This window comes from Pinus tabuliformis, chromosome 7 (genome assembly GCF_031772625.1).
Source record: "Pinus tabuliformis cultivar Carrire ecotype Pingquan chromosome 7, CPIR1, whole genome shotgun sequence".
NCBI lineage: Eukaryota > Viridiplantae > Streptophyta > Pinopsida > Pinales > Pinaceae > Pinus > Pinus tabuliformis.
Window position 1 is genome coordinate 1,676,209,743 of NC_142293.1, and position 72,089 is coordinate 1,676,281,831.

General features: G+C 38.4%; 1 protein-coding gene across 4 annotated transcripts; it reads right to left on the minus strand.

Moving 5' to 3' along the window:
• Positions 1–22,735: 22,735 nt before the first annotated feature.
• Positions 22,736–54,089, minus strand: PNT1 (mannosyltransferase family protein). Of its 4 annotated transcripts, none has more exons than XM_089460265.1 (5): positions 53,822–54,089; positions 53,582–53,691; positions 24,072–24,200; positions 23,389–23,945; positions 22,736–23,152 (listed from the first exon to the last, which is right to left on the minus strand). In XM_089460265.1, exons 1-5 carry the CDS (start codon positions 53,902–53,904, stop codon positions 22,835–22,837), a joined length of 1,197 nt encoding a protein of 398 aa, XP_089316391.1. In that variant the 5' UTR covers positions 53,905–54,089; the 3' UTR covers positions 22,736–22,834. The 4 variants fall into 4 exon arrangements, with proteins under 4 accessions (XP_089316391.1, XP_089316390.1, XP_089316389.1 ...); XM_089460264.1 differs by having other exon boundaries at positions 24,072–24,254; XM_089460263.1 differs by having other exon boundaries at positions 53,582–54,089.
• Between the last annotated feature and the right edge of the window lie 18,000 nt (positions 54,090–72,089).

Consider the following 72,089-nt stretch of genomic DNA (forward strand, 5'->3'; position numbering starts at 1 on the left):
AAAAATGACTCCTATCAACATGACATAATTTCACATATGACAATAATGAGCATCTCGCCAACATGGCATCAAAGGGATCTCAATTCAGGCATACATGGCTACAACATGAGTATCCTGTCAACATGACGACAAAGGGATCTCAATAACAACATGAAAAGAAGTACATCTCACATCAAGAACAAAACAAGATCCCACATCAAACATCAAACAGGGATCCTTACAACACAATTCATCTCAAGCAAAGAGATAAAGAAGTACATGATCACACTGCATATACCTCACATCAAGGAGTTCTCTGAAGATGAGAATGATAAACTGCTGGATCTCGCTGCACCATCAATCTCGTGGCGTCGAATCTCATGGAAATGACAGCTCGCATGTTGAATGCTGACACCTGCACTCCACTTTGAAAAGTGGCCGAAAAACAGAATGATCAAATGGGAAATATGATTGCACCATCAGATTTGTGGCATTGAATAGTGTAAATCGATTGTCAAATTTCTGAATTTTGAGAATAAGAAAATCTGGGGCTACAAGAATCTTTTAGATTCCCCCTAGATTCCTCAAATATTCCCTCCTTCGGGTCATCTGAAGATCTGCTACTCATATCAAAATTATGTCTGCATCATCAGGTTCGTGTCGCTGAGAAGTGTAGGATCGACAAAAAAGTTTGTCCAATTTGGACACTGGCAAAATTTCTCCCTCCTGAAAATTTGGCTCAATTAATGAACGCCTGCTCTTTTTCAGGATCATGGTTCCACCAGCAAAAATTAATTAAAAAATAGTCTTGATTTTCGTGCCACATTCTGTCTCCTGGAACTGCGTCATGGTTCCGTTCTTCGTTCCACACCTCGTTCTCAAATCCGCCTCCCCTGTGCAAATGAATTAAGGGTTTATGTATTAAATCTGGCCGGAGCTATCAAAGTTGAGCCACGTGGTCCAACGGTGGCGGAGGCATTTAGGAGGGCGGAGGTTGCGGTTTCAAAACCCCACCCCTCCAAAATAGTGTGATAACGTTTGGCACATTTTACAACAGTTACATTTTTTTTTGGAAAGGCGCGTTAAGTTTGGAGCACGGTTTGGTAATGGTGGCATGCGGTGTTGGTGGGGCGCATTAAATCACGAAGTGTTGGTACATGGGGCCACCTAGTGGGGCCGTCCCACGTGGGCCGGGTGGGTTCAATCCCCGCCAACTCCTTATGTTTAATGTGATACATAATCGTTGGGGTGTGGGTTGGGTCCACTGGAGGTGGCCCGCCCACCTCGTTCCATTTTTTGATGTTGGTTAATGTAATATGGTGGTTGGTTGGGGGGGTCGACAGGGGTCATGGCCCGCCAGCTATTTTTTTAATAGCATTTTTTTTTTAATATATAATGGTCGTTGGGGGATGGCAGGGTTGGTGGCCCGCCACCCCATAATTTATTTATTTATCTTTTTTTTTTTTAATAATGGATTTTCTTGATTTTGTCTAATATAGGGGATATTAGACAAATTAACGATCCAACAAATTCGCCCGCTTTCAGGAGCTAGGTTTCATGCCCCGAGGTCGGTTAAATTGTAGGATACTTAAACCTGGGCCACAACGCAATTTTGACCAAAACTTTGACTAACTCGTTCTCCATCATACGAGCTTGGATTTGAGTGTCATTCACATCGTTGGAATCAGGGTGACGAGCACTTCAATCTAGTACTAGTTTGGGAGCAATTTGACCACTTTGATTTTTGACCCCTTCTGAGTCCTCTTGGACTTCTGCCTGTGTCTGGAGCCACCTGGATATTTGGAGGTAAGGAATGTTCCATACCTGAAGAAAAATCTAATTTCAATAGGGCAGTTAGGTGGTGAATGATGTATAACTACATTCACAGACAAAACCTGGAAGGTCACTAAAGGAGCCCTGGTAATATCAAAAGGACAAACGGTTGGTACGTTGTATTTATGCAATGGTATTCCTAATTATGTTAATGCTTTAACCTCCACAGGAGCAGATAGGACATTGTGGCACCATAGAATCGGGCACATGAGTGAGAAGGGGATGCATATTCTTCATTCAAGAAATCTGTTACCAGGTTTGAAGCATGTTGATTTGAATTTCTGCAAAAAGTGTGTTTATGAAATCAAAAGAGAGCCATATTTATTAGAGTTGGGAAGGAAAATAAGAGTGAAAAATTAGAGCTTGTGCACACAAATGTATGGGGACCTTCTCAGGTATCATCTCTCGGTGGCTCTCATTATTATGTTACTTTTATTGATGATGCAACTAGGAAAACCTAGATTTATAGAATTCAGAATAAATCTGATGCATTTGATACTTTCAAGAAATGGAAAGCTTTGGTTGAGCATGAGACATGAAAGAATTTGAAGTGTCTTAGATCAGAAAATGGAGGTGAATACTACAACACAGAGTTTGATAACTACTAAAGAATACAATTCCAGGAACACCACAGGAAATGGTGTGTTAGAAAGGATGAACAGGAAAGTCATGGAGCATGCAAGGTGCATGAGATTGCATGCATGATTGTCCTTACAATTTTGGGCAAATGTTGTATATATTGTTTTTTATCTAATAAACAAAGGGCCTTCAAGTTCATTAGATAGTGGTATTCCAGAGGAGGCATGGACAAGAAAAAAGATAAAATATTTATTTTTAAAGACTTTCGGTTACAAAGCCTTTGTCCACATCAATAAAGAAATTAGAACAAAGATTGAGGAAAAATCAAAGAAATGTACCTTTATTGGATATGGTGTTAAGGATTTTGGTTATCGCTTCAATGAAAATTCCTTGTATCAGGATCAGATGCAGGGAAAGAAACAAGAGAAGGAAAACAAAGAATACACAGGGCTTGATGAGATCACAGAAAAAGTGAAGGAGCCTGAAAATCATAATGGTTAGTAGCCACAACAACAACAACAAGCACCTCAAACACCTGAAAGTGGTGTTAGAAGATCTTCCAGGATAAGTATACCCCAATGAACGATATTCTCCTTCATTATATTATGCATTTTTTACTGATTCTAGTGAATCAAAAATATATGAAGAAGAAATGCAAGTAGAAACAAGGAAGAATTGAGAGAAATCCATGTAAAAAGAGATGGAATCCTTGACGCATAACCAGACTTGATACTTAGTCAAGTTGCCTGCAGGTAAAACAACATTGCACAATAAATGGGTTTACAGGTTGAAGGAAGAATATGGAGGTAAACTGAGGTATAAGGCTAGACTTGTGGTGAAGGGGTTTGCACAAAATATAGTTATAGACTTTAATGAAATTTTTTCCCTTGTTGTTAAAATGACTTCAATCAGAAATATTTTAAATCTAGTGGCAACATAAGGTTTGTATCTTGAGAAGTGAGATGTAAAGACAACCTTTCTCCATGAGGATTTAGAGGAAGAAATATATATGCAGCAGCCACAAGGGTATGAGGTCAAAGGGAAGGAAAAATTAGTGTGTAATTGAAGAAGATCTTGTATGGCTAAAAACGGGCTCCAAGGCAGTGGTATATAAAATTTGACAGGTTTATGTCTGAACAAGGTTATACTAGATTTCACTCTGACCATTATGTTTATCTTAAAAATCAAAACAATGGCAAGTGTATTATATTGTTATTGTATGTAGATGACATGCTTGTTGCAGGGTCTAAAATCCAGGAAATAAATGTGCTCAAAGGAAAATTGGAAAATTCATTTGAAATGAAGGATTTGGGTGTTGCCAAACAAATCCTTTGTATGAGAATAACTAGAGACAAGAAAAATCGCAAATTAACATTGTCAAAGAGTGAGTACATAGAAAAGGTGTTGGAAATATTTTTGTAGAATGAAAAACAAGTTAGTGCACCTTTGGCTAGCCATTTCAAAATAAGTAAGGAGATGTGTCCCAAGACTAAGGAAGAGATGGATTATATGTGTAAATTTCCATATGCATCAGCAGTTGAAAGCTTAATGTATGCAATGGTCTACACAAGGCGTGATATTGCACATGCAGTGGGAGTTGTAAGCAAGTATATGAAAAATCTGAGAAAAGAGCATTGGATGGATTTGAAGTGGATTCTCAGGTATTTGATATGTACCACAAATCAAGAATTATGCTTTGGTGGTTCAAACATTGTTATACAAGGATATGTTGATGTAGATATGGCAGGTGATAGAGATAACAGGAGGAGCACCACAGGATATGTGTTTACTGTAGGTGGAACAACTATCAGTTGGGTCTCAAAATTGCAAAACATCATTTCACTTTTAACAACGGAAGAAAAATATGTTGTTGCTACAGAGGCTAGTAAAAAAATGATTTGGTTACAAAGGTTTATGGATGAATTGGGAAAGAAGCAGGAGATGGGTAGGTTATATAGTGGCAAGCGCCATTCATCTTGCAAAGAACTCAACATTTCATTCCAAGGCTAAACATATACAACTCAAGTACCATTTTATACGGTCAGTGTTAGAAGATGGATAGTTGAAGTTGGAAAAGATACACACTAGCTAGAATCCTGCAGATATGTTATCAAAATTTGTAATCAGGGAGAAACTAAGATTCTTCTAAGTTTCAATTAGTCTTCAAGTATTATGATGAAGATGAGAAACAACCAAGTCCAAAGTGGAATCATTGTCCAGAAAGTGAAGTAATGGTGGATTTGTTATAATCAGTCTCCAAGTGGGATATTGTTGGGTGTGGAGCATGATTATCTTCCTAATTCAAAGGTCTTGTTTTCTGTCGGGTGTATACCACAAGAAGACTATACACCCATCCACACGAGGGGGAGGGACTTGTCCCCCTCGGGGGGGTACGAAAGGGACTACCCCCCCCCCCCCCCCGGCTGGGGGGTCCTGGGGCTAGAGGTCCCCCAGCGGGGGTTCAATGGAAACACCCCCAGAGCTAAAAATAGAGAAAATTTGCCTTGTAAAATATTGTAATTTCGTAGTCAAAATGGGTCGTTCATTAGGAGGATGATTTGATGGTCAAAGTTATGTTAATTTAGGGTTTTTTTCCCTTGAAGGCAACCCTCGATTTATATGAGGGAATTGTATTGTGGTTGTGTTTTATTATTCTGAGCAAGAAAGAGAGAGGAGACTATGTTAGAGCGAAGAGGAAATTACGGTGGATCTATGGTAGGTCTTATCTCTTCATTTTACTAGATAATATAAAAGGAAGGATTGTTTGTTTCTCCGTGGACGTAGCCCAAATTAGGTGAACCACATATATCTGTGTCTCTCTTATTTTATGTGTTTCTGTGTTTTATTTCCATAATATTTTATGTGTTCCATTGCTCTATGATTTGATTTTCTAACAACATCATACTACTACATGGTGTCGTCTGAATGGTGCTATGTATCACATGGATTTGTTCTCCTTGGCCATCCAAAAATTCCAAAATTGCTTGCCATGTGTCACTTGCATAAGATGAAACATCATCATCCATGCCCAATCAACACCACCTCACTGGACATGTCCTTATGCCATGTCATCAAACTGTATGAAGAGGAAAGTTGAGTTTGGGTGTTATTCCTGTGTTGCCTTTTAAATGAACCCTTTAGACCTAAATTCCCAATTGAAACTGGAAATTTTCCATCATACGAAACTGTATTCATGAGTTTGGGTTTGGGACCCTTAGAAACCTATACCCCCAAACAACTTGAATTCAAGACTCTTCAACACCTACACCCACGAACAACTCCACTTCGGGACTCTTCCACACCTACACCCTTGAACCACTCAATTGGCTTGAGCAATTGGATGACCCCGAACTAGTGCAGAGTTCGACACTTTCTACCACACACTCCTTATTTCCTTCTCAAGTTATCCATGCCTTTGAACTTCTTCAACCAAGGTCGACCACTTGAATTCAACCTACAATATCTCTTCAAACTTGGGATATTTTCTTGGTGTGATATATCGTTCGAAAGGTCTTCCAATGAGTTATCCATCTAAGCATTATATGAGAGCATTTGACTTGATCTTCTGCCCATAAACTATCCGTAACAACCAAGTTTCTAAACCATGCAACCACCAATCATAATCATATCGGTTTTAAGGAATATTCTTCAATTAATCTATTACTACGATGGTTCTTTACTAATGACCTAAATAACTAGCTTGATGTTACCCTTGACATTAATGACTGCACAACATTAATATTCAAGGCCAATCATAGGTGTCAATCAATGACAACACTATGTCCAACACCTTAGATGAGACATGCACTTAGATATGATACATTATACTTTCGATCACATGGTGTTATGGTCTCTTGGTTTCAATGATCCATTTTAATTGCTATGCTATGGTTTCATGCATGGTTTCTTCCTAGGCATGGTGTTATAGATTTTTTTCTAGTCATGAATGTGGTAAACATTTGGTTTGATCTAATAACACTTCTTAACATGAACAATTTTATTATTTAGTTTTTTTGTACTATGAGGGACATAATGTTCCTTTAAATGAATGTTTATGTCTCTTGGCAAAAGTTCTGATACTAGAGATTTGGTTAATATATCATGTTTAATATGCCTAATCTACATAACACCACACATATTCCCATTCACTTCCATTCCATTCATAAAAGCTTATCCTAACTCACGCTTGACTTGTCATATGTAATTTAGCAAATTCCAATACAAATAATTAATACCCATGTGTAAGAGACTTCAAAGTCAAAAGAACAAAAGTGTTGGAGGTAGTTACAACCACAAAAAACATAAAAGCCAAAAAAATAGTAATTCCAGAGCTATGTCACTTCACTAAAGGGCCCTTATCATGATTCCTCTATTCAATAATGCATATCTAAAGAAAAGACTAAGAAATCAAAGAAAGAGAGGAATTACAAAGAAAAATAAAAATGGGCAGTAAAATAAAGTGCTAAGCCTAACACACCCTCATGAAGGTCGTCATGGATTAATGAAGATTCCTAGCTCTTAAAAACAAGTTGAAAATGATAAAAGACCCTCACATTATCATACATGATTATAAGGGTAACTACAAAAGGTTCCCATATCCCCTTCTGCACATTATCAAGCATATTACCCACTTTTAATTAGTGATCTAGGAGAAACCTATTTGTCTCAGGACTTGTCACATGTAATAAGGGTTACTAGTTGACATCCCATTGTTAAACTTAGTAAAATTATAAAATTAATCTAATATTATGATGATGCTAGAAGATATCACTTTTTATGCATTACTTAATGACTTGTATAATGGGACTTGACTCACCACAATGAGTGGGCGCCATGCATCAATATCTATGTACATGCATCGAGGGTGGCATCTATGCCTTGGGATCCATGCACTATGCCTCAATATTTGTGTATTTTCTTTTGGATTTGTGGCATTGCATTAGGATAGGTGTACCAACACGCGCACACACACACACACATTAGTATCTATGACATTATATTGGTATCCATGTATCTATGTTGGGATATATGTGCATTCATTGGGATACATATCACTGCATTTGGATCCATGAAAATGCAATGGACATTGTGATAGGGGCTCCACATAATCATGCCACTTAGATCACCTCTTGAGGGCGCACTTGTCTTCTTAGAGAAATATTTTACACGAGTGGAATAATTGAGCATTGTTTTACCCTTTGTCCATATGTGTGAGGTATTTATCATGGTTGGAGTCGTTTATGATGTTGTTACACTTATTTGGACCATTTCTTTAGGTTGTTGAGGTGGTTAGGGCACATATTTTGAGAATGGCTTGTTGGAAATACTGAGAGGGGGGGTGAATCGATATTTCTTAGCAATTAATACTTTATTAATATTTTTTCAGATCTTTAGTTAATATTAAACGATATTATTATTATTCAATATCAGATATCAGAATCAGTAAACAACACCATACAACAATGCACAAGATAGAGGCAGTAGATACATATATTTTTAGGTGGAAAACCCCCTCTAGGTAAAAAACCATTGAATTCTTATTATTAATTTTCTTCTTCTCTTTAAAATAAATAATTACATCAATTTTTCAGCTCCAAATGAAGGAGGCACCAACGCCCTGGTTTACAGGAACCAACCTAAAGGACACACCAACTCCTTGGTTTACAGGCACCAACTTGAAGGACGCTCCAACACCCTATGATTTATCAACACCCACTGAAGGATGCTTCATTGCCCCGTTGCGGGCTCTAACCTGCCCTAGCACCACCCTACCACCCTTAAATTTTCTAAGGCGCCAACCTAAAGGTGACTCCAATCACCTGCCTTGCACCACCCGACCACCCTTAAGAGTCTACGGACCATGTTTCACATTTTTTAGATTAGATCCCCTTGTGCTCTGAAACAATATAAGAAATGTGTATAGAAGATAACACTGCTCTGCTCAATATGAATATATTGTCAAGTCCCAACAACCCCAATACACAACACTACTCTAACTAATCACTGCATAAATTTGTTCAAACTGGCCACTGCATATCATTGCTCAAACTGATCACTAACCACTACACATAACTGCTCAAATTGATCACTACATATCACTGCTCAAACATGTCACTGCACATAACTGTTCAAACTAATCACTACAAATCACTGCTCAAACATGCCACTGCACATCATTGCAGACAACTACACATCATAGTATATCACTGCTCAAACATGCCACAACACATCACTTATGGCAATTGCACATCACTGTATATCACTACTCAAACTGATCAGGACATACATTGTCACTGCACTACACTGCTTACGTCAAATGTATAAGTGTTCAAGAGCTCATAAAGCAATCTACCAAATTCCTTAACCAAATTGCCTCTACAAATTTATATTGACGACACAATCCAGATGCCTCGGGTCATCCCTATGACCTACTTCCATTGCTCTCAAACACTGCCCGAGCAGGGCTATCATTATATGTATAATCATTGTTGTTGGTGGTCACAAATCATACACTGTTGTCCATGTCTCATGTTAATAGGTTGTACAACAAGGTTATTATCATTGTCAATATTCATGTCAATGCGTGTTAAGTCTATGGGCCAAATCACTAAAAATGTCAAGTCTCTATCTTAAGTCACTGTTAACTCTAATTGTTGAGTCAATTATTGTCATAACTCTTAATACATCACTGTGAATTTCATTTTGCCAACAAGTCTCAACTCCATTCTCTAAATATTAAGAGGCTGCTATTATATTATTGTCACATCACATGTGACTAACACCATGAGGGATATAGTCACATCACGTTTTAAGTTTGTATGGAAACATTGTATCTCAAGTTACTGTTAGTTTACTACCTTACTCAACTATCACATTAAGTCAAGTTAGGGCATCATATTACAAATGGTTATGTCAAGTCATGTCACCATTTTTCTATTACATTAGGACAATCACAATGATGTTGTGATTTTCAAGGAAGAATGTCATATAACAAAGGATCATATCACGAGTATTGTTATCAAAAGTTGTTACCATCATATATTAACATTGTATCATAGTCTCTATATCAGGTGTTAGGTCAATGTCAAGTATAACTATATATTAATTCACTATACATAAGGATTGTTGTCACAAATCACAATGATTCTATGCAAATGTATATAAACTCAATTAAACAACAAGGTCATTGCACAGCCCTAGAATCACAATTCGAATGACTATCTTGGCTTCGCTTCCCTAGTCATAGTAGGTCGAGGGTATTGAGGTTGATCTCAAGCCTAAATTTGCTATCCTATAAGAGAGTTTGAGGTCTTGTAACTAATTTCAAAAACCAGAGAAAAATCTCACCTTAACTAGCTATCATAGAGCTACAAAAATAAACAAGTACTAGCTAAGAAGGCCCACAAAATTCCAAGTTATATGCAAAACCCTTCTATTCTTACCTCAAGAGGCCAAAGCCTGAAATATGGTTACTACCCTAGACAAAATTTCGAGCTACAGGAGAGTTGTTCCACAAAGGGTCGAAATCTACCAAGTATCCAAATGATATATACATAGATCAAGATGACTTCGTTGTCCCTCAAAAATGGAGCCCACTCTTGGTTTTTCATTTGCAAAATATTCTGCCAAAGTGAATCCCAACAAAACCTAAGAGAATAGGTTCCAAGCTCTAACTAAACTTTTGATTCAGATTAAGAGAGGTCGAATAGGGCTCCTTGACAAGAGAAAGATATTGTCCAAAAATGCGTCCCAAAAAAAAAACATATCAAAAAAATTGACATCAATGAATGGTGTTTTAGTCAATATCAAACCCAATCAAACTCCAGGGGGTGACATCAATGACAACACCATCCAACATGACTAACTTTATGGCCAACTATATTTTGACAATGTGCCTAGAATTTTGCCATATCTATGTTATCAAATGAAGAATGGTTGTGGGATTTAAAAAATGTGGACATGAAAAAAAAATGGCATAGTTATGGTGTTTTCAAGTTTCTTGAAAAAATTATCACCACATTTTGAATACACAACCTCCCACTTCTTGATTCCACACATGTATGATGTAGGTGGTTAAAGCACTTTTGGGAGGGCACACTTACTTTTGTACCATATACACTTGCTTGAGGTGGTTCTAACCATGGTTTTGGGGATAACACACATTTTTTAGTAGTATTGAATAACCCACATATCTTATTCTATTTCTCTCTAAGTTTGTTGGAGAGTTTCTATTTTGGGCTAGGAGGTTCTAGATTTATGATATTTTATTCATGACATTATTGAGGTTTTCTCCTATATAAGAGACCTTTGACTCATTTGCATCTTTGTTGGAGAATAACTAGAAAAAAAAATGTATTTCCTTCTATATGTAAATATTTTATATTCTTAAGTGTTTTTTCAAGGGAATAGTGGAAGATATCTTGTTTCTTGCAAGTATGCTAGAGGAAGGATGATCCGGATCTTCGGAGGAGGCCCCAAGGTCTAAAAAATTGAAATGGATATTGGTGGCGGGGGGAGGCCCCCAAGATATGAAAATTTGAAATGCCGGGAGAAAAATGGAAAAGACCCAGTAAACAAAACCACAAAAAACCTTTTTTATTAAAACAGAGAATAATTGTAAAAGCTTCATTGTGGTGGACAATGAGTCCTTTTACAAAATGTGACTTGTTACTTATATTTTTTTTTGTCACAATATCACAGGTAAATTCCATGGGTGGGTAAATATCATGGGTGAATGAATACCATGGGTAAATTCCATGAGTGGATAAATACCATGGGAGGATGAATACCAAGGGTAGATGCCACTTACAATACCATGGGAAAATATTATGGGTAAATGAATACCATGGGTGGATACCTCTTACAATTTCATGGGTAAATTTCATGGGTGGATAAATACCATGGTTGGATGAATACCATGGGTGGATGTCATTTTCCATTCAAACCATTCCTCTCTCCTTAATAAGCAATGGTCCCCATTGCGTGAATTTCCCTCCTGAGAAGCTTTTTTTGAATATGAAGAGCCACTGAAGAGAAGGATTTTGTGTGGTTAACCCATAACCATGACAAATGAAGATCCGATGATAGAGATACCCTGTAATGCTTGTGACCAACTGTGATACTAGCAATGTGCATCCTAGCAAATGGACTTCGATGAAGTGTGGGTTTGTGAATGACCCATAACCATGACAAATGAAGATCCAGTGATAAAGATACCTTGTAATGCTTGTGACCAACTGTGATACTAGCAGTGTGCATCCTAGCAAATGGACTTCGATGAAGTGTGGGTTTGTGGATGAACCATAACCATGAAAAACGAAGATACAAGGATAGAGATACCATGTAATTCTTGTGACCAACTGTGATACTAACAGTGTGTGGTCGAGCAAATGGACTTCGATGACAAAGATTTTGTGCGATTGACCCATACCCATGATGTTGATTGTTAATGAAGTAGAAGGTGCCTACATAGCCTGGTGTGGGAGGGAACGTCTCCAATGAACCCAAGCCAGACGCTGCTATGTTGAAACTAATGAATGTGAAGCAGGTTCTTACTAAAGCGAGGTGGGAGGGCACATCTCCAAAGGGAACCCACTCTGAATGTTACTTTAGATTTAAAATGGGCATAACTCGGTTAATATAAATCAAAATATTTATTATAAAAAAAAATAGGAAATAGAATGACCATTCTGCATCTTCCCATGTGATTGAAATCCATACCTGGAAACTCTGGAAACTCAGATTCGTGCTGCAATTGTCTCGTCGTCACAAAAGTTCTGAAAAAAATAGTTGATTTTAAATCAGTGATATCTCCCTCATCCAAACTCTGATTCAGCTGATTTTTTTTTAATTTAGGTATCTTTTCGCAAGGAATCCAAATCTGAAATTTTGTTTTGTAAATTTTGCACCAAAAGTTTTAGATCTGATCTACAAACTCCACACCAAAAAATAATCCTGTAAAAAAAAAACAAACAAAACAAAACAAAAAAAAAATATTTCCGTTGTGAAGGTCGTAGCACGTGCATGAAGTTTGTTGAAGATTGCTGCAAAACTTTGAAACTAAAATATGCGTCAAACCCTCATTCCCATGGAAACATAACATGAATCTGATACAACTGATCTGGATCTTGGGAGGAGGCCCCCAAGATCTAAAAAATTGAAATGGATCTTGGGGGGGGAAGGCCCCTAAGATCTGAAAATTTGAAAGACCAGGAGAAAAATGGAGAACACCCAGTAAACAAAACCACAAATTTTTTTATTTTTTTTATGAAAACAAAGAATAATTGTAAAAGCTTCATTGTGGTGGACAATCTGTCATCTTACAAAATGTGACTTGTTACTTATAGTTTTTTTTTTGTCACAATATCACAGGTAAATTCCATGGGTGGGTAAATACCATGGGTGAATGAATACTGTGGGTAAATTCCATGAGTGGATAAATACCATGAGAAGATGAATACCAAGGGTCGATGCCACTTAGAATACCATGGGAAAATACTATGGGTAAATGAATACCATGGGTGGATGCCACTTACAATATCATGGGTAAATTCCATGGGTGGATGAATACCATGGGTGGATGCCACTTACAATACCATTGGTAATTCCATGGGTGAACGAATACTATGGGTGGACGAATACCATGGGTGGATGCCATTTTCCATTCGGATCAAAGGATCTATTACAAGGTCATAAAGGGACACCAAGCCACATTGAGAAGGAAACTAAGGTATTGTTCTACTTATCTTATTGATTGTGATGATTTTTACTTATATTTATTACATTGAGTATGGACATCCTAGGGTTCTACCCTATTGCATTAGGTTACGTTTAAAGTTCACCTTGTAATACTTAGGTTGCAATTTCATTGGACCAACCTCCCCAATCATACTTGAGTATTTCAAGTGTCTTATTTGATGTTCATAGGAAAACCCTTGGATGGTGCATGTGGTTACAACACATAATATACAAGAACAACACTCAAGTTAGATGAAGGGTTCCCCATAGCCCAAGCGGGTTAGGCATTGGTCTTTTCCCTTGCATTTTTCAACCACAATGTTAAAATTTTCCATTTTAATTTTTATTTGTCTTTCAATCTAGTTTATGTCTAGAACTAGATTGCTTCCTCAAGTCTCATGAGCTTAATGTTTAAATCTATTTAAATTTGAAATTTCACTTTCTAATCATTTTAATTTCACACTTAATCACATAAATATTTTTCTTATCTTTGGGTCTAAGTTGATGGATCTAGTGAAAACAGTACTAGTAGATTAAACATTGCTCTAAAAAGGAAAATCAATTTCATGCTTTTAGATATACTTTTGATTTACCAAGTGTTGGAATTACCATCAATTTCTAATGATATTAAATCTAGAACACTTATCATTGTTACAATAATTCAAACTAAATACATCAAGAGTAGATCTATCAATTCTGTTACATTTTTCATTTGATGAATATCACATGCCAAATATCGTTTTCATAATACTACTTGTTATTTGAACATGTTAAATAAACCCTCTCATTTCAGGGACTTAATTATATGTGGTTGTATTGTTGATGTTCTCGTAATGTTTTGAAGTTTTCTTGCAAACTCTTTCTCACTAACATATGATGGTTATCTTTGATTTGGTACAATTCAAGAATATGGTGGAAATAAATAACATTTTTTGTAATTGAACTTCTATTTCTTACTTCACATATCACTTAGCCTAATTAAATATTGTAAGATTTCTAAACTTACAATATGAAATAGTACCACATACAAAACACTCATTGATATCAACATTTTATGCTAGTTCACAACATGTTATAAGTGAAATTTGAGAATTTGGTATGTATATTCACGGATGACTTTACATTTATCAATTTACTTTGTGGTTGAAATTTCCATTGACATCATTGGTGTTTAAATAAATTATGCAATTATTTTTGAGGTATACTTCTAATAATTGACACATGAGTGTTAATTGTACAAACACGAAGTGATTTAGCTAGCATCAATTCACATCAAAATCATTATAATTTCCTTGATCCATTCTAGCACTCTTTACACAAGTTTGTGGTTTTCTCTTAATCTATATTTCACTTAAATTAAGAGACGTGTAACATAGATGATTGATCATACAAAATTTTGCATGTTTTATGGCATTCTCTAACCTAACCTATTTTTTATTGTTTGGTTATTCACATTGACAAATCAATCTAAACTAATTAACCTCCCACATCTACATGATTCAACTAGACTTTGGGGATAGTCCTCTAGACTAGGATCCCCTTACTATGAAGTGTAGGGAAAAGCCACCAAGGAGATAGATGGTGGCTTGCCTATTAGTTTACATGAGGCTTTCTAGTTGTGGTTAGGACCTTCCCATCTAGAAGAGAGCTTGAGAGGTAACATGTAATAGCATGATATTCACCATTAAATACTATTTAATCATGAAATTAATAGCCACATGATTATTGGCATTGTGTGCTCCGCTCAAACATGTGGAGGTTCACCACATAGCATTGCTTCAATTTCTAAATAGTTGGTGTCTTATGTTAGGTGTTTGTTTTCACATTCTTTTGTTCACTAGAGTCGTTGTTTGTAACTAACAACTCAATTTTCCTCTCCTTAGTCATCGACATAGTGTCTCATATTGCTATTGAACCTATGTAGAGAATCAAAGGATTGTCCTCAACCGTTAATGTGTGAGTGTTAGGTGCAACCCAAATAGATTTCCCTTGAGTCTAATAATGTGGTCATTATCACCTCAACAACCCCAAGAAAAGGCATTACCATTTCACTTTTTTGTTGTTGTTTTGGCGTTGAGTTATCCTTGCACCATAAACCAAGCTACTCCTCCAAACCTATGCACTTGACTGCTTACCCACAACCATGTGTTGATATGATTAAATAATTACTTTGATATAGTACACATGATTACTTCATAAATAGTGTAAGGAAGATATCAAATGTGAAAAGCGTGTGGGCACAATGAAACATCAAAAAAGTTGGTTGTTTATGTATTTATTTCTATAAATTAAAGATGTAGAGCATAACCATAAATGGTTCTCTAATTTTTGGAACAAGCATATGTATAGATATATATTTCACTAGTAGTGTGAATAAGGAGTTGAATGTGCACCCATAAAAGGGTCATGGAATGCATGTTTTGGCACATCCAAATGAAACATAAAGTGCACTGTGAATTTGGTATTGCACCTAGATAGTGGACGAAAGCATTGAGCCCAAATCTAAATAGGGTTACATATTCAAACATGATCATGATCAAAATTTAATTCATAGAGGATCTTTGTTGATGAAACAGAGAGGCCATAGGCCTACTATTTACAGATCATATTTGTTGCTTTCTAATGGTTATCATGGGGTGGATGCTATACTAGGAAACAAGACCAATAGCAAGGGAAGTATCAAAATGAATATGAGTCAAATAGAAAATGATTCCACACAGGTTGGTTTACAATATTTCATGTGAAACACTCCAAGAAGGTCACATGCATACTTAGAGTGGGAAAGGGAAATTTATTCCTTAGTTTGAAAAACTTGTAAGCCAATAAAATAATGCAAATTTTCAAAGTTTGTCATTGCAAATGTCTTCTTACCATTGGATTTCACATGGGTGAGAAGTTTGGGATCACTACTAGTGAGTATAAGGTCATCAACATAAAACACAAGTACTATGAGATGGTTACTCATTTTCGTGGTATAGACATTGTAGTCATAATGACTTCTAGAAAAGTGGGTGTTAAAAGGAAATGCATCCATTTCAGCATACCAATCTTGCCTAAGGCCATAAATAGATTTTTTAAGGGAGAAAAAATATTGGATTCATTCTAAATATAGCTAGGAGGCAGTTTTGTGTAAATTTCTTCTTGCGAATCCCCATGTAAGAAGTTGGATTTAACATCCATTTGATGGGCCTCCCAATTATATGAAGTTGCAAGAGCTAGAACAATGGAGATGGAATTCAATTAAGTTGTAGGGAGAAAGGTTTCAATGTAATCAGTTCCTTCTAGTTGAGAAAATCATTTGGAAACTAAGCCTCCCTTATGTTTTCCCGCATTTCCATCCAATGCATACTTACTTCTGCACACCCATTTGCATCTAACAAAAATTCTTCCATTCAAAAGAGGTACAAGATACTATTTTTGTTCACCATTAAGGTATAATATTTTTCATTCATTACTACATCTCAATCTAAATTGCCAAAAGTTTCGACAATTGTCTATGGATCAAAACTCTTCAAAACTGGAATCAAAATAAAGGAGGCTCATTGGAACTATGAAAGTGTGCAACACTGATCTAAAGGATCGCCAATAAAATCATCAATTGTTTCTCATGTTGCATGGATCCATCTAGGAAGCTTTTGTGCCAGTGCAAGTTCTGTTCAATGGACTCAATTGGAGGAGGGAGAGGAAGCACAGGTGGGTTTTTATCCTCACTATCATTATCTAAAGAAGAAAAAACCAAAAGAGGGGTAATAGAAAAAAAATTGTGAAGTGAAGATGGCAACTTCACCAAAAACGACTCATAGGTTGCAAATGGCACAAATGTCGAATTAGACATGCAAGCTTAAATACCTTCATAAATCTTGACATCTCTCTTAATAAGAATTTATGTTGAATGACACTGAAGAAGTCTATAACCTTTTACATCCTTGAGCATCCAACAAAAATGCACTATTCACTCTTAACTATTCTTCTCTTTTCTCATTAGGAATGTGAGCCCATGCTTCACTACAAAACATGTGAAAATGGCTTACCTCTAGTTTAATGTTACTCCATGCTTCTCCCAATGTTATAATTTTTAAAGCCTTTGTTGGAGTGAAATTAACTATGTACATTGCAATAAATCATTGGAAATTGACATTATTGTCAATCCATGTGCTGAATTAATTGATGTTATTTAATGTAACAAAGAGGGTAGTTTATATTCCCAAGATAACTTCATAAAGTCCCTTACTTTGTAGTAAAACCTCCATATGATATTTTCATTAGGAGTAGTTAGAACTTGTAATTAAAATCACTTGGGCTACCCATATTATGATATGCATGTAAGATGGCTTCAAAATTAAAAACTAATTGTTCATATGAAAAGAACTTAAAAAAATTAATTGTTCAAAAAGTTAAAGGAAATTGAAGAAATGAATAAAAAGTAACCAAGGTGCCACATGGCAAGGGGAGGTTGGCCTACATGGTGAAGCATGCACGATGAGGTTGTCGAGTTTCCAAGAATTTAGAACAAATAAAAACTCCCTCTTTGTCTAATTTTGTATTATATGTGTCTACTGTTGTTACTTGTTTTCTCTTCTGATATGGATAGTAGCTTTTTTGTTTTGGGCCATAACCACATGCCCTGTAGATGTCTGAGTAATCCAATTGGCAAACTCTGCCCCTGCGTGGGTTTTACAGAGATGTTTAGGGACTTTTTGTTGGTGGTTGCACTGGTTAAAACTGGATACATTACCAGGTGTAATTGGTTTTTGGACTATGTCACAGCTGCCCATGGAGCCACAAATGGACATGGGCAGCAAGAAATCTCGAATGTAAAGTTTCAGCTGTAAATATTAATACAAAAGTAGGTAGTGTTGCTTAGAAAAAAAAAAAATTGTATTATAAGCTTTTACAATTCAATTACTTTTGTAATAATGTAAGTGCCCACTTTTATCAAATATGTGAGCATCGTTTTTATAATAAAATCAATGTATAATTTGAGTAGCATGCATTTTTACAAAAAAAATAACTTACAAAAGAAAGGTTTTTTGAGACCTCTATTTCCTTAGAATAACTTTCAACTAAGTGAACTATTAGTAAAGATATCAAAAGTTACAAATAAGAAACTATTTTTTTTTAAACCATTGGTTTTGCTTGAATTTAAAAAATTAATAATAAAAGTTTATTTTAAAAGAAACCCCATTGTACCAAAAAAAAAAAAAAATTAAAAATATATTCAAAATTTATATGTTCAAGATTAGGTCTTTGTTAACTTCTCTGGAAAATGTAACTTTCCCCTTGTTTTCTAATTTGTCGAGATTGCACAAAGCATTAAGCAAAGAACATACTTAGGTCAAAAGGCTTCCCTATTTGTTCTTGACTTGTTGAGATGGTATAAGGCACAAACCAACGAGCATACACAAGTTGGAAAGAGAGAAAATCAAAATCTAAACAAAAATACTAGACTGATATCTTAAAATGTGAAAGAGATTAAAATTAAAAAAATTCAAATGTCGCTATATACCTTTAGATTTAATATATATATATATATATATATCATATCTTGGGCAATATAAACATTTTTTACTAAAATGAAAATGGTTTCCAATTGGAAATGATGATCCAGATGTACTAGAATAGTTCACTTGGCCTAGAAGTGCACAAAGATAGAAGAATCTGAAATCTCTTTGTTGTATGCAACAACATAGGTTTCAAGATCTTAATCAACAAAGGTAGTAGATTTTCATAGGAGCTCTAATAACATGTTTGGTAAACAAATTATGTCCACACAAGTCAAACACCTTCAAGCACCCTCAATAAATGACCCTCCATGCTCTTTAAATAAAGATCATGGACCAATCGAGTGTTAAACCATAGATCAAGTGTCACTTGTATTGAAAAGAAGGTGAAACATCAAATCAATATGTGTATAACATAATCATACACATCAAATTGATAATTATAAAAACACTAATGAAATACACTTTACCTAAAGGAACATTTATATCAAGTTGAACTTAAGCAACCCCTGAGTGTCTAAATATTCTAACACAACTTTCATAGATCACCTTTCCCTTGATACTACTAAAAACATCTATCTAATCCCATTTTAGAAAGCTCTCAAAATTTTCTTCAATTCAAACATGTTGTGCAACAATCTAACTATATATCTTAAAAGAATGTCATTAGGGCCTACATTTATGTTTTCCATCTCTACGATGTATATAATTTAGCTTTGCATAATTCACAACATCATGTACATACTCCAAAAAATATCACAAAATAATGTATTTCATATGTGACCAAAACTCTAATACCAAGTTAGAAATGGAATCAAATCATTAAAATATGTGGCAAGCATACTAAATCCAAACACTAATTATCATCACATAGAAACATAATGTAATACACAATAATTGTCTGAGACAATAAATACCCTTAATATAATATCATAAATGACATGGTATTCTTTATAAATAGATGTTAGAGATACTTCTGTCCTTTGGAGAATGTAACTAGATTCTATCTTCACAATTATCTTTGTACTTATGACAATGTATATTTTTGAAAAAAAAAAAAAATGAATTATTATTTTAAGCATGGGTTTCAAGCTCAAATTGATTTGTCTTCTAGGTCAAGCATGTTCCTCATGCTTCTAGGGCTTATCAAGTTAAGAAAGCCTTTGTCATATGTATAAGAACCATTTGGGCAATTTGTAACAAGAAAGAAAATTATTTTTGAGCCTAGAAAGTCAAATTGACCTCCAAGACCAAGTCGGCCCTACTAGTGAAAAGTCGACCTAGAAGAGGTTTATTCGACTTCTTGAGAAAGGTATATAAAGGGACGAACTTTGACTCATTTGGATATACTTCAAGTTCATTCAAAACAAGAAGGAAGCAAGAAGAGCGAAGGAGAAGAAGACAAGAGAAAGTCAAGGGAGAGAAGGAAAATCTATCTTTTATTCTTGGTTTCTCTCACACGTGCGAGATCAAGGGTTTTGAGTGGCTACAGCACGCTGAAAATTATAGGTCCAAACTACAGGTTTGAAATAAAGTGTTGAAACTCTGATTTGACCATAAATTTTGAAGTTTGACTTCCATTGACCTTATTGGCTAGAGCTTATTTGAGGAAGGATTTCTTGGAGTGTTGACTTTGGTCTTTGGGTCTTGGATTTCTCATTTGATCTAATTCTATAAGAAGAGAAGAGATTCTTTTTGGGTTTTCCCCTTTGGAGGGGTTTTGCCTTGGCTTGGAACCTATATTTTATGTCCATTGTCTTTTATGATCTTCATGGTTTATGATCTTGATAATAGTTTGATGAAAAGAATCTAACAAAGAGTAAAAGAAGATAACATAAGTTCACGAGCTTTTATCAAGGATAAGGAAAATTGTTTATATTGTTGCCCTACTTGATTCTCCAACACTATCAACCCTAACTCAATGTGTGTTACATGTAAGGGGTACCCAATCACATCAATGTGGTCCACATGGGACCATTAAGGGTATATAATACATGACATAAAAAGGTCATTAGGGCCATGGGTTAAGCTTAACCAACATATCTTCAAAATGGATAAACTTCACAAAACAACATAAGTTTAACAAGAAGGAGATTGTACAACAAAAGAGTATAAACAACATGGTGGAATAGGTAAGCAGCAATGTGCAAAGCTCAAGATCATGGAAGAAAAATGGGTTCAATATTCTTATAAGAGAAAACCCAAAGCTTCATTTACCAACAACTAAACACATCACAAAACTCCCTAGCACCCATCAAAGAAATAGGGGTAAAGTGTATGTAAGCATACAATAAACTAAATGAATCAAATGCTAATTTAAATCCAAGTTTTAATGCCTCTCAAATTACTTCAATTGTTGTTTCCTTCCTTCAGCCTAGTTTTTGAATCCTTCCTTTAACATATGTTTTTAGCATTATCTATATAGAATATTCTTTGAACAATGACTAGTGTTGCAAATATCTTCGATTTTTCATATTTTGTTGTGATCTTTTAGGTCAAAGTTTAAGTTGGGTCAACATTTATTGACACTGCCAACAAGTTTCATTCTAGGCCCTCTAGGATATACTCAAAACAATATTTGCAACATTGGTAATAGCATGTCAATTGGGCGTAGCTTGAGGGACTAAGAGAAAAGTTGCTATCCTCGGCCACTCGAGTTCAAATCCCATTTTGTGACATTCCAGCTACCTATGTAAGCAAACTATTTATTTTTTACCTAGCCTTGAGCCATAAAAAATCCAATTACCCTAGGTACCGTCCTCAGAATAATGGGAAGTACCCAACAAGTTTCCACTAAAAATGGATTACACAAAACAAGAACGAAAAACTAACAAAAACATGCCCATCAATATAACTAACTTGTTAGTGTTATAAGTCATTGAGGCAAAAAATGCTTCTTCCTCTCATGTATGGGGGCTTTGAAGCCCCAAGGGTTAGCTCAAGTGGTTTAGGGCCAGACGTGAAGTTCTTTGATATTGTTGCTCGTTGTTGTTAATCACAAGTTCAACTCTCTTTGATTCCCTTGGTGAGAGGCCTCGCAATCAAAGCCGACGGTTACTCAGTTTACCATCCATGAAATGTGGGAAAGTACTCGGGGGTTTCCCATGCTTTCATTCCAAGTTAAAAAAATAAATAAATAAATAAATATGGAGGCTTTGCACATAAAAATATCTTGAAAATAAACATTGCTAGATGATTAAAACTGAAATATAGAAAAAGGTGACTGTAGGGCTATCATCATCCATCAAAAATTGAATGCATTGCATAAAACATTCTTGAATATAGCTGATGGGTTATCTATCAGTTTTAAGTAAATAACCCATCAAAACCTAACGGTATGGATCTCTTTTTTCAAATAATTAAATTCATCATTGTTTTTACCCAACATTAACATTTTAAAGAAAAAGCATGCACAATTTAAAAACAAAACAAACAGAAAATTCTTATCATGAAAAATTAGTGATTTTAATTGACTTCTAGGAATGAGATTAGCTGGGAATTAAAAACCAATTGCATATTTTTCCTTTTATCAGGAATTAACAAGATTCTGAGTCATATTATCAATTAATTTCATGCAACATACACAATAATTTCTTTCTTGCCATCTATAAAATTATAGCTGTTCCACCTGATTGACAATTTATGGAAATTGTGGACTTCTTCATTGGGATTTCTGTTGCTTGTGTTTGTTCTATAAAGTCAGATGTAACACATGAGAAGATATACTGCTGCTTAGATATCTATTATGAGATTCTAATAGCACGCACTAGTAACTCACAGTCTAGCTGTTAGGTTAGAGGAAGCCCAGGTCTTTGTAATTGTGTTAATATAAGTCCACACAAGCGAGGTGTTTCAAATAACATTGCATTCTCTCAACCGGTAAATCATAAACTATGTTAATAAGGAAATGTTTCTTTACATGTATTAAACCTCTGTTATTTTTAAGTTCATTCTACTGTAATCTAGTTGTTTTCTTGCTCTGCAATTTAACAAGACAACAAATCTTAGAGAACCATTGTATTGGAAAAGCCATGCTGCATACTTTTGTGGTCCGTGTCCTGCAAAGGACACTAGACTGATAGCAAATTGACAAAGGATGACATAATGGACAAGGAAACAATACTCTGGATTACAGAAGCAAACATAACACACAACCTTCAATTGCATTTTGATTATTTCTGGACTAAATTGGCCAGTTGTCTCTCTCAGTCACACTTGTTTCCATATCCATCAGCAGTAATTGCTGCTTTCTGTTGAAAAAGAGGACAAAACTTATGATTCACCAAGATCATTATTAGGACGTATGTGTTTGCTACCAAAAAGATGATGCTTGCCAACCACAGTTGTACAAAAACATTTATGCCTTTAAACTCCAGCAAATAAGCCCAACTCAACCAGTGAATCTGAGCAGCAACCCATACTCCAATACATAACAAGCCCTTCCATTGCAAGTGGAGCTTTGTCCAAGGCAAAATGAGCGGCAAAAGACAAAAAAACCAAACAAAGTACTGTGCTGTGATAACCTGACAAAAAAATCAGTTTGTGAGAACAATTAAATTAAAAGAGAATGAAAAACCAGAAGTAAGAAGAAACATTTAAAGAGCTGCATAACAGTGACTAGTGATTGTATTCACCAGATGTTGGTTTGATTTTGAATATTTTAAACAAACATTCCAGGCAACATAAACAAAACATGGCAATAATAAACTACAGATTCAAATAACATGTACAAGAGGTGATAAGAAGATGGACCACATGCCTTGTTGAAAGCAACGAATGCAACTGTCTGTGCAAAAAGACAGAGTGGAAGATCTTTGGCAAAGAAAAGAACGAGCACCAGCTGCACCGTGAACTGTGGCAAAAATGCCATAAGCCTTTCCACTATGGTGAACTCATGCTCATGATGAAGATAAATGTGATAGAAATAGATGGAGAAATTGTGCCTTGGATCAGTACGTGTGAGGTGGTAGAGCAGAGCTTCATTCAAGAATTTTTCTCCGTATAAATAATAGAAAATACCAGTCAAGAAAAAGAACACCCCTCCAGATAACATTCCAAATAGTATTCTATGTTTGTTCAAGAGTGCCTTTAACACGAGCCCTAAGTTTACCCTAAATATGGATTTGATACATGAGAATATTGATTCAGAATCTGATAACCTTGGTTGTTTAGTGTTCCAATTACTGAGATGAAGGCTCTGACTTGAGGTAAAATATTTTTCATCAAGAATAATGAGAATAGGGAGAACATATATTATAGGGTAGATTCTGAAATGGACAACTAGTCCATACCATATTGCTGCCTCCACAATATGACCTGCAACCAGACAACAACCAAGATGAAAATAAGTTTCTGCATCTTTGCTCATCCACTAAACTCTGAGACATTGATACTTGCTGAGTCAGATGTGCTCAAGGAAACAAAATGAGACAATGAAGTTACCTCTCATTAGACATATCAGAATCCACAAAATCATGGCACACACAAGAGGTTCACAATTTCCCCTGGTAGCAATAGTGAATGTGAATGGATTGAAAAGCCATACTGCCACACAAAATGTACACTGTTTCCCTGGCAAACCACGTAGCCTGAGGATATAGTATATGAGATGACCCACAAGCAAATCTGCATAAAGCCTTCTCAGAATGCAATAGAGAATAGATAACTTTAAAACCAAATACCTGTTATCCTAACAGTGCGAGACAAAAGATGATCCACATTATAAATTTATTTGCTAGAAGTAAGCCACCAATTTTTATTTTTTTTAAACGTCTTGTAAATCACCATGTTCTCCTAAAAAGCAATGGAAGATGGACTTACTGAGACTGAATTCAATTTTGTGCATATGTTTTGTAATAACTGCCAAAGCTTGCAAGGGAAATCACGAATGGGTTTCATATTCTGTATGTAGTTCATTGAACATTCTCAGAGATGACAAGCAATGACAGGACTGCATATGAGATTTTGACCCAATAAAAATTTAAGTTGCACGAAATTTGGTAATGGGTAAGGGTTTTGGCCACTGGAACACCATGGAAACATGACCCCCACAAATGGGTACATCAAGGAAAATACAGTATATAAAAAATACAAAATATATAAAATAAAGAGAGAGAGCGAGAGAGATTTTAATGTAAAACATTATCTTGCAAGAAAATAAGAACCATATATGTAAATGACACTTTAAAAGGAAACACATAGGTGATCGTTGATTACATTATGCAAAATCCAAAAGTTCATGTTGAAAAATCCAAAAATGCACGCCTGGAACAGTGAATAAACACATCGAAATGCACTCATACAGGCCAAAACATGACCGAAATGCCTTTCCATATGGCAGTACAGCCTGAAAACGTTCTGAACATGTATGGTATGTATTTCACACGCATACTCACGTTTGTGTACAATGTTGGGCCTCGTACAAAGGGGGGTCAAGTTGTGATGTTTCTGCAAGGCTACAACTTAGAAATCCATCTATTTATTTATAATGGACCACCATAACACATGATATGCTTACATAATATGCACCCATATTTTTCTAACTTCATTTTACTAAGACAGAAACATGTATATTCTTGCTAGAATGAAATGCACGTTGCAGAAGAAAATTATGTAATTATACATGCCATCAAAGTTACACAAACCATGGGTACAACCAGAATCGGTAAAGGAATCTGGTGTGGTTGCAGTGCTCGTCCTGAAAGTAGGAGTCAGGGAATTGGAATCGTAACCCTAATTGTTTTTATAACTATATTTAAAATTTTAATTCATATTGAAAAACAAGAAATGAAATCCCAAATGACAAATATGAATTAGATTTAAAGTATATCAACTAGTCAATACTAAACACTGTACTTCTAACATCATGAGTCAGGTTTCCAACTCATGAATCACAACATCACAGATCCATACTTGTAATTTTCTGAATTGAAATCAATCTTAAATTTTTAGATTTCCTACGAAAATTTATGAATTGAGACAATAAAACATTGAAATAATAAATCAAATTTCAAATTTTCAATTCATGAAATTTATACTTTTTAGATAGATTGAGATAAGTCAACCAAGGCCCATATATTAATATAAAATATAAACTCAAACCTTGTAAATTCATGATATTTTAATACGGAAAACATAAAGACTAATCCAATAGATGGTCATCGCCCTCCACATCCTCCAGTGGAACAAAAACTAATTCCCTAGACTGGTGATATGAAGTAGCATGGGCAGAGAATGCAATACAAGCACCATTCTTCCCACCAACAATAGACATAGAAGACAATGCCATAATTGAGCCAAACCTAAGCATGGATGCCTCATCTAAATGCCCAGCACAAAAAGGATCTGTAGAAGAACTCACTGAAAGAGAAGTTAGCCATCAAGCTATCAGGGGCATCCAAGTCTGCATCTTCAGGATTCACATCCCATAGTTCAAAGTAACCTCACTATAATTCGGCTTCAATCAAGAAATAAGGCAAAGATTTTAGTGAATGTACACAACATCTTTTGCCTTTGGTGATTGAAATCTGTCTCTCTTAACCAAATGGACGAAACCATAAGCATTTCAATTTCTCTATGCTGCCAAAGAGTTGCAAACCTGTGAAAGAACCGTAGATGCAAGTGTTTGTAACTTTGGACTTTGGGCAAGAGGCTTGATAGTTCCCCTATCAGCTAGTGCATTTACATTTCCATATGCGCCACTTCTTGCGAATTGATTCTTTAGCTCTGAGAGCTGCATCGAATCAAAGCAAATCTTTGAAATTGTTGATCTAAAACCATTGCCCACCTCACGATTTTTGTTTGGGGCCCTCCGCTTATACCCAAACTTAGCCAAGTATGCCTCATTATATTACTTAGGATTTAAAGCAGAGGCTAAAGCATGCAAAGGGGTATTATATTTGTTCCATCTACTAATGATTTTGTCCCTTATCGTGCCATAAAAAAGAAAGTCTTGCACTTCAAGAAGTAGCTAAATTCTTTCCCTGATAATTGTCATCCAACCTAGGCAGACATCGGAATGACAAAGTTGTAGCAAATCAACTAGTGGCTCCATTATGGAAACAAAAAGCTCAACTTAAACCCACCAAGCCTCATCAAGAATGGTAACTCTAACACAAATTGCATTTTCAGTGTTGCTTTTTTTCTATGTTTGCCACCATGGAGGACAAAGCTTCCCTAATGTCTATTAACCACTTGATCATTAATATAATCTAATGCAAATCTAGTTTCTCCAACCTTTAGAAGTTGGAGTCTGGCAAATTCCTTATACAAAAAGCTTGTGCATGCCGGTGATGAGTGATAAAAATCTGAACTTCTCTTGCTTCTTCACATAGTTTTTCATCCATTCAACTTCTACAACAATGGATTTAAAAGCAAGATTTAAACCACACACCACACAGGGCATCCAAAAAATATGGTCATAATGTACCTCAATAGTCAACCCAGCTGCTTTGCATGAACATGCATCATTTGTGACACCCTGCACAATATCTCAAGGGCCCACGATCTCAATTGCTTCTGCAATTTTTTTAAGCAATCCATTCAGCATTCTTCTCCTCCCTGAAGCACCTATTGCCCTCAAGAAGTATGACTTGAAGGAGACATTACAAAAATGTTTACCAATGGCCCATTGGCCATATCAGTCCAACCATCAAAGAAAAACAAACCAGTTCCAACACTTTCTCCACAATCAATCTTTCCTTCTGTAGAAGAGTAGTGCAAATGTTAAATGATAGGCTAATAAGGTTAGTGCAAGAAGTGAGAACATTCAGAGAAGATGGCAATTCACTAAGAAGAGTACAAGATTCCAATACCAACAAGGACTTTGTTAACATTTTAATTTTGATTTTTTACTAGTGAAGCAAAGGGCTCAAAGGCAACTCCGTTTATTACACACATACATTATTACCGTGGCTTGGGAGGTCCACACCAGCAGCTTAGAAATTTTCAATCATCACACCAAAGACAAGATGTAGAAATCCCGTTTTCAAAAATAGCTATAGAATGTGCAGGATAACACAGAAGCAAGGATGTGTTAATCCCTCTCACAATTCAATCTATGACAAGAACCCAATCTCATAGCAGAGAAAGAGATATTGATTCTTGTAAATTCAGCCTTAAACTGTGATTTGCTGCAACTTCTGATAAGTGCACTTCACATAATGGCTATCATCCAAGAAGAATGCATAGAAGAATGCTTGAGATCTTGGGTACACAAGAAAGAATTGAAACTTGAAAGAATACAAGTCCCTGACATGTACAATTATCTGGGGGATCTGATTAGCAAGAAACTCACAACTGTTTGAGGAAAAATACATCCCTTCATTTCAATGTTTCTCCTAGTTCAGATAAGATCTATATCTTCAAAGTCAAAGATGGCAGTGAAGCAAAAGAGGGCCAGCTAAAGTCAGGAACTAGCTATTGCTAAAACTCAAGCTTGGGGTATTTTTTGATGGGGCCAGACAGGCTTCACTAGAATCTAGTAATGTAGGGGGCATATTGCATCTTTCAGAATCTCATGAAGCGAGAACTAAGGCAAGATGAGGAGCAGCGACAAACAACTATGCTTAAGCAATGGCTCTAATATTGCTTTTAAAATGTGCGAAGGACAAAAATATTGGTCAGATTCAGATGTATGGAGATTCCAGCTTGATTATAAACTGGATGAAAGGGTCAACCCAGCTTAACAATATTACTACAAGGCCTACTGGCTCCTGATAATCAATTAAAAGAAGTGGCAAACACATTTGAGTCCATCTCTTTTAGTCATCCCTTCAGAGGGTTGAATGCAGAAGCCGATGCTCTTTCGAAAGATGCACCACAGGTAGTAGAAGGTATTGTGATCATAGATGAAGAAAGGGATGATATAGCTGCCATCTCTACAGACGGTCTCTAGATTGCAATATATTCCTTTAGGACTATAAGTTTTGTGGACACTTCTTACATGATAATGTGTTTCAATCAGTGTTGAGAACATTGCAAAAAAAGTCGTGATGTCACGATTTCTTACCCCAGCCATAAAAATTGTGGGTAAAAATAGCCGATTTTCTGCCTGCCAAAAAAATCATGATTTTATCATAAAAATCGCAATAAAATTGCACAACTACTGAAAAAAATCATCAGGCTGTGGATAGGAGTGCTTTAATTTGATTTTTTTAACCTTTTTTCTATTGAAAATAGCAACAAGAAATGCTATAAATAGCATTTCAGGTACTAGTGTTGGATATAGCAACAAGGAATGATAAAATAGAAATGCTAAAAATAGCATTGCTATAAATAGCATTTCGAGATACATTACAATTTTAGTTGGTCCCTGAACTAAAATTGAGAATTAAAATTCGAATTTGATCTTAGCAACTGTTTGAAAAATAATTAATTAATTCATCTTGAGTTAATTAGTTGGAGAAAATCAAACATGAAGTCTATGTGAAGACATGCAACAGTTTTCCCTTTGATTGAGGAAGTTATCCCTTAATTAAGAAGATCAGGATGAGTTGTACTTTGAGTTGTAATTAATTAGCTCAATTAACTGAGTTAAGTCCAGTTAGATTAGTTCCAACAGTTTGTGGAACTGATTGTGAGTTCAATTAGTTAATGCATGCATGCATGTAACTAGTGTTCTCCAGGTAACTGAATATTCTCTCATAAATAGCCAATGCATGTCAGTTCAGTCAGAGACCCACTTGAGATCAGAGGAAGGGACAGTGTACTATCAGTTGGAGGAATTTTCCTATATAGGAAACTCATCCATGCAAAAGGAATTAACTCCTTTAGAATTGCGCAATTATTTCGGAGGTCAGAGTTGTGTGTGAGGTGTGAATCACACAGGTGGCAGTTGGAGGGCCTAGGAGAAACTGCGCAAAGAACTAGGAGGCTTGGAGGTCTGAAGGAAGGCATATGTTGTGTCTATTCTATCTATGAGCAGCATTGAGGGATTGTACTGAGAGCTGGATAGCTTGTGAGCTAAAGCTTTGTGTAATCCGGAGATATTTCCACTTGTATGTAATACAGATAGCGGGGTTTTTAGCTGTGGCTTTCCCGAGAGTATTCTTCTATGTTCATGTGTGATTGATTTCTCATTCTCTGTTATATGTGTTCTATTTGATCTGGCTCAAAATCGATTAAACTTCCGCACGTTTGTTTGTAAAAGTAGATCAAGTATTTTGCTTTAGTATATTGCATTATCAAGTGATCTACAGTGGGAATTTCTACATTTTCCCTCATTTTGCAAACAAGAAAAAGGGTTTGGAGCGCAGAGGAGGAGACAGGTTTGTTTGAGCCAAGAAGGAGGAGGGCACCCTTTTCCTTTTGCCATCACTGTGTTTTTTTGCAATGGGAATTGATTTCCCTCAACTCTGGATGCATTTGCAGGTATGGGCATCAATTTCCACCATTTATTTTTTCAAATTTTTCATAGGGTTTCCCTTACAGATTAGTTTTCCTTCATCTTGCTAGAGATGATAAGATAATTTCACTAAAATCCAAAAAATGACCACAAAAGTAGGTCAATGGGACCAAAGCATACATATATATGTTGGAAAATGTAACTAGGTTCGGTCTTCATTAAATGTCTTCGAGTCATCTTGTGATGTACTTGTCAAAAGAATAAAGAAAAGAATTATTATTATTATTATTGTGACTTATTAAAGCATGGATTTCAAGCTTGGGTCACCATGTTTTAAGTCAAAGTCCCTATTGAGGACTTCTAGGTTCTATTCTAAGTCAATAGAGTCACTGTACTTTTAAAGAGACCCTTCTTGGGCTTTTGAATCATGTAAAAAGGTTAAGTATTGAGTCAAATATGAATTATGTTGTCTCCACACCAAGTCAGCCTTAAGATGATCAAGTTGGCCTCAAGAAGGCTATTCGACCTCACCAAAGGACTATAAATAGAGCAATTCGAATTCCATTTGAAACACACTCTCTCACAAGCAAGTTCGATATCTCTTGAAGCTGGAAGAAGTGTGAAGTAGAAGAAGGAGAAGGAAGTGTGAGTTTGGTCTAAGAGAATGAAAAAGGGAAAATTGAACCTTTGGTGCAACTATCTCTCTCTCTCATACCCTAGTTTGGAAGATCGAAGTTCTCTTGTTGATGTCGTAGCCGGTTTCCGTGTGATGCTGCTGTCAATATAGGTCGAAGTCGCTATTGTTTGGTGTTGCTGCCTCAAGAAGTTGTATTGGGCCAAGATCGAAGTTTTAAAGAGAAGATCAAAGTATTCCAGTGAAGATCAAAGTCTCCAAGGCAAGAAAGAAGTTTTTGGGTCGAAGAAAGTGTTGACATTGCTGCTGCTGCCAGGTCAAGTAGAATCATCTGCAAGAAAGAAGGAAGGTTGACTTGGTGTGGAGGAAAGTTTGTGTCAAAGTCAAAAGTCTTGGAACATCTCCGGAAAACTATTGAAGGAAGAATTACTAACTAGGTTTTCCCCTAGAGAGGGGTTTTTCCCTGGTTGTGAGCCTACATCTGGTGTCCATTGTTTTATGTGCTACTGCTTTGGTAATATCTTGATGACTAATAGAAAGAAGAAAATAAAGAAACCTAATAAGAAGTCAAGAACACCACAAGTAATTATCAAGTATAAGAAAATCTTTCTGCCTTTCTGTTTTTCTAACACTATACAATGTGGGAGTGCAAATGCCACTCCTAGAAAATTTTAAATCTAATACAAAAAATATATGCAAAAATGAAGTAATGAAAAAATACAAACAATAAGACATCCTCATGAGCATGAACATGTATAAAACCGTATCAATGGCTCGGTGAAGAGCCCATGGAGAGTGAGTTGAACATGAGGTCCATGATGTCAAGAATGCCCCAGTCTGGTAACCGACAATGAGGAGGGTGACTGAGGTGTTGATCATTGTTCGAATCCTCTGGAGCTATCTGAGAATCGGGATACACAATCCTAGGGGAAAGGAAAGAGTGAGGGATACTCCTAACATCCGAGACCATAAGAAAAAAGTTCTAGAAAAGTCTTGGCTGCTCCTTTGCAGCTAGGAAGGAATCTAGAGAGAGTGTATTTTGTTTTCCATATCAAGGCAAATAGGATAAAAGGCAAACCACCAAATCAAGTAGAGGAGACAAGAGTACAAACCTAGCCTACTCTTTCCACCGAATCCCCCCACCAATCCATGCCCAAAAGCGTCCATAATAAGTAAACAAAATTACTCAACTACACCAATGAAAAGCCATACCTTCGGGGTCGAGAGGCCCACATACGATCATAACAGATGGGCGAGGGACCACATGGCTGGCTCAAGTGGTGGAGATAGTGGCACATCAAGTTATCTGGGAGGAGCAAGGGGCTACTGGTTGTCGACTCAAGACCATCTAGGAGAAATTTTTTCTCCTATGGATACTACCCACAGGTGGTGGGTAACATCTAGCTCCAATTGGGACATGATCTCTCAAAGGAGTGCACGAACATACTCGAACAGGGAGGTCATGAGAACACCAACAATCTCTTGGGACCACAGACCTATCACCTACACATATCACAAACCAAGCACACAGGGCAGCATGTTTCTATGGCGTCTTATGATCGCCCATGCTTATATTTAAGCCATAAAAATCAACAAGAAATAAGCATTTAATCTAAATGCAATTTAACCTAAATGCATTTATTCTAGCATGATAATATCACACGATGATAATAGCGATGCAAAAATCAATATGCAATGCTTCCAAGTTCCTACCCTACCATGTGTGTTACATTATGCAAATGTTAAGTGTAATCATATAGCCAATGTAACCAGCATATCATTAAATCAATATGAAAACATTTTCTTTTATGAACCATCATGAGGCAAGGGACCCAAATATTACTTTTCTCATTGCAAGATTTGCTTGATGAATGGTAAGGGTGGGGGGCGGGAACATTTGAGGACCATGCATCAAGGGTTATGGATGAGGAGGGAAGATAAGAATTCAACTCATGTAACCTTTCTTGCAACAAGCATATGGAGAACTCAAGAACCAAGCTCATAAATTTTCGATGAATAGCAAGCTCGGGCATATCCTCCTCATGGCATGAAGAGATAGAAGGCTCATACACATCCACAATCACATCATCTTGATTATCGAGGAAGGAACAAGGTGGACTACAATCATCATATCTTGGGAAGAACCACAACCCCCTTTCAGGGCATTGGGAAGGCTCCTCAATTTCATGGCTCCCAAGAGATTCATCAAGAGGGGAATCAAACTCCTCATGATCATTGGGTCGAGGGTCATCATCTTGAAACATATAAAATAGGCCTCTCCAATGATCCATTTATTGCCATGCAAATTTTTATAAGATTTTATATTTGGAGTCGCCAAGGTGAACTTGAAATGCCTTGAGAGATGCTTGCTTCACCCTACAAGCATTAACTTTGAAGTTCAATGAAGAACTAGGGCTTTGTTCTTCTAATGGAGTCGCCAAAAGGATATATCAATAATGTCGTATAGGAACAAAACACACGTCTCATGTCCCCGACAACGGCGCCAAAATGTTACCGCTCAAACTACCAGGGGTCCTAGGAGGTGATCCTAGAGAGCAACTACTCAGTCAAGTGGCAACAATGGAGTAATAGCAAACTGTCACCTCAGTTATAGCTCCTTGCTCTTTACGGACTTTCACCGATGGGAGGAAACCCAGTATAAGAGGAATCACAAGGATGAATATGTCAATGAATGGGTGGAGAGTGATCCCTAAAACCTATTCACAAGAGAGACTCAATTAAGTGGCTTACTTGCTTAAGAAGCAAGGTGATGGGCTCTCTAGGAAGGGTTAAGAGGATGCTTAAGCCTAGGTTTGAGGAATGTCCCTTGACAAGAAGCTTCCTTGACCTAAGAATCCTTGTGGAGAAATGGTTTCTATGCAATCCATGTGGAATTTGAGTTATAAAGTTGTGAGACCACAAATGTTAAAATTGGCAACTAGGGCCAAACTCCATGAGGATCACCTTATTCATGGCTGATAATATTTTATCTAGATTCCTCTCGTCGAGAGGTGTAGGATTGATCTAAAGATCATCCGATTCCGATAAGTATTTATGGAGATATGAATTTATTTTGATTATGGACAAATTGTCAAAGTCGGCCAGCAACTTATGTAGGCTCAGAAGCCCAATAGACACATCTATTCATCATCAACGTTTGCATATAAATACAAGATGTCTCCTCCTCATTTGGACACACACTTCTCATCCATCTCTCTCTCTCTTCTGCGCAGAAAAGAGTCTCTCTCTCTCTCCTGCGCAGATAGGTCTCTCTCTCACACGTGGGAAGGAAGGACGCAGTTTTCTAAGGGTTTACAAACTGCAGATTGGAACTTTGACCAGCATTCTCTCTCTCTTGACTGCGCAGTAGGTGAAGCTGACTCTCCTTGGAAATCCGCAATTTTTGGCACAGGAATCGAGGTGATCTGACCTCTGGTTTGGAAGATATTGACTGCCCTAGTTTAGGGCTGATGTCGATGATGCTGATGCCACTGATGCTGATGTCGATGATGCTGATGCCACTGATGTTGATGCCGCTGATCTAGGGTTTGTTGCTGCTGATATAAATCAGACTTTTGTACTATTTCTCTCTGCTGAATTATTGAAGATAAAAGAAGATTTGATCAAAGGGTTTCCCCATATTGGGGTTTGTCCCTGGCTAGCCGCCACATCTTATGTCTCTTGTCTTGGCTTGTTTTCTATTGATCGTTTAATGTTCTATCTGCACTTTACTTACGTACATGTGATTGCTAATCTGTGGATAATAATAAGAAAGATAAGTAAATTGCTCTAAGCATAGAACATACCTAATCTTAACATGGAATCGGAGCTGAGGTGAAGACAAAGCCCAAGCAAGAGCAAGAGAAATCACCGAAGAGAAGGTTGGCAAGGCTATCTAAAAAGAACTATAGGGTCCTCAACACTCTTCCCCGCCGAAGACAAGCTCCGTGAGAAGTCTGATTATCACGAATAGAAGATGTCTCTCGATCTGACTTTAGAAGATCAGGAAGTGTTGGACCATGTGAGAGGCAATATTGTTGAGCCTCCATCAAATGCATCCGCTGCTGCCAGAAACAAACGAAAATCCGAAGAAGTCAAAGCAAAGAAGATCATCCAGGACTCTATCGACAAGCGCTTGGTGGCCTATGTTTCTGAGTTGAACACCTCCAAGGAAATCTACAATAGACTGGTTAGTTTATTTAAAGTTAATGATGCAAATCAAGTTCTGTTTCTTAGAAATACGCTGAAGGAAATTAAGAAGGGCAAAGATGAAAATATGCAAGCATATTTCTTAATCACCGAGATCAAGAACGATCTCCTATCTATTGGGGAAGTAATTCCTGACAGGGAAATGGCACTCACAACTCTTGGGGGACTACCATCTAAATGGTATATATTCAAGACTACTCTTCTCAACAATAATGTAATTCCTGGATTTGAGGAATTAATGGCAAGATGCATTCAAGAAGAAGCAAGGATGGAAGAACAGGAAATGCCCACACTTAAAGGTCATCCCGCTGCCTTTTCTTCTCATGCTAAAAGTAGAAACAATTCCGAGGCTAAATCCAAGGAAAGGCTGGAATATGAAATATCCTGTGAAAGGTGTAGGCAATGTCTCTCTTAAATTAAAGGTAATACAATCCACCTACAAGAGTATTATATGTACCTGATCTCAAAAAGAACCCGGTGTCCATTTCGGCAATAGAAAACAAAGGCTATAAGGTGGTTTTCAGCGATGGCAAGGTACGTGTATGGAAAAACAATATTAAAGATGCCTTCACTCTTGGGTTTCGAGTTGATTCATTATATCAGGTCGAAGGAAGTCCGCTAGGTGTCATGTCTTGTGACACATCTCTTCAGTCCGAACTATGGCATCGGAGGTTTGCTCACCTTCATTATAAAGCTCTACCTGATGTAAGAAAAATGGTGACCGGGATGCCCGAGTTCAGATTAGAGCAAGAAGGTGTATGTCCCGGATGTGCTGAAGGAAAGCTAAAAAGGGGACCATTCCCCTCAAGCCAAAGCAAGACCTCCGATATATTGCAGTTAGTTCACTCAAACATATCTGGTATGATGCCTGTGAACTCCTTGGGAGGATATTCATAGTACCTCACTTTTTCAGATGATTATTCTCGCAAGACTTGGATATATTTCTTGAAAAAGAAGGATGAAGTGTTCTCCTAGTTCGACACTTCAAAGCCTTGATCGAGAATCAAACCGAAAAGAAGAACAAGATCTTAAGGACTGATAATGGCACTGAATATGAATCTAATGAGTTTCATGACTTTTGTAAAGAGGTTGGCATTAAGAGGGAGACTACTACATCATACACTCCTGAACAGAATGGTGTGGCAGAAAGGAAGAACCGTACGATTGTGGAAGTTGTCCGTGCTATGCTTCATGATCAAAGACTTTTGAAGTTTCTATGGGCCGAAGCTGCAAACACCGCCATATATGTACAAAACCGATGCCCCCATCAAGTATTGGGTTCCAAAACTCCTGAAGAAATGTTCACCGGTAAGAAACCTGATGTATCTCATTTTAGAATTTTGGAAGCCCTGTATATTTTCATGTGCCGAAAGAGAAAAGGAATAAATTGGGTGCATCTAGAAAGAAATGAATCTTCGTGGGCTATAGTGAAAATACTAAGGGCTATAGAATCTATGTAGTTGGTCGAAGGGAAGTCGTGATTAGTCATGATGTTACCTTTGACGAAGATATGGCTCTCGGCAAGGTGAACAATCTTCCTACTGTAACGAGCTCTCAAGAATTTGACACCAGGGAACTGAAAGAAAAAGATGATGAAACAATGCTCGATGTAGTAGAACCCATGGATCCTATTGATCCTCCTCCACCTGAGCCCTCCTCTTCTAGGAAGAGGCCTTCGTGGCTTAGCAGGACACTTGATGATGTTGAAGGACACACTACACCCCGAGGAACCTTCCGTGAAACGATCAAAGAAGAGGTCTACATGGAGCAACCCGAAGGATTTGAGATTTATGATTGAAAATCTCATGTGTGCAGGTTGAAGAAGGCCCTCTATGGGCTAAAGCAAGCACCCTGAGCATGGTATGAGAGGATTGATAGCTACTTGATAAAGCTGGGATTCACTAGGAGTGAAGTCGATCCCAACCTTTACTTTAAGGTTGAAGATGACAAACCTCTCATACTGGTGTTGTATGTTGACGACCTCTTTCTAACAGGTGCAGACCCTCTCATTCACAAATGTAAGAGGGAGTTGGCTTCTGAATTTGAAATGAAGAACCTAGGACTGATGCACTATTTCCTAGGACTTGAAGTTTGGCAGAAGCCAGGGGAAATTTTCCTATCTCAAGGAAAATATGTGGTGAAGATATTGGAAAGATTCGGTATGGTGGACTGCAAGCCCGTAACTACCCCAATGGAGCTTGACTTCAAAAAGTTAAGTGGTAGTGCTGCTGGACCTGTTTTATGAAATGCCACCGAGTATCGTCAACTCGTCGGAGCATTAATGTTCTTAGTGAACTCTCGTCCAGATATATGCTTTGCAGTCAACACGTTGAGTCAACATATGGTTGAACCTCACCACATACATTGGATTGGTGCCAAGAATCTGTTGAGATATCTTCGTGGCACAATTACTTATGGGTTAAGATACACTGCTGGAGATGTGAGACTACTTGGATATACTGATGTTGATTGGGCAGGCAGTGTGGTGGACCGTAAGAGCACTTCCGGGTGTTGTTTCTCCTTGGGATCTGCTTCGATATCCTGGATGAGCAGGACGCAGAAGTCGGTGGCTTTGAGCACCGCCAAGGCAGAGTATATTGCTGCTAGCATAGCCTCCTGTGAGGCAGTCTGGTTGCAAAAGCTCTTTAGCGAGCTATTTGGATTTACATTGGATACCACCGTGATTCTATGTGACAACCAGAGCGAGATCTGTTTATCAGAAAATCCCATATTTCATGATCGCTCCAAGCATATCGATATCAGGTACCACTATATTCGAGATATGGTGCAGCGAGGAGCAATAAGGCTCCAACATATCGGTACAGATGAACAGGTCGCCGACATTCTGACAAAGCCCCTAGGAAAGGTCAAATTCCTGACTTTCCGAGAACGACTTGGTGTCGTTCAGAGACCCTCTGATGAGGGTCAAGTATGATGTACTGAGCTCTGGGAGCTCCAGGGGGCGCGAGGTACTTCTTGGAGCGACATATGACCACAGGGTGACTCATCATCCCCTGTTGGTGCACTTTGTACAGGATAAAAGGTTCAACCTTCCCCTGTGACACCTCGTGGCGACTATGCAACAAGATGATTAGTTCTCCTGTGGGCTAGGATGATTCGTTCTCTGTGGCTACTATAGAACAGGATGATTAGTTCTCATGTGGGCCTGGATGATGTGTTCTCCATGACGATTGTGGAACAGGATGATTAGTTCTCCGTGGCATCCACTAGACAGGATGATTCGCTCTCCTGTGAACAAGATGATTCTCTCTCTTGTGGGACAGGATGATTCGCTCTCCTGTGGACAGGATGATTTGCTCTCCTGTGGACAAGATGATTCGCTCTCTTGTGGGACAGGATGATTCGCTCTCCTGTGGACAGGATGATTCGCTCTCCTGTGGACAAGATGATTCGCTCTCTTGTGGGACAGGATGATTTGCTCTCCTATGGACAGGATGATTAGTTCTCCTGTCGAGGCATCCTACCCATGCAGTTTGGGACTCATGGGAAGTACCTCTCATCTGATCAATGAGCAGGGAAATGAGGATAGGGACCATAGTAGTATCAATGGACGCATCGTTGTATCTACTGTACTCCCTATGCTAGGATAACATTCATGGATCTGGGATCAATGATACTGGTCTGGGACCAGTGAGAGTGGTACACACTCTAAGACCGACTTCGGGTTAGTGGAGGATGGTATGATACATCCTCGATCATTTCTTCTTCTTCATAGTTCGAGCAGAGCAGAGCATAGCATAGCAAGGCAGCGCTGAGCATAGCAAGGCAGAGCAGAGCACAGCATAGCAAGGCAAAGCTGAGCATAGCAAGGTAGAGCAGAGCAAGGGTCAAGCTGTTCAGGGCAGTGCATTTGATGGATGAATAGTAGTGACGGTCAGACGAATTGTAGATGGAGTTCTCCCTAGTTGAGAGGGAGTGTTAAAATTGGCAACTAGGGCCAAACTCCATGAGGATCACCTTATTCATGGCTGATAATATTTTATCTAGATTCCTCACATTGAGAGGTGTAGGATTGATCTAAAGATCATCCGATTCCAATAAGTATTTATGGAGATATGAATTTATTTTGATTATGGACAAATTGTCAAAGTCGGCCAGCAACTTATGTAGGCTCAGAAGCCCAACAATCACATCTATTCATCATCATGTTTGCATATAAATACAGGATGTCTCCTCCTCATTTGGACACACACTTCTCATCCATCTCTCTCTCTCTCTCTCTCCTGCGCAGAAAAGAGTCTCTCTCTCTCCTGCGCAGATAGGTCTCTCTCTCACACATGGGAAGGAAGGACGCAGTTTTCTAAGGGTTTACAAACTGTAGATTGGAACTTTGACCAACGTTGACCAGCATTCTCTCTCTCTTGCCTACGTAGTAGGTGAAGCTAACTCTCCTTGGAAATCCACAATTTTTGGCATAGGAATCGAGGTGATCTGACCTCCGGTTTGGAAGATATTGACTGCCCTAGTTTAGGGCTGATGCCGATGATGCTGATGTCGGTGATGCCGATGATGCTGATGTCGGTGATGCCGATGATGTTGATGCCACTGATGCCGATGATACTGATGGTGCTAATGCCAATGATGCTGATCTCGCTGATGTTGATGCCGTTGATCTAGGGTTTGCTGTTGCTGATATAAATCAGACTTTTGTACTATTTCTCTCTGTTGAATTATTGAAGATAAAAGAAGATTTGATCAAAGGGTTTCCCCATATTAGGGTTTGTCCCTGGCTAGCCACCGCATCTTGTGTCTCTTGTCTTGGCTTGTTTTCTGTTGATCATTTAATGTTCTATCTACACTTTACTTATGTACATGTGATTGCTAATCTTTGGATAATAATAAGAGAGATAAGTAAACTGCTCTAAGCATAGAACATACCTAATCTTAACAGAACTAAAGTGGACCCAAAGTAGGTTAAGGATGTGGAGTTGATCAACACTAGAGGGGCTTGACCAGTTTAGGGAGGAGAATAGGATCAAAGGACAAATTCTCTCTTGAATTTTAAATGCAATGATCCAAGTGAGGACACTAACCCAAATCAACCTAGGGAAAGAGATGGTCTTATGGCTAGGGCTTGCTATATCTCGGGATTCCACTATCGAATTTGCCTCAAACTTGGAGGACCTCTTGAGAAAACCCCAGCACAGTAGTGGACCAAAATTCAACGGTTTTGAATGGCTACAAAAGATTTTGCTTGATGCCCTAGGTGACCTACTAGGGTTAGGCCTAGAATAGAGGAAAAAAAGGTGTAAAAGATATATGTTTAGTGATCACCTCAGACTAGACCAGTTCCTGGCCAATTGGGAGAATGGAGTCAAATGAAATCAACATTTAGATATGCTTAATTCCAACTGAGTTCCCAAGCAACTTCATATGGCCTAAGCAGCGACTAGGTTACAAAGATAAATTTATACATTTTTATATTGCAAACGATGACTTATCAAGGCAACTCATGAACATTTATGTGCTTCTAGGACAATAATTCACCATACTTCCAATGATCATATGAAAATTCCTCATAAAGGCAAGCCCGACAACTTCGCATAAAGAGCAACTACATCAACTTCATGAACAAAAATTTTCCATAGACAATTTATGAGACAAAATTACAAATAAGCATGAAAAAGGTACTTACAAGTATAGTGAAATTATTCCAATCAACAAAATATGAAAAAATCGAAGCTCCAAAACAAGACATTAAGCTTTTCCAAACATCGAAATGCATTTAGATCTCTAATTCATCCATCAAAAGGCCCAACGAAATTTCCAAAAGAAACAAATCATCCAAATCCAAGTGATGATGAAACTCAAATGAGCTCTCATCAATTTATATCCTTCCTAATGAGTTCGATTTGCCTAATTAGACCCTAATTAAGCTCCAAATAATAAAATAATGTACAATAATGACATGACTTGGTGACAATCCCACCAAGATAGCTTTGTAATACATAGATAAGCCACTCAAAAAGGAAAAATACTAAATACAATGAGTCGTTGTGCCCTTGAAGAGGCTTAATGGAGTCCAAAGGGTGCCAAGGTGAGAGAATAGACTCCAAACATAGTGAATAAAGGGTTGGCCCCATTATATTCAAGCAAGTCACATGTGGTGTCCCCAAGTGGGTGTGGGGGCACAATGACATCCTCATGGGTCTCCAAGTGGATCGATAATGCTTGTAAACCATCTATAAGGGCTAGGATGATGACATAAGCCTTCCCTTTGTCTCCCATAGTGAGACACATCCTTGTCTGGACCCTGGAACCTCTGCCAAGTGCATGGTACAAGTGTGAAGTCAGTTGGGCATGGTGATCCAGGTGCATCATCCTCATCCAAAAGGGTGGAATACAAGCAATCACTGCATGGTGATGGGGATCCATGAAGTGTTCTCTGCTATGGTGGAGGCCCATGGCTATCTACGCTCACCCTACAAGTGTCATGGTGGCCCTTTAGAGGGCTTGGACCCCATATAGGGAGATTAAGCCCAAAATGGAGCCCCGCCAGCAATCCTGCATAAGATCCAATGCATCCCCTTGCCCTCCAATACAACAAATCATTAGAGTAATCAAATAAAAGAGCTTATAAATCATGGAATCAAATGGGCACGTCATAATGGCATGCCCTTCCATAGTGGGTTTTGGCATGTACAAGTGTCTCCAATCTCGATAAGGGGGTTAATCAAGGACCCTATTAGGTGGTTTCAACCTTTAAAGGGGGTGACATGTCCATGGTACATCCATCAAGTGGTAGGTGGCATACGATATAATGATGGAATGGGGTGGGGATCAGGGGAAAGCTCCAAGCCACATGACATGGTACAAGGGTAGCTATAATAGGGGAAGCCCACACTTGGGTATATGAGTGTAGGAGGAAGCAATAGTGGTATATGAGTTACCTTGACCTTTGTTTTTCCACCCTTCTTCTCAGTAGATACCCCCTTTAAGGTGGGGTAGTTCATTGCCCACCATGGGTTGGGACAGTCATGGGTTCCTTAATGTGGAGGGGGCCCATAGGAACCAAGGTGATGGCCATAGATAAGGGGTAGAGATCATGTTCGGCTTTTGCCCACGTGCTAAATTTGTATGTACCGACCATCTTTTGCATTTCGTGGCACATTTCCTTTTGTAAGTGGCAAAGAGGTTGATCCTTGATGGTGTTCGGGATCACATTGTTTCACACATAATTAGCAGAGGGACTGCCAGAGAAATGTGGGAGACTCTCACCACATTATACCAAGGCACTTCCGAGCAGCAGAAGATGTACTTAGAGAAGTTCAGATGCACTAGGATGCAGAAAGGGGAACACATAGACCCCTTCCTCACCAAGATTCAAGAGATCTGGAACCAATTGTCAGTTGTTGGGGCAGTGCCTCAACCCACAGACACAGAGCTAGTGCGATTGGCACTCAATAGTGTCTCAGAGGAGTGGCAGGTATTTGTCCAAAGTATCTTGGGCAGAGAAACCTTGCCAAGCTGGGACAAGATGTGGGCCGATTTGCAGCAGGAAGAGTTGAGACAAGACTTAGTAAAGAACTCCATCAGTGGCAGTAGCAGCAGATCGAAGCAGGTGAAGGAGGAGGAGAATGTGGCCCTCACATCAAAGGGTCCTAGTCAGGGACAGGGGGAGCAGTGAAAAAAGAAGGAGGACTTGTCAAAGGTCAAGTGCTTCAGGTGTGGTGAGCTCGGTCACTACAGTACCCAGTGTCCTCTCAGGAAGAAGGGCAAGGAGGAGACGCAGGACAAGCAGGCAGCATCAATAGAGATCGATAGGTTGTCCTCCATGTTGGAGGAAGACTTCGCCATGCTTGCTGACACACCCCCAGGAGTAAAATAGGGTGACTTGGTGTTGTAGCCCCAGAGTGCTACGAATGGGCAGGATCCTTGAGGAGGTCCACCTCTTGAATCATACCTGGCTATGAGGGCCCACAGTTTTTTGTAGCAGGATGGATCAGTGGCAATAGATGTAGTCAGATACCAAAGTGACAGATGCAGAGTCTAGCTGCAGTCAGATGTTGGGGAGGGCAATGCATAGTTGGCAGCAGTGCAGGTGGCACAGTGTAGAGTCATCAGCAGCGCAGTTGCCTTATTGACAGCGTAGATACTAGCAGCAGTCAGAGACTCCGGAGACAGATGCATCATACTGATCACAGTTGATTTAGTATTTAGGATGTTTTTCAGTTGCAGATGTTGCAATTGTAGCAGCAACAGATGGAGAGGGAGTTGCAGTGCAGATGCAATGTTGGCAACAGTTTAGCAAGGTCAGCAGCAGCACAAATGCAGCACATATCAGAGTTGGACAGTGGTTGGTGGGCAGCAACAGCCAGAGATCAATAGCATGACAGGAGATGATGCAGAGACAGGGTGTTGCTACATGAGGCAACAACTCTAGAACACATTCCTCACTAAGAGGGAGTGTTAGTTTTTGTAGCATCGGATGTGATCTAGCCTTGAAATTTTGTGGAGAGGCTAGAATGCATATGCATGAGATCTCCAAAACCCAGAAATCGTTTCTGGAAATTCTGCCTAGAAATGACTTAATTAGATTATTATTCAGTTTTTAAATATTTTCTAAGTCTAAAACTTAGGGAATATGACTAATTAATCAAAATTAATTAAGTCAAGCTGTGAATGTTCTAGAAACTCACACAAATCAACTTCAAGTTAATCCTAGCCATCGATTAAGATCTAATCTTGGTTGTTGAAGCCTCAACAGAAGACTATAATAAGAAGTCGATGGGGCTTGGAGAAATTACTTGAGCAGTTCGATTTCCTTGGCAGATCGATTTCCCGAGTAGCAGCAGTCATTTGTCAGACAGAGAGCCAGAGAAATCAAAGCAGTGATAGAGGGGCAGGGACAGTGAAGCCAGAGGAAGGATTCCAGTTCCGGTGAGTGCATTTGCAGAGAGGCAAAGGAGCCACAGAGAGGCTGACACAGAGCAGTGCAGTAGCCTCTAGAGGTAATTTCGAAATTGCTGGGGAGAAGCAGATTTTCAGTGCCAGAAGCTAGGCAGATGTTCCAGAGGCCAGGAGAGATATTTTCCCAGACATCAGTTGACCAGACGGCTTGAGGAAAAGTTGTTACAAGCTAAGTGTAGAAGCAACTGCACTAGGGTGACGCAGTGACTGCAAAGAGCCAGTTTGGACAACTCAATTTGAGTTGAGGTCAGAGCCCGGATTTGCCTGTGGAGTGAGGAATTTTCCTCGCTAGATTTTTCTTGCCAATATTTCTCTGTAGGATTGCCAGTTTTGGCATCCAATTGTACTCAGATTATTTCACTGCTGCTTAATATTAAAACCCTCAGATGCTACACCAGTTTTCCCAAGTTGGGTTTTTCCGGGGACTTTAGTCCAAAAATAACTGTGTAATTTTATGTGTGTGTGCTAACATTTCTTCCAGCGTTTATTCTTCCGCAGTTTTATTTTTGTAGGTTGCAGTGTGAGTTACTCAGTATTGTTGACACCTAATCATCAGGATTGGGTGAATATAATGTAAATAAATAATAAGTAATATGAACAGTCATCGGGAGATGAAGTGAATAGTCTCTCCTTCATGTATATAATAAAGACCAACCTGTAGGAATAATATACGAATCAATCTGTTTTGAGGAGTTACTACCTGGCTTGACATGGTATCAGAGCCAGCTCCCAAAATTAGTTGTAACTCCCTTCTGCAATCTGTCCACTGCACCCTATGGAGTCAGCCTACTGCGCTCTCTGTCCACTGTCCATTGTGTCTTCTGCGCATAATCATCGTGGTCCATTGCCTCTCTGCGTGCCTACTGTGCAGTCTATCCACTGTTTTCTTGCTGCTGGGAATGAAATATCCTTTATACCCTTCGAAACCTTGCTGAAGTTGTTGGGTCATACTCAGATGATGGGAATTTTGTGTCTTCCGAAGAGCGAGCGAGGGCTCTGAACCGATGCCAATCTTGCAGGAAGCGTGTGGGATTGACGGGTTTCAAGTGTCAGTGCAGTTATGTTTTCTATTCTTTGCACCGTTATTCGGACAAGCATGGATGCTCGTTTGATTACAAGGAGGTCGGGCGCCAGGAGATCGAGAAATCTATTCCTGTGGTGAAAGCCGAAAAAAATTCAGAAGATTTAGAGATCAGGTTATGTTTCGTAACTGCTTCGCCTTCCCTTGCCAGTGTACTGTTGAAGCGTGAAGGAAAACTGCTGCGAGAGTGTACTGTTGAAGCGTGAAGGAACGCTGCTGCGAGAGTGTACTGTTGAAGAGTCAAAGCACACCTGCGTGCGGTATCAAAGCACACCTGCGTTGATGGTATCATTTTTTTGACAAATTCCAATATTTAATGAAGATTTATTTAAAAGCGAGATAATAGAGTGTGATCATGCTCTTAAATAAATCTTCATTAAATATTGGAATTTGTCAAAAAAATGGACGGATGCTTTTCACCGCACGCACGATCTTTTACAGTACACAGATTTTTTACAGTACAAGATTTTACAATGCATTCAGTCATATCCATTGTGGGAATAGTTCTCAATGGCAAGAAGAACTATCTTGAGTGGTCCCGGATGATAAAACACACCCTCATTTTCAATGAGTTGTGGAAAGGAGTGTGCATTGGAGACGGAAACAAACAACCAGAACAGCCTACATCAGACAAAGAGCTTGCCATTTGGGAAAACAAGAACAGCAAAGCCTATGCATTAATCGCAACATCTATAAGTGAAGAGGTGAGTCGCCATATTACACCATTTTCAATTGCTTTCGAAGCCTTACAAAAGCTGAAAGAACTCTATGACTCACATTCTGCACTTGAATTTGTTCAACTCATGATTAAACTCTTCACTCTTGAACTACAAAATAATGATCCTCTTGCTCTTGCATCTGAAGTAAAGTCTATAATGCATGATATCCAAGCCACTAAAATTGATTTGCATATTCCTCTTATCGCTTTTATCAAGGCACTTTATCCTACTTACTCCAATTATCTTGAGTCATTGCAAGCAAATGGAAATCTTCAAGACATTACCTTTGACTCTCTTGTGAAAAAATTTGTTGAAAGAGAGAAAGCTTTTGGAAAGAAGGCAACCCCTGAATCTTCTGAAGAGGCTGTGTGCCTTGCTCATAAAGAAAAGCATCCTGCTCAAGATTCTTCAAGAGGAAGAGGTGGTCGAAGAGGAAGAGGAACATATTTCAGAGGCAAGGGGGGCAGACACTCTCAAGGAGAAAAGGCATATTTGCATTGCATACGCTGCAAAAGAAATGGATCACGTGATGCCTCTACATGCAAGTTACCATGGGACAAAATTGAGCAGCAAAGAAACCAACAAAAAGGTAAAACTGATGATACAGACAAAGGTAAAGCACCTGAATCCGCTCACTATGTTGTGGGACAATGTAATATTGGAGTAAATGAAGATTTATTTAATGCTTCACTTGCTTCTTGGAAAAAAGATTGGTTGCTTGATTCAAGAGCAACCTGCCACATGCCTCATAGAAAATATTTTTTTGAAGAATTTACTGACAATGTTGATGGAGCAATATGCTTTGCAGACCAATCAAAAATCAAGCCATCGGGGCTTGGCACAATCCGGCTTAAACTGCCTGGTCTTCTAGACTTTCTTCTGCATCATGTTCTATATCTCCCACAGCTCAAGAGAAACTTGTTGTCCTTGGTCCACATCTGCCAGCAAGGTCACTCCATTCATATGTTTGATGGCAAGCTTGAGGTAAGAAAAGCATCTGACCACTCACTTGTCATGAGGGGAATAGAAGAAGAAAGGCTTCTCAAGCTGCAAGGAACCTCTGCTCGTGCACAACATTTCTCATACAATTCTCATTATGAAGAAGGTACACTTTCATGAAGTTTATTATGGCATGCTAGATTTGGACATTTAAACTATGACAGCCTCCGCTTGTTGAAGAAAAATGGTGTTGCTGGTTTGCCTACAATTCCTAGGAAACTTAAGCAATGTGATGCTTGCATTCTAAGAAAGCATAGCAAACAGTCTTTTCATGATTCACATTCAAGAGCACATAGAAAACTTGAACTCATTCATTCAGATTTATGTGGTCCAATGCCTGTTCCTTCTGCAAATGGAAATAAATATATGATGACATTTATTGATGACTACACCAGAATGTGTTGGGTTTATTTATTGAAGAACAAATCTGATGCTTTTCAAACATTCAAGAACTTTCATAAATGGATTGAAAATGATGCACAATCTCATATTGGGTCTATTCGCACTGATAATGGAAAAGAATACACATCAAATGAATTTAAAAACTATCTTCGCCAACATGGGATCAAACATCAAACGACTATACCTTATAATCCCCAATAGAATGGTGTAGCTGAAAGAATGAATAGGGCAATCTTAAATATGGTACGATCCATGCTCTTCTTCAAAAATGTAAAGATAATGTTTTGGGCTAACGTTGTTCTATGTGCTGCATATATAAAGAATAGATGTTCATCTAATGCTATTAGAAACAAGACTCTGTGAAATGTGGTATGGACATGTTCCTTCGGTAAAGCATCTCAGGGTCTTTGGTTCCACCTGTTATGCCTTGATACCAAAGATACATAGAAACAAACTTGGTGCAAGAAGTCGTAAGTGTATCTTCCTAGGGTATTCAAACACCTCCAAAGCATATCATCTCTATGATGAAGTAAATAAAAAGTTTGTTGTATCTAGAGATGTAATTTTTCTTGAATCATCCAAAACTGACAATGTTGTCGAGCGGCAACTTGATCGCTTTGATAGATTCGCAAAAGCAAAATCATTTCAAGAATTTAATAATCAGATTCCACATCTTGAAGGGGGAATTCCTATACTAGATCAACATGTGGAATCTTCTTCTGAAGAACACTCTCCCTCGCATGAAACTCCAACAACGGATGATGCTTTAAGTGATGTGATTGATAGAATTGGGAGACTCAATCTTGATTCAGTCCCAACTCAATCAATGGAGCAGCCTAGACCATCTGAGAAAGGTCCCCCAAAGTGGCTGACAAAGACACTTGAAAGTGTTCATCCTGATGAGGTTGGAAAGACAGGAACTAGAAATTCAAACCAGTAACATGGAGGTGATGTAGATGACTCTAATTCACCTGTTGATATGGATGTTTCTTATGATTGTGAATTGAACTTGTCTACAGATTTTGAACCAACTTCCTTCAAAGAAGCTACTTCTCATGATGAATGGAAAGAAGCGATGCAAAAGGAGTATGAAGCCCTCATAAAGAACGGCACTTGGAAGCTAGTTCATCCTCCATTAGGAATCAAACCAATTGGCTGCAAGTGGGTCTACAAGAACAAGTATAACGTTGATGGCTCACTTGACAAGCATAAAGCTAGGCTTGTGGCAAAAGGTTTTGCACAGAAGGAAGGGGTTGATTATGAGGAGACTTTTGCTCCCACAGCAAAATGGGCTACCATCCAGACACTCTTTGCCCTAGCAGCTCAGAACGGTTGGAAAGTCCATCAAATGGATGTAAAAACTACTTTCTTAAATGGAGATCTAAAAGAGAATGTTTTTATGTCCCAGCCTGAAGGATTTGTTGTGAAAGGACATGAACATAAAGTATGCAAACTTGTGAAGTCCTTGTATGGCCTCAAACAAGCACCGCGAGCCTGGTATGAAAAACTAACTGAGCATCTTCTGAAACTCAATTTCAAACATTATGATCTTGATGATGCGACTTTATTTGTCAATAAAGTTGGCAAAATAGTTGTATATCTTGTGGTATATGTAGATGATCTTTTGATGACAAGGAACAATGAAAGCTACATTGCATCCATAAAGAAGGAATTGGGGAAAAGTTTTGAAATGACAGATTTGGGCTATGTTCATTACTATCTTGGTATTGAAGTAACCCAACATCCGAAATCCATATTTCTTTCTCAAAAGAAGTACATTTGAGATCTGTTGAACAGGTTTGGCATGATAGAATGCAATCCTCTTACTACTCCAATGGAACAAAACTTAAAGCTCACATCTATTGAAGGAAAAGAATTTGAGGATGCAACAAAGTATAGACAGCTTGTAGAAAGTCTCAACTACCTAACTACTACCAGACCAGACATTTCGTTTGCTATTGGAAGCCTCTCCAGGTTTATGCAGAAGCCTTGTGAGGGACATTGGTCTGCTGCAAAAAGAGTTCTACGGTACTTGAATGGAACTCAAGATTTTGGAATCAAGTATACACAGGTGGACGACTTCAACTTGATTGGATACTCTGATTCAGACTTCGATGGAGACAAAGAAACTGGAGTATCTACTTTAGGATATACTATGAGTCTTGGATCAGGAGCCGTCTCCTGGAGATCACGCAAACAATCAGTTCCAGCAGATTACACAACAGAAGCAGAATATGTGGCAGCAGCGGAAGCAACAAAAGAAATTGTGTGGCTCAGGAAAATTCTTGAAGATTTGCAGGTAAAACAAGTACAATCAACTCCACTCATGATTGACAATACCTCTGCAATAAAGTTGGCCAAGAACACAAAGTTCCATGATCGAACAAAGCACATCAATACTAAATATCATCTTATTCGACATCATGTTGAGGCCAAAACAATCCATCTCCGTCATTGTTCCACTAATGAGCAAATTGCAGACATCTTCACCAAAGCGCTTGGAAGAGAAAAGCTTGAACGATTCAGAATGATGCTTGGCCTCACCAACATCCCTTCAGATTAGGGGGGGGATGTTGACACCGAATCATCAGGATTGGGTGAATATAATGTAAATAAATAATAAGTAATATGAACAGTCATCGGGAGATGAAGTGAACAGTCTCTCCCTCATGTATATAATAAAGACCAACCTAAAGGAATAATATACGAATCAATTTGTTTTGAGGAGTTACTGCCTGGCCTGACAAGTATTTGTTGTAGGAAACAGTAAATAAATTGTTAAATTTAATTAACAATTAGGAGAATAATTTCCAGTGGCTGCAATAGGATTCCACTTTGGAATTTTCACATTCTTGTGCCATAACTCACACAGGGTATCACTGTCATATACCAATTCTTGAATAGGCTTATCCCTCAACCTATATAAATTTCCCTCTCTAACCTCGATGACTGCTACTATGTCAGGGCTAGATTCCTCTAGACGAATGAGAAATTGCACGTTCCAAAACATAACTATAAATCTTGTGTCCTCCATAACTAAGACTAAGAGCAAGTTCTTCTTCAGTCCTAGTACATACAACACACCCTTGGCTTCCAACGATCCACCTGACTTGAGCTGGAACAAGATAGTTCCCTCTCCCTTCACCACATACTTGGCATCATCACCAAGCTCCACATGAATCCTTCAGTCTTTCTCCGTTAGACTGCTAAAAAGCTCCTATGCTGCTATCATATCATGTGATGCACCATTGTTCAGTGGTCACACACTCATGGTGATGTTGTTGGTAGAAAGATAGGAGACTAATGAGAAGTCCTTTATGAACTTCGCTGCAAACACATCTAGCTAAACTTCTATTGATGTTGTTGTCTACTCCAAACATTGTGATGCATAGTGCCCATTATTGTGGCGAATGAAACAGTTGAGCTTGCTAAAGTCTCTCTTCACCTCTGGCTGAGAGGTTGCCCCCTTGCTGCTACCCTTGGAACCCTTCCCTTGGCCCCTTTTAGCCTAACTAACTAGGGCCACATTCTCTTCTCCATCTCCCTGCATGTTGGCTTTAGACTCTTTTTGAGCCTCTTCCTAGATGCAATCATCCCAAAGCCTCTCCCAATTAGGAAGGTGTTTCTGAGCACGAACTCCCTTGACAAATGGCTCCCGTGACTTGGAGAAACCATTCAGTGCCACATTTATGAGTTCTATGTCCTCCACTCTCTCCAATGTCCGCAAGTTGATCACGTATCTATGTGATCTTCATGAGTTAGCTGGTAATATTATCAAATCTTGACATCTGCATGGAGTTGAGCTTGTTCCTCAAAATCATTTTCCTGTTCATGTTGTCACTCTGGAACAAATCCACTGGAGCTTTGAACATCTCTATAGCCAACTACTTCTCTGCCAAGTGAGGGATCAAATGATCCTTCACAACATCCATCATCACTCTATGTGCTCTGATGTTCCTCTTTTCATGGGCCGCCTTCAGTGTTGCATCAGTCAATGTTGGGACAACCTTTCCACAATCTCCCAAAGGTCATGCTCCTTCAAAAGCAAGGTTACCCTCACATTCCAGGACAGGAAGTTAGATGCTCCATCTAATCTGTCTTCAAACCTAAGACTTGTTGTTGCCATTTGTAAATCTGATAAAAATCTGCCATGTGCTTATTCCTTCAAGCACTAGCAAGAATACAAATACTGATGGCTAAAGCTCTACTAAGATCTCCTTGCAGATCTGATAGATCTACTGCAAACTGTTATGGATCTGATTTTTGCTCCTTTAAAACACCCACAAAAATTTCAATGCTGCCAAACTACTTGACTAGCATGGCCTCCCTCTTTCTCTTTGAAGCGTACAGCCTCCACCAATCTCACTACTAGTTGATCTGCTATGCAGACTTGAAATTGGCCTCCCTCTCAGAGTGTATGTTCTCATACCACGTTAAATTTCCTTAATCCCAGAAAATAGGCAAAAATTTTCTTAGTAATTCCCTCTAAATTAAATTAAACCGCAGATTACTGAATAAATTGCACAATTAGGATTTTAACAGTAAATAAATAAATAAAACAATTCAGCAAAAGCTCAAATTAAACTGCAGATTATTGAATAACTTGCAAAGTGAGATTTTTTAAATAAAATAAAAAAATCAACAGAAGCAAAATGAGCCAATTTCACACATGCACACACAGAAATTTCTACCCTTCAAATATGTTGTTCATTAAATAGATATCTCGACATAGAAGGGCTCCCTTACTAGAAAAATGGCCCTCAGAGGAAAAATACAAACTACAACATTATAGAAATTTTTTGGGCACTTGTACAAGTTGTACGGCCTCTGAAAATCCTCCTATGCACCCCCACAACCTATTGTCTCCATCCCTATGCAGCCTAAACAGCTTGCCTGTCACACAACTTTCGCACATTGTTTATATCCTAGCCATCACTCATTCAACCTGTCAGCTCACTCGCACAACATGTGTGGCACCTGCTACACACGTGTGGTTGTCTCCTGCCCTTCCACAACACATATGGGTCTGCGGACTGTTATACAGCCCTAACACATGCATTACCCTGCTGTACTAACTCTGCTGCTACTACAGATTTGCAGTACGGCCTTCTTGGAAATGACTCCTTGCAGCAAAAAAAATCACTCTTTCTTGCACACTTGGATGAAAGTCCTTCTCCACCCAATCACTGACATCCTCACTATCTCATTGTGTCTTGTGCTTACTGTTGTTGCGTATTCCTCCTTCACCAAGCCTTGTTTTCATAAACTTGAGTTATTGACCAATCCATAGCCCTAATCTTTAAAGTGATTGATGGTTGAGATTAGATCTCATCTCACTTGGGACCTTGTTTTCATAAACTTGAGTTATTGACCAATCCATAACCCTGATCTCCAAAGTGATTGATGGTTGAGATTAGATCTCATCTCACTTGAGGTCAATGGCTAACCTTTCCATTTCATTAGATTAAATTCATTTTTCTTATAAAAACACTTTATTTTAATTAAAATAAATTGTTAAGGTTGAAGGCCTTGAATGAATTCCACACATATATACACTTAGACCTGTGCGGAAGTACCTGTCCGATGCTACAATCATCAACATAGGTATCAAACCCTGTCAATCTTTGAATTTCCAATCCATTGAATTCAAGGAGGATCCAAAACTTTTCGTTGATAACATGAATGGATAAGCAAAGAGCTCACATTCGTTTGAAGGACAAAGCAAATTGGGGCTTGCGACCTGCACAGGACATGGATACTGAATTCAAAGGTGATCCCAAACTTTCATTGATATCATGATTGGATTAGCAAATAGCTTACATTGGTTTTAAGTATCAAAGCAAATTGGGTTTTGAGATCTGCATAGGACACGGATATTGTCTTCTCTCCTGTTGGGAGACCCAGCAATAAAGTGGTCGACTGGATTGCCAACCAGGCAACCACGCAATCTCCTTATTGGGTGATTCAGCTTATTTGGAACTAAATTAAAATCTAGTTAAAAAGGATGATTGGACTGTCAATTTGGCAAGAGTCTTGTGGACATTGTCGATAATTTTTGGAGGTGCCTGGCAGCTGTGATATGTGCGAAGCCCATCAGCTGCTCAAAGCTATCTGATGCCCGTCATCCTCCCCGAGTATAGAACTGAGAAGTAGGATGGAATTCCGCGTTCTTCTTCTTCCCCGAGCAGAGAGATTAAGGGCCTATCTCTACCGGTCACAGACATTCAACGAAGACACCAGAAGCAAAGTTGCACTGATACCTTGCCAATAAACTCTGGGATCTCTTGTTTGCCTCTCTCCTTTTGTAATGCATGCTTTGTACATATCTTGGTCTGTTAAGCTAGTACCCTATGGAAGTCGGTTCGGTATGTCTTTAGAACCCGTTATTACACCAGACATTTTATACGTTACGTCTTGCCAGGGATGAAATGTAAATCCTAGCTCTGTAAACGTATACAGGGTGTGGATATCAAGAAGCTACGGTCTGTTGTCTACTTTTTTTGATGATGAATTTATGATGTACTTCTTTATTTCCAGCTTCAGTCTGAGCATGATAATAAGTTCTTTTCCCCCAAATAATATATATATAAACATGAAACCCTTGTGGCTGTTAATGTATGCCAATAAACTTACCTGCAGCGGAAAAGAGGAGCTTGCCCCAGCAGTGATGCAGGTAGGAATTGGGTATCAGCAAGAGAGCTAAGAGTGGAGAATATCTGTATGTAGATCTGTCATATGGAGACCTGTTGGAAACCATTAGAGATGCAGCATCAGAGAAGACCAAGTAATCAATGTCAGTGTAATGAACCTCCATGTGGGTGTCCTGCCACTCTCCATAAAGTATGAGCATCAAACGTAGAATAGCAGAAATACCAATCAAGGATGCCCTGCTTAACATCTCCATTGGCGTGTTCAGTCCACAATTTCCCTTCAACGTTCTTGCTCATGGAAATCATATAATGATGCAACTCAAACTTAGTTCCATGGTATGGTCTGTGAGTAGTTTTGTGTCATTCTTTTCTGTTCTTCAGTGCAAAGCAGGATTGTCAAGCTCGGGGGAGACACCATTTTCTCTGGGCTTTGATTGAGCCGTTCCAGAACAGAGCTTCCCAATTAATTTGAAGTGCAAATGAGAGTAAAATTTGGGAACAAAGATGTTTAAATATATATTTTTGTTTACACTTGTTGTTTTATATTTAAGTTTGGTTTTACAACTAAACAAAATGTTATTTTTTAATTTAATTAATAAATGATAAAAAGCAATGTTTGGTGTTTATATAGCGATTGTCCAAAGTCTTCCTACTTTGTCGATATTAGTCGATAAGTATGTTGTGGGACTAAAGCAAGAGGATTTTTTTCCATTTGCACCAACATGAGCTTAGAATTTCCCTCTTGGGAGTAAGTGATTTTTAAATCCATTCAATAATATATAGGGATATAATTTTATGATTCATACATGTAGGTTTTAAGTTTTATGCAGATGATGTTTTAATGGAATGTATTTTGTTTTATAAATATTTTTAATTGAATGAATTAATTTAAATGGTTTAATATATAATTTTAAGGTATGTTTTAGGAGCTAACTCAATTGGTGATCAAAGTGATGTGAAATCGTGTAAATCTAAAGATACAAGGTTCAATTCCTAGTTATTGCCCGACCTATGGAGAGGAAGATAGGTTGTAGGCCCTAGAGGTATAATGGTAGTGGTCATAATTGACCCCGTGTCATGCAAGTATGATACTGACCTAGTTGTTGATTCCTCTTGGTTACAATAAAAAAAGGTGGAGTTTATTATGAAGTTTTTAATTTTCAAATGTAACTAGGTTGAGATTCAAGTCAATTACTATTGTGATCAATATTTGGCTTGCATATTCTTTTTGAAAGTGAAGTTCATTACATATTCTTTTTGAAATTGAAGTTCATTGTGAAGTCTTTGGTCACTAATTATAATTAGGTTGAAATTCAAGTTCAACTTAGACTCATTGGATTGTCAACTACTATTGTAACCAATGGTTGAGTCACCCTCCATTCAAAGATTCTAAAGAAGAAGAGAGATTATATGAAGGTTTGTTTAAAAGAAAATAACAAATTTGTGGTCCATGAAGCAAATGATAAACACTAACAAACAATGTAACATTAATAATGGATGGAATCATCATGATTATTGAAAATGGGGTTTAACCCATCATCAAACAAGAATCATTTGTACATTGTTTTAGGTATCATTACTACTTTTCAAAGACTTAATTTTTTATGAAATCATTTTCCATTCTCTTTTATTAACATTACATTAATTAAAAGTTTGCATCCCTTGATATAGTTAAGATGAAGCATCATTATATTTAAGCCTATATTTAAATCAAAATATTTTGGAAAGTAAATCTAGAGCAAAATTGAACATTAATATGAAATCATTTACGTAGTAGGTGCTCCATTTGATATTGGAATTCCCTTATCAAAAGTGAGAATTGTGTTAATCTTTGTTAAAATAAGCATCCATATCATAACTTGATAATTAAAGGTGATTGTAAAATTAATATTGTAGAGGAATTACAAAAAAAAAACTAAAAATTATAGTTTGACTTTATTTCTCAAAATTATTGATATAAGGATGATATAGAACATGTAATTTGAGAACATACCAAAGTGTTCCAATTTGATGCTAATGACTCCTTTTAAATGGGGATTGTCAAACCAACATGATAATGTTGTCACCTCCTATCTAAAGTGATGTTTTTTTCTTGCAACACACACACCCATTATCTACACAAACCAATGTCACATGCACCTTGCTTTGATCAAGAAACCTCCCTAAAATATAATAGAGAACACATAGTTTAGGAACATTCCAAGTGTCATAGCCTGGCCAATTAAGCCAACATTCCTCTAAAAAGAGATTACCAAACTATGACAATAAAGTCATCACCTCGTATGTATGAGCCCAATAAATGTTTTCTACTTGCAAAGCACACACCCATTGCCTACATACGTTAACGTTAGCTACATCCTGCTTTCGTCAAGAAACCTCCATAAGAATAAATCAAATAACACATACTTGGGAAACAGATAAAGTGTTATAACCCAACCAAGCCAACGACCATTTCTAAAAGATGATCACCATACTATCATGATAAAATAAACTTGTCACCTATTATGTGTGAGGTTAAGAGAATAGTTTTGTTTGTAATACACACACACATTTATTTCCTACATAGGCCAAGGTCTACCACAACTTACTTGATTCAAGAGACCTCCTTGGGAATAGAATAATGAACACATACTATGGGGATGAACCAAGCGCTACAGCACGCCCAACTAGCTAACAACTCCCAAAAGAGGATTAAAAGGTTAGCATACTAACATTTTCACCTCATGTGTGTAAAGCCAAAATACACCCTTTGCTTGCAACATGCACACCCACTACCTACCTGGGCCAAGGTTATACACATCTTGACTTAGTCAAGAGAGATCCCTGAGAGTAAAACGTAACATGTACTCGTGAAATGGACCAAGTGTTATAACCCAACTAACCAAGATAATGAATCCCTTTAAAAGGGAATCCCCAAACTAATATAATAATGTTGTCACCTCCTATCTACAAAGCCAAAAAGACATTTTGGCTCACAGTTCACACACCCACCACCTACATGGGCTAAGGTTAGTTGCACACCACTTTGGTTAAGAGACCTCTCAAGGAATAGAACAAAGAACACTTACCCTAGGAACAAACCAAGTGCTACATCCCAACCAATTAAGCCAATGACTTTGTTTGAAAGGTTATTGTCAGCTAGCACACTAAGGCTCATGCATCCTATATGTGAGGCCAATAGATGTTTTATTGCTTGGAACTCACACACCCATTTCCTTCATGAGCCAAAGTCAAGCACACTCCTTTTTTATTAAGAGACCTGACCAAGAATAGAACATAGAACACATACTTTAGGAATGAGCAAAGAGCCATAACTGGACTAATTAAGCCAACAACACCCTCTACAAGGAGACAAATATACATATATATATATAATGATACATTGTCATTAAAGGTTTTTGATGTCCATGTTCATGAAGTTTTTAGTCGTGTCCAAGAATTGAATGTTATATGCAAATTGATTATTTTTGTCCAAATTGAATATTTTTTAACATAAATGAAATTACTCAACTCATAGATTTTATGTTTTGGGCAACAAATTGTTCATCATTTTCCTTTTATACACATATGAAATTTTACATTTTCATTTTATTCAACACGCCAACTAAATAAAAAGGCGTAGTCTAACTTATAGACAAAATGACCTTTTCGCTTAAATTCAGCAATACAATCTCAAACAAGATTGTGATTTTTTGTTGTTTAAAATATATTTTTGAATGCATAAATAGATTCAACACCTTGAAAACACCCCAGGACACTCGAATTCTATAAATTAAATAATTAAAACTTAAGTTTTTAAAAATCTCTATTAAATTTTGATTAAAATTACCCAAAAAAATACTAAAAAAATCATTTAGTCACGACAAACAAAAACAACTAATATAATAAAATAATATTAAAATATAATATTAATTCCTTGATTAAATATAATCTTAATTCCTTGATTACCTATATATATGTTCAAGCAAGTGTAGAAATTAGTACTCTACTAGGCCCCACAAATTTCCCTCATTTTCCTTTGTTTTTATATATATTGGTAATAATAATTGATAACCCCACAAGTTAATGAAATTTGATCTTCCCACCTTCATAAACTTTTACGTAAACACACTCATTAAATGAACTAATTTTTCAAAGTTATATAAAATAATGTTATTTAAATTAAACTTGTAATCAATAAATATAAAAATACTCAAATATTACATGTTATCTTATATACATAGGAAAATTTTGCAATATTGATGTATGTTTGCACGTCCTATTTATTATAGTGAATGAAAAAATCTATTAGCAAGTAAACTTTATAGGGTTGGATGTGGATAGATTTGTAATATAAATATTTTTGTCAAATTAATTTTCGATTTAAAATAAAAAACCAAATTATATAACGGAGAATTAAAATTTAGATTCATTTTAACTGTGATTATAAATGTGTTGATTAGTTTTTTCAATAAATTTTGTGGGTTAATTTGAGTGGTTAAACGTATTACCAGAGATGTAAGGTTGATTTTGTTGATTATTTTTCTTGCATGTTTAACTCGATGTTTTTATTAGGTTAGACATCATAATTAACATTAACACATTTATATTTAATATTATTAGTGAAACGTAAAGAAATGTTAAAAAAATTATTTTATAAAGATTTTCTTAAAAGTTTTTCGAGAGCAGTTTAATTGGTAATTGTCGTGATAATGAAGTGGTAAGCACCATGAGATTATAGGTTCAAATTCCTCAAGTTTACCCATGGCTCCATGTTAGGGACGACGTGGTTCACCTAAGGGTTATTGCACCAAGAGGCGCATTCTACAACCCAGTATGAGTGGATATGTAAATATATTAGGTCCCCAAAAAAAATATCGGCCTAAAACAAAAATGAAAATAACCATTAAAAAAAAACTACAATACAATTCAACACAAAAAAAAATAGAAAATCCTCCTCCAAAATATTTTAATATTTATTTTAATTAAATATTTGTAAAATGAATCTTTAAAAGAAAAAACATATCCTATAGGTATATTAAAATCTTTAAAAACATAAATATTTCCCCAAATCTAAAAGAAAAACATCAATTATATTAAATTGAGCGTAAAGCATTTCATGATATCTTTATAGATATGATACCATTTATTGATATCATTTCATATTATTTTGGTTTGTTGATTAACATGATTTGATTCAAGTTGTTAGATGATTAATTCTTTTCTAATTAATCATATTAAATTCATTGCAAAGCATTTCATGATGTTTCTGTTGTAGTAGCTGCAACACCCTCCAAAAATTTGGCCTGCATCCAATTTCGAAGCCTCCTTTGAGAGTTTTACTTGATGACTTCACACACTCAAGTTCGTTCCATGAGCTCGTGTGAGTCCTCGCACCCACCTTGCTTGATTGTTCCACCGACAACTTTTGCATGTTGATGTCAATGTCATGCTTGCAACCATGTTATGGTCATACACAAGGTCTTCACTTCGCGTGTACATGTTTTGTTTGCTATGTAAACATCCGTCGCGCTCGCACACGGAGTCATATACACTGTCCCGCAAGCGTCATCACGGTTGACCAATGATCAATCACAAGTGTCGCGCTTGTCGCTCACGCCGTCAGTCAATCATGTTGAGCATATGTGTCTGGATGGTTTGAGTCATCTCGTCGTCAAGTCATGTAAGTGTGTGTTTGCAAGATCATGTATGCACCTTCTCACTTGTTCACACACTTAGTCATTTTACTGAAGTTCTGATGACCGGATTCCCCTCTGATATCTAGACCTTCACCCTGCCATCAACTTGATTGATTGTCACCCAGAACGGTGCAGAAGCACCAAGCAAGCCATTTCAAGCTGCGTTGTCGTAAGCAAATCAATTAGCCTTCATGCTGATCAACCAGAGAGTTTGACCCAACAGTCACCCTAGGAGTGACTCCCCTCAAAAATTGTGCAGAGGCTACAAATCTTGCCCTCACTGCTGACTGAGAAAATTGCGCAGACAGGCCAGACAGACACCAGTGCTAGTCCCTGTCTCCCTCATAAAGTTGTGCATTTTTTCCAGCCAGCCCTCTAGTCAGTCGACCGGCTGCTCACCCGGAAAACTGCGCAGTTTTCATGAGCAAGCCCTCTGCTGCCCAGCAGTCCGCTCAGCTCAGAAACTGCGCAAAGGTGATCAGCAGGCCAACCTCCCAGCATCAACGCAATTTTCCTCACCACCAACTCGCAACAACCGACTGCCAATTCCCTCCAGGAATTGCGCAGTTTTTGCTGCCAATGTCCCAGCAGCTGACTGCTAGTTCCCTCCAGGAATTGCGCAGTTTTTGTTGCCAAGGTCCTAGCAGCTAGCTGCCAATTTCCTCTAAGAATTGCGCAGTTTTGGCTGCCAGGCTCCTGCTATCGCTCCTTCTTGAAATTGCGCAGATTTTGTCTACCATGCCTTCCCCCAGCCCAGACTGCTCCTCTCAAAAACTGCGCAGTTTTTCCCTCCAACTAAGCCAGACCCCGCGGACCGTCACTGTCGATCCGGATTACCTGTCTCCATCACCCAGTGACTCTTGCGCAATTTTCACCAGTAATGCCCGGAGCCTCCATCCCAGCTCACAACTCACAAACGTGTTTCCTCTCCCAGTCAACTGCATCTAAAACTATCATGCATCATGGTAGACTAGGAGGTTTATGAATTTGATGTTGTCTCGTCATGAGTGACTACAGATACAGGTACACAAACAAACAAGGTGCGACGACGAATGCGATGAACAAAGGAAGTACATGCAGAAGGACATGATTGCCAACGAACTATCGAATGATGCATGCAAATAGACGATCATGCAAAGATGTGTTCACGGACGGACGGACAAGCGAACATGCGAGATGTGTTCATAGACAGGCGAACATGCACTTTTTGTAAACGGGCGAACCTGTAATACATGCCAACGTGCAAGCAAGGAGCAACATGCAAAGGAAACATTAAGCGAACCCAATGACCATCAAAGACTCCGCGCACTTTGCCATGCGGAGGTGAAGTTGTGACACACCATGAGGACATCCATCACCCAGCAACACTGCAGCTCAACATGCACACCAGCAGTAGCACGAATGTACCAGCATTGTCATGTCGAGTCTTGTCATGAGTCATGTCGTCCACATCTCTACTGTGGGCCATACTGTCAATCAATGTAATGTAATGTGGAAGTCCAAGAGACCCACTTGTCATATTAAGAGTCATGTAAAGTTGAAAGGTCATGGAAGTCAAATAGTCATGAGGGTAGTCGAACAGCCACAAGGGTCAGTTTCACCCTTGGCTATAAATACCCCCTCATTTGTACATGCAAAGGACTTTTCACCTCGGCTCCTCCCATATAGCCTTGAGAGTTTGTAATCTTTTATTTGAGAAGTAAGTAGTGACTCCAACGCCTCGCCCATGGGGTTAGTGATGTATGGTTTAACGATGTGTCTTGGAACTTTCGCTTAATTCAGAAGCCTGCTAACAGGCCAACACGTTTTCACACATGTATTGTAACTGTTGTAAGATTGATCTTGAACATTTGTAATGCATGTTGCTTTAACCTGTGTTTAACACTTGAACTCGTTCACTTGTTGCAATACATATATATTAATGAAAATGTGTTATATGAGTTGTTAACGTTGTCTTTCCCGTGTTGGTTACCTCCCTGGACATCAGATAGACCTTTCACATAAACTTGTTATAACAACCATCGCACTCGCGCAGACTCCTCCATTGTGTGTTGTATGTTTTATCTTTCCTTGTGTGTTGTGACTGCCGCATCCATGTGGACTGCTCTTCCAGAAGTTGTGCACGTCCTGTTGTGTTGTGTGTTCCTAACAAAGTTGGGGCTTCCTCCCATCTGACTTAGGACTCACTCCCACCCTCTCCCTTTACAATGAAATAACCATTAACATAAGTAACACTAGCAATCACCAGGCACGTACTCAAAGACAAAGCAAACCACTCTCTTGTGATGACAAGGAAGAGTTGAGGCAAATCTTTAAGATAATGGCAACCGGGCCATCATACCGGATGGGACTCCCAAACCAAATGGTGTGAGGTCTAGTTGGGACTTCATACCGGGGTGATCGCCTTAATGTTGGTGGGTCCAACAACGTCAACATTACTGGCGCTAGAAGGAGGGGCGGTAGTTGTTTATAGTTGAACGTCCTCTCACGCTCACTCATCAACCATCTGGTCAAGGTAGTAACTCACACTCCCTCTCACCTACGCGCAACTCTACAGTTGGTTACTTCTCACCTCCCAGGACTAAACACTAATTCCATATCATCACCTTTGCTCCGTCTGTCCCATCACCTGCTAGTTTGGGAAAGTAGTCGGACTAATCCCAGGCATACGACACCTTCCATACGCATCAAGGAAGCCAAAATCCACTCCCATAGGGGTGGTTGTATCGTTAGTGGAAGAAGAAGTTCTTGCCACACTTGAAGGTTTGGCAGAAGCTATTGAAGACAGAGAGGAACCTCTGGTCTTTCGACAAGGGGAATGAGACGCCCTTGTGATATTGGGATCAAAATCTGGTACAAGAGGTGGTGGAGAAGGCAACGGAGGAGGTGGAGGCGGAGATGAACCAACAGACTCAGAGCCGAAACCGCTAGACTCTGAAGAAGAGGAGGACGACGAAGAGGAAGAAGAGATAGCTAACCAAAATCTGGAATGGATGACTTAAGGACCATTGACTCTCCCAGGTGTTTTGCATAAGATTCCAAAGCGAGCGGAGAGAATGAACATCTATTTCAACCCTGACAGCACAGTGAAGGAAGAAGACCATTTGGACAACTTCTACCTGTAGTTGCAGACCCTTGAGGTACGGTATGACGATGTAGCATGTAGATTGTTCCCATGTACCTTGGACAATCGTGCAACTGCATGGTATCACAACCTTCCACCAAACTCCATACAGAATTGGGGTACATTCAAACACATGTTTCTTGAAAATTTTGTTGATGACAAGACCCCAACCATGTTACCCAAAGAATTGGGAATCCTAAAGATGGAGGTGAAAGAACGGGTAAAAGATTTCAATCAGAGGTTTACACGCATATTGAACAAGTTTGCATCGGACACCAAACTGCATTGCCAACCAGCATTGTGCAGTTTGTCAAGCAAGCTGCAAAACCAACTCTATTGGAAAACTGCAAAGAGGTTATTGTTGTTGAGAAAGACCTGTGTGCGATTGGAGTCATCAATGATGATGAACCAACAAAGGACTCCAAAGACGTGATAAAAAAATCCCCAAGCAATGGCAAGAAAAGGAAGAGACAAGGAAACAAATGATATTGAAACCCTCACTCGACTCGTCAATAACTTGACAACAGAAGTGTCTGAGCTTAAACAACAGAAAATGGACACATCTGCAAGCAGCCACCCGCCCAAATAGAGACAAGGAAGTAGTTATCAAGTAGTAACCAATACACTCCAAAAACTGCGCAGAGCTCTCTGTTCCACCCTGATTAGTGCACAAATTATGAGTTCTGTTCATTCCACGAAGAACATCACCCCGAAAACTTGTGTTCAAACTGGAAGCGAGTCACAAGCTCTGTATGCAATCATACATTTGACACAGAAAACAACATGCAGGAGCAGCTGGAAGACAGAGATAACGACAAAGATGTTGCACCTGATGAAGCATCAAGTTCTAGGCATGTGATGAACATGTATCAATGCTCACAAGTAGCGTCGAAGGCGAAGCCCGAGAAATAACTCCCAAAGAAAAATGAATGTTACAATCTTAGGAGTAAAGGGGATCCTCATTACACTTGGGGAAGCACAATAAAATATGAGAATGTTGTTGAGGAAGGTTGATCCACCAGCTGCCCCAAAGCAAAAAACACAAAGAAAGTCCGGGAAGACAACGAGGGACAAGAGTACGTCCATGAGCAGCAAACTGCAAAACACTCTGTCGGACAACACGAGCATCAGTCCTACCCCGGACACCTCGGTGAATATTCAACCTCTGGACTACAACATTGTAGATGACACGAAGAAAACTCATGCAAACATTAGTTTGTTCGAGTTAGCAAAGATTTAGAGTCAGCGAGGCATCATGCTGCGTGCATTGGGATAGACAACGCAACCTCTACCAACAAGGGAGCCATCACACCTCCTGGATCACTTTCCACTGTGTTAAACACACTCTGGATGGAAGAAGAAAACTCTAGTTGCCCTCCATTCCTGCTCTCATTTGAAGTTTTCAATTGTAATGTTCACAACTGCTTGGTTGATTCTGGCACGACAACCAACAGTATGTCGCTCTCCATTGCTAAGAAGATCAATGCACAATGGAGCGAGACATCTGCGTGAGTCATCCAACTTGATCGAACATCTGTACCAGCCATTGGTAAACTCAGAGATGTAATCATTCGACTATCTCATGACAGTTGATTCCACCAATGCATCAACATAGTTGTTCTGGAAATACTGGAAGCATACAGTCTACTACTCAGCAGAGACTAGTCGAGCAAGCTGAACGGATATTTTGCTACAGACTGGTCGCACATGTGGCTTCCGTACAAGGGAAAAAACAATCAAATCCGGGTGGTATTTGAGAGGTATATGAAGCACAATGTCTGTTATGAAACCAACTCACAAAAAGATAGAAAAGAGAGATCCACGCCTTAGAATTCAGCCTCTTCGAGGGGGAAACCTCCTTTACATTACATAAATGAACAATTCTTGGATGACTCAAATGACAAAACCTCCTTTCTATATATAGGAGTCTAAGGAGTCACAATATAATCCAGCCGACCTAAAAATAATAATATAAAGCCACAAAAATAACAAAAGAGGGATTCTATGGGGCACATAAATAACAATAAGGGGGTAATAGGGGCACAACAATATAAATAAGGGGTATAACTATAATAGTAATGGGGTAATCACTAGTATTATAGGGACCCAACATGCCCCTCTCCTTCAAAAAAGTGTTGTCCTCAACGCTTGAGTAATTCTGGATACTTTTGCATAAAATTCTCATCCTCCCATGTGGAATCTTCAGCGGATAAGTTCTTCCACTTGATAAGATACTCTGAAATTGATCGATTTCGTAGCTGTCGAGTTCTTGTTTCTGTGACTGCTTCCGATTCCAATATAATTTTTCCTTCCTCGTCATGGCAATATTGTTTGAATTGGGAGCTTGTCGCCTATAACCTTCTTTAAACATGAAACATGGAAAACTGGGTGCAATCGAGAAGCTGCAGCAAGCTCCAATTTGTATGCCATAGTACCAATCTTTTGCAACACCTTGTATGGACCATAATACTTTGGTGATAGTTTATTATCCTTCTTAGCTTGCTTTAGGGACATTTGCTTATATGGTTGTAGCCGTAGGAATACCCAATCACCTACATCAAAACTTCTTTCACTGCGATGTTGATCTGCCTGTTGTTTCATTCTATTTTGTGCCAACACGAGGTTATCCTTTAAGAGTTGGAGGACTTGTTGTTGATGTTCGATGTGATGTTCCACTGCCTGAACCTTAGAATTTTCTCTTAAATATGATGTGATGGATGGTGGTTGATACCCATAAAGTGCCATAAATGGGGTCATTTTTGTTGTTGTATGGAAGGAAGTGTTATACCACCATTCAGCCAGAGGCAACCATTTGACCCATTGTGTTTGTTTATCAGATACAAAGCAACGAAGATATCCTTCCAAACATTTGTTTACTATCTCAGTTTTCCCATCAGATTGAGGATGATAAGATGAGCTATGAGCTAACTGAGTACCAAGACAAGAAAATAATTATGTCCAAAAATTTCCAGTGAAAATGGGATCTCTGTCACTTACAATAATCTTTGGGTTTCCATGTAGCTTTTGAACTATTTCCATAAATGCAGTAGAAACTGTACTGGCTTTAAATGGGTGTGATAATGCACAAAAGTGTGCATACTTGGTAAGTCTGTCAACTACCACCATGATGACACTCTTTCCCTCAGACTTGGGTAAACTTGTAATAAAATCCATTGAAACCTCCTCCCAACGTTGGCTTGGAATGGATAAAGGTTGTAATAGACCCGGTGTCTTAATTGTTTCAACTTTATTTTGTTGGCAAACCAAACATTCCGCCACAAACTTTTGAATATCTGATTTAAGGCCATCCCAAAAAAATTCCTTCTTAACCCTGTGGTAAGTTTTTAAAAATCCTGAGTGCCCTCCTGAGGGAGAAGTGTGCAATTCCATAAGAATCTTTTGTTTTAGCTGAGAATTCTTACAGAGGTATAAGCGATCTTTGTACCATAACGAATCATTTTGCCAGCTAAATGTATCAGAAGTACTGGAATCTTGTTGTAGCTTTTGAATAAGTGCCCACACTTCTTCGTCATTCTTCCATTCCTCCCTTGCTTCGTTTATCCAATCTGGTTGGATAATAGAAATGGCACACAACAATGCTTCCACATCCTCATCCTTTCTTGAGAGTGCATCTGCCACCACATTTTGCTTCCCTTTTTTGTAGATGATTTCAAAGTCATAACCCAACATCTTTGTGACCCACTTTTGTTGCTCTTCAGAGGATAATCTTTGTTCTAAAAAGTATTTAAGGCTATCATGATCCGTTTTTACCTTGAAGTGTCTTCCCATTAGGTAGGGTCGCCATTTCTTAAGTGCATGGAGTATTGCCAACATTTCCTTCTCATAAATAGCTTTGCTTAAAAACTTTCCCTTGATTGGACGACTTTCAAAAGCAATGGGTCTTTCATCTTGCATTAGAACAGCACCAATTCCATTTCCTGAAGCATCACATTCCACAATAAAGGTTTTTGTGAAGTTTGGTGTAGCTAAGACCGGTGCTTGGCACATTGCCTCTTTAAGATGTTCAAAGGCCTTTGTTGCTTCCAGAGTCCATGAAAATGAATCTTTCTTCAATAATGTTGTTAGAGGTGCTGCTATTCTCCCATAATTCTTAACAAACTTGCGATAATACCCTGTCAACCCAAGAAATCCTCGCAAATGCTTTATGGATGTGGGGATTTTCCATTCCTTAATGGCTTTAATTTTGCTAGGGTCTACCTTAACTCCTTCATGAGATACAATATGACCCAAATATTCCACCTCCTGGACTCCAAAGAAACATTTGGATCTTTTTGCATATAATTGTTTCTCCTCCAATAGTTGTAGCACCCTGTCAACATGTTCAACATGATCCTTCCAAGACTTGCTGTAGATTAGTATATCATCAAAAAATACTAACACAAATTTTCTAAGGAATGGTTTGAAAATTGAATTCATCAAACCTTGAAATGTTGAAGGTGCATTGGTAAGGCCAAAAGGCATGACCAAAAATTCATAATGACCCTCATGAGTTCTAAATGCCGTTTTCGGAATGTCTTCAATCTTCATTCTGATTTGATGATATCCTGAACGAAGATCCAACTTGGTGAAGTAAATTGATCCATGCAATTCATCCAGTAATTCATCAATGACAGGAATGGGGAACTTATCTTTAATAGTGAGCTTGTTGAGCTCCCTATAATCTGGACACATGCGCCATGATCCATCCTTCTTGTGCACCAATACTACTGGAGATGAGAAAGAACTTTGACTCGGTTGAATTATACCAGCCTCTAGCATTTCTGCAACCATACGTTCAATTTCACTTTTTTGGACATAGGGATATCTGTACGGCCTGATGTTTGGAGGAACACTTCCTGGAATCAGATGAATAGCATGATCATGATCACGCATAGGTGGGAGACCTTTGGGAGTCTCAAATACCTTGGAATGATTGTCCAGGACTTTTTGGAGATCTGGAGAAATAGATGATTCCAATGTGGAAACATCTAGCGAACATAATTGTGCAATTACACCTCTTTGCTCCTTTTTTAGAAGCTTTGTCATGCCATTAGAGCTGATTATCTTTCCTGGTTTCCCTGCAATACCCCTTAATTCAACTTCCTTTCCTTCCACAGAAAATTTCATGAAAAGTTCTTGAAAATTAAAAGCTATTGTACCCAAGGATTGTAGCCATTGGACTCCTAGTACAACATCGCACCTCCCATTGGAATGGAAAGCATTGGGCTAGTCAATACATATTCTCCCATGGATAGCTTGATATTATGGCACTTTCCAGAGCAATTTATTGTTCCTCCATTTGCAATCATCACTTGACACTCTGGTGCTGGATATAAGAAGCAATTCAATTCTTTTGCTACCCTACAATGAATAAAATTGTGGGTGCTTCCTGAATCAATCAACACTATTACCTTTTTCTTCTTGATTTGTCCTTCTATCTTGATGGTTTGAGGAGTGGTAATTCCCGCCAATGCATTACAAGATATGGTCGGATTTATTTGTTCTTCATCTAGGCTTTGTTCCTGGAATATATCCTCTTCTTTGACCTTTCTTGCTCCTTTTCTTCTTCCTCTTCACAATCTATGTAGAATAATTTTTTCTCAGCACACTTATGACCTTTTGTGTATTTGCTATCACAATTGTAACAAAGCCCTTTTGCTCTTTTTTCTTCCAATTGTTGTGGTGTCAACCTTGTAGGTTGTGGAAGACTAGGGGCAACAACACTTCCGTCTTTATAGTTGTGAGTGGTATGCTTCCTAGTTGCCATAATTTTGCTTTCCATTTTTCTTGCTAACCTGAATGCCTTCTCTAATGAATCAGGTTCCCAAAGGCGAACATCATGTTGGATATTATCCTTTAAAGACCCTATGAACACATCAATCCTATGCTCCTCTGGAATATCTTTTACCCTTATGTTCAATTTTTGGAACTCCTCAATGTGCTCCATTATTGAACCCTTTTGTTTGAGACTTATCAATTGGCTAAAAAAAGTGTTGCTTTTTGTGTCCTCATAATGTGCTATCAATTCTTCCGTAAAAATTGCCCAAGTGATAAATTGTTTACGAGAACAAAGCCATTGATACCATACAAACTGATTTGGTTCCAAATATACAGTTGCCATACGTACCTTTTGTGTGTTTTGCACATTATTGAGATCGAAGAATTGCTCCATCTGTAATATCCATGTGGCGGGATCCTTGCCATCAAACTTCCTCATATCGATTTTTGGAATATGGTGATTCTTCGATCCAACATTAGCGTCTATGGAATCATGATTAACATTTCTTTTGTTCTCATCATGAGTTTCCTTTACTACCTTTTCACCATTAGTAAGTATTTCTTGTAGAAAATTTGTCAAATCTGTCTTCAAATTTGCCATGCCTGTCTTCAAATTTGTGTTCAAATCTATCTTCAAATTGTCCATCTTAGCTTCCACGCCATTTATCTTAGCATCTGTTAACTTTTGTGAGCGTGACATTTGTTGCACTTGTTCTTGTAATTTTGATATATCATGTAGCATTTCTTCCTCTTCTTCATGAGTCATGCTAGAGCTTTCAGGTTCCTTACTAGGTGTTTGCATTTTCTTTCCTCGGGGCATTAGTTACCGATAATAATGCTCTACTATGCCCTTTGAATTCCTTCAAAATAAATTTTCAAACCAAGCTTAAGCAAAAATTTAAAAAAATCTACACACCTTTTTTCACTTTGTAGGAGCTCGATATTGCCTCTGATGTATCTCTGTGCTTTCCAATCATCTAGTTCTGAATTTGTGACCTGTAGTAGCTCTCTGTGTCCTCTTTCCAATGCCACCAGTCTGATCCAAATTGGATTCTCCAAGAAAGAGTTATGCGCAATCTCCCAAGATGACCTGATTATAGACCTTTCCAGAAGAGCGAAGTTGTATGAAGTGCCTCGTGTACAATTTTCGATATTTGGTTCTGAAAATGATATACAAGAAACTACAGTCCATCCTCTTTCTGTACCTTCTTACGAAATTTCAATCTGATTCCCAGAGAGAAAGTTATGACAATTTTCCCCAGGTCACCTGTTTTGAATGTAATTCAGGAGTCTGCAAAAAGACCAACTTCCTTAGATCATATCTCTGAAAATATTGCGCGAAAAGCTCTGAAATTCGGACCCAAGGTTTAGCACGATTTCTTCTCAAATGGTTTTTTTTTGCGACTTCTGAAACATTACCGAAAAAAAAGTTATAGCGAAAATGCCACGATGACCTGTTTGGAGCAGCGAAACCCTAGAATCCAAAGCTCTGATACCAAATGTTATGAAACCAGCTCACAAAAAGATAGAAGAGAGAGATCCACGCCTTAGAATTCAGCCTCTTCGAGGGGGCAACCTCCTTTACATTACATAAATGAACAATTCTTGGATGACTCAAATGACAAAACCTCCTTTCTATATATAGGAGTCTAAGGAGTCACAATATAATCCAGCCGACCTAAAAATAATAATATAAAGCCACAAAAATAACAAAAGAGGGATTTTATGGGGCACATAAATAACAATAAGGGGGTAATAGGGGCACAACAATATAAATAAGGGGTATAACTATAATAGTAATGGGGTAATCACTAGTATTATAGGGACCCAACAATGTCACTCCCTTCAATGGCGAGAAGAAACTGTTGGCCTTTGCAGAACTCATGTTTGGCAACTGCCTCTTAGAAACAACGTTGGGGTGTTATCCTACATGGCCAACTCCAACCCCACCAGACACGTATTTGGGACTCCTTCCTTGCCCAACTGATGGTAATGAAACATGTATTGTACATTGTACCAATAGTAGCAGTAGTAGTAGCAACAGTGGTAGCAGTAGTACAAGCGCGTCAAACTATTTGTGTACAGACAAGTTGTGGACCATGTACTTTGACGGATCAAAGACATATGACAGCTAAGGAGCTGGAAGTGTCTTGATCGACCCGTATAACAGGAAGCATCTGGTTTCAAGTCGCTTGGAGTTCGAGTGCATGAACAACATTGTTGAGTATGAAGCACTTGTATTGGGCTTGCAGAAAGCCATCAGCCTCAACGTGGTCGCACTCAAAGTGGTAGGTAATTCAGAGATAGTGGTACGACAAGTATGTAACACCATTCATTATTTGTCACCGCATCTAAAAAATTAGCAGCAGGAGGTATGGCGACTGATATCTAACTTCCAAGCATTTAACATCACTGTTGTACCACGTACGCGTAATGCAACTGCCAATGCTTTAGCAAACGCAGCTTCAAGAATGTCACCGATTAGGGATAGATTTACTATTGAAATCTTGTATAAAACATCTATCCCTGATAACATAACTAAATTTCACGTGTTTAATGATGATCAACAGATACTGCATTTCATGACCAATGTTGACATCTTCAAAGATGCAGCGATAGATGATGACGAGCACGAGCACTCTCTGTAAGCAGAAGATGGTAACAAGAAAGGCCACCTTATCACGAAGGGTGTGGCATCATTGGAAAATCTTTATGACTTGCAAGAACATTTTTAGGGGTTGAGGAACAACAAAACCCATAGCTCCACCATGATGCACGAACTGATCAACCTGGGAAAGGAATAAGATCCGAAGTTTGTTAATCTTGGTACATGTTGCACACCATAAGAGGAAAGCCTTGTCCGCCTGTTCATACAGTATCGAGATGTGTTTGTGTGGATGTACGATGATTTGAAAACTTATGACATGTGGATAATCCAACACATCATTCCAATCAAAGAACGGGTCAAGCCATATCATCAGAATCTAAGGAAAGTACACCCGCCACTTGAACCCCTCATACAAAAAGAGCTTACCAAGTTGTTGGATGCACTAATCATATACAAAGTTTTTCATTCCACGTGGGTTTCAAACTTTGTTCCTGTATGCAAGAAGTCCGAGGAAATCTACTTGTGTGTTGATTCTGGAACGTGAACCGCGCCTCGGACAAAGACTAATACCTCGTGCCGTCTATGGACCACATTTTGCAAACAGTATTTAGGGCACATATGTTTTCCCTACTCGACGATTTTTAGGATACAATCAAGTTCTGGTAGCAGAACCTGACAGAATAAATACTACCTTCCTTACCAAGTGGGGTACGTTCTCTTACAGACGAATTTCGTTTGAGCTTGCAAATGCAGGCGCAGCCTTTCAACATGCCATGGAAATCGCTTTTCGTGGACTCATCAAACAGAGCGTAGTGGTATACCTCGATGATGCGACTATGTTCTTGAGAAGACATGAAGACCACATACGCCATCTGAAGAAAAATTTGAGCGATGTTGGAAATACGGGATTTCCTTGAATCCCAAGAAGAGCGTATTCGCAGTGTCTGAGGGGAACCTTCTCGAACACATTGTTTCCAAAAGTGGGATCAAGGTGGATCCGGACCAGGTCCAGACTATTACATAGATCCCTCACCCAGCCAACAAGAAAGCCATGCAGTCCTTCTTGGGCAAGATAAACTTCCTCCGGAAGTTCATCTCAAATTATGTGTAGATAGTCAAGCCCATGTAGGACATGATCAAGAAAGATATAGTCTACAGCTGGGGCAAGAGGGAGAAGTGTGCATTCACCCGTATCAAGCAGGCTATTGCAGAAGCGTCTGCACTCTACAGCCCAAAATTCAAGAAGAATTTCCTGCCATACACCTTCACCTCCGATAATTCGCTCATTGCAATACTCACTCAG

What these genes read in the sequence shown, in the direction of transcription:
- PNT1 (XM_089460262.1), bottom strand. Translation starts at nt 53,852, where the DNA reads ATGGAGATGTTAAGCAGGGCATCCTTGATTGGTATTTCTGCTATTCTA. An exon ending in TCTGATATGTCTAATGAGAG is followed by an intron (nt 23,946 to 24,071) that starts GTAACTTCATTG and finishes GTCTGGTTGCAG; the next exon opens with GTCATATTGTGGAGGCAGCA. An exon ending in CATTCGTTGCTTTCAACAAG is followed by an intron (nt 23,153 to 23,388) that starts GCATGTGGTCCA and finishes TTTTTTTGTCAG; the next exon opens with GTTATCACAGCACAGTACTT.